The sequence below is a fragment of the Gossypium hirsutum genome, chromosome D09, assembly GCF_007990345.1.
Source record: "Gossypium hirsutum isolate 1008001.06 chromosome D09, Gossypium_hirsutum_v2.1, whole genome shotgun sequence".
Classification (NCBI taxonomy): domain Eukaryota; kingdom Viridiplantae; phylum Streptophyta; class Magnoliopsida; order Malvales; family Malvaceae; genus Gossypium; species Gossypium hirsutum.
The window spans coordinates 52,111,117-52,168,632 of record NC_053445.1 but is presented as its reverse complement, the minus strand read 5'-3'; the positions used below and the strand labels follow the sequence as shown (position 1 = coordinate 52,168,632).

General features: G+C 30.6%; 9 protein-coding genes across 12 annotated transcripts; 7 read left to right on the top strand and 2 right to left on the bottom strand.

Moving 5' to 3' along the window:
* Window positions 1–12,401: 12,401 nt before the first annotated feature.
* On the bottom strand, window positions 12,402–16,582 carry LOC107929115 (pyruvate kinase isozyme A, chloroplastic). Its single transcript, XM_016860461.2, has 6 exons — window positions 15,816–16,582; window positions 15,643–15,733; window positions 15,354–15,547; window positions 14,615–14,736; window positions 13,884–14,362; window positions 12,402–13,038 (listed from the first exon to the last, which is right to left on the bottom strand). The coding sequence occupies exons 1-6, from the start codon at window positions 16,404–16,406 to the stop codon at window positions 12,737–12,739; spliced, it is 1,779 nt and encodes a 592-aa protein (XP_016715950.1). The 5' UTR covers window positions 16,407–16,582; the 3' UTR covers window positions 12,402–12,736.
* A 3,701-nt stretch (window positions 16,583–20,283) lies between these two features.
* Window positions 20,284–23,925, top strand: LOC107929153 (ADP-ribosylation factor-like protein 5). The gene is made up of 3 exons (XM_016860510.2): window positions 20,284–20,677; window positions 20,781–20,984; window positions 23,362–23,925. The coding sequence occupies exons 2-3, from the start codon at window positions 20,793–20,795 to the stop codon at window positions 23,719–23,721; spliced, it is 552 nt and encodes a 183-aa protein (XP_016715999.2). The 5' UTR covers window positions 20,284–20,677; window positions 20,781–20,792; the 3' UTR covers window positions 23,722–23,925.
* An 11-nt stretch (window positions 23,926–23,936) lies between these two features.
* On the bottom strand, window positions 23,937–26,762 carry LOC107929154 (guanine nucleotide-binding protein subunit gamma 2). Its single transcript, XM_016860511.2, has 4 exons — window positions 26,257–26,762; window positions 24,432–24,484; window positions 24,282–24,326; window positions 23,937–24,170 (listed from the first exon to the last, which is right to left on the bottom strand). The coding sequence occupies exons 1-4, from the start codon at window positions 26,362–26,364 to the stop codon at window positions 24,086–24,088; spliced, it is 291 nt and encodes a 96-aa protein (XP_016716000.1). The 5' UTR covers window positions 26,365–26,762; the 3' UTR covers window positions 23,937–24,085.
* Window positions 26,763–31,146: 4,384 nt separating this feature from the next.
* On the top strand, window positions 31,147–33,123 carry LOC107929044 (proline-rich receptor-like protein kinase PERK9). Of its 4 annotated transcripts, none has more exons than XM_041101366.1 (2): window positions 31,147–31,729; window positions 32,941–33,123. In XM_041101366.1, the coding sequence occupies exons 1-2, from the start codon at window positions 31,204–31,206 to the stop codon at window positions 33,099–33,101; spliced, it is 687 nt and encodes a 228-aa protein (XP_040957300.1). In that variant the 5' UTR covers window positions 31,147–31,203; the 3' UTR covers window positions 33,102–33,123. The 4 variants fall into 4 exon arrangements, with proteins under 4 accessions (XP_040957300.1, XP_016715869.1, XP_016715868.1 ...); XM_016860380.2 differs by lacking the exon at window positions 32,941–33,123 and adding an exon at window positions 32,589–32,871 and having other exon boundaries at window positions 31,150–31,729; XM_016860379.2 differs by lacking the exon at window positions 32,941–33,123 and adding an exon at window positions 32,301–32,582 and having other exon boundaries at window positions 31,150–31,729.
* Window positions 33,124–34,893: 1,770 nt separating this feature from the next.
* LOC107929057 (uncharacterized) lies at window positions 34,894–35,508 on the top strand. Its single transcript, XM_016860396.1, has one exon. It carries the CDS (start codon window positions 34,894–34,896, stop codon window positions 35,506–35,508), a length of 615 nt encoding a protein of 204 aa, XP_016715885.1.
* A 2,854-nt stretch (window positions 35,509–38,362) lies between these two features.
* Window positions 38,363–38,944, top strand: LOC107929056 (uncharacterized). Its single transcript, XM_016860395.1, has one exon. It carries the CDS (start codon window positions 38,363–38,365, stop codon window positions 38,942–38,944), a length of 582 nt encoding a protein of 193 aa, XP_016715884.1.
* Window positions 38,945–42,310: 3,366 nt separating this feature from the next.
* Window positions 42,311–42,898, top strand: LOC107929095 (uncharacterized). The gene has a single exon (XM_016860426.2). The coding sequence runs from the start codon at window positions 42,311–42,313 to the stop codon at window positions 42,896–42,898; it is 588 nt and encodes a 195-aa protein (XP_016715915.1).
* Window positions 42,899–44,928: 2,030 nt separating this feature from the next.
* LOC107929148 (uncharacterized) lies at window positions 44,929–49,086 on the top strand. The gene is made up of 4 exons (XM_016860505.2): window positions 44,929–45,520; window positions 46,034–46,686; window positions 47,566–47,756; window positions 48,204–49,086. Exons 1-4 carry the CDS (start codon window positions 45,034–45,036, stop codon window positions 48,580–48,582), a joined length of 1,710 nt encoding a protein of 569 aa, XP_016715994.2. The 5' UTR covers window positions 44,929–45,033; the 3' UTR covers window positions 48,583–49,086.
* A 3,888-nt stretch (window positions 49,087–52,974) lies between these two features.
* LOC107929031 (calmodulin-like protein 11) lies at window positions 52,975–54,804 on the top strand. Its single transcript, XM_016860357.1, has 4 exons — window positions 52,975–53,331; window positions 53,434–53,591; window positions 53,702–53,782; window positions 54,496–54,804. The coding sequence occupies exons 1-4, from the start codon at window positions 53,256–53,258 to the stop codon at window positions 54,631–54,633; spliced, it is 453 nt and encodes a 150-aa protein (XP_016715846.1). The 5' UTR covers window positions 52,975–53,255; the 3' UTR covers window positions 54,634–54,804.
* The last annotated feature ends 2,712 nt before the right edge of the window (window positions 54,805–57,516 follow it).

Sequence of the window (57,516 nt, the reverse complement as noted above, 5' to 3'; positions counted from 1 at the left end):
AAGAGAGAAAAATATAGAAAACAAGATTGTAGACAATGAAACAGTGGAAATGTAAGCAACAAAGGAAGGACAAGATGGTAGACAATGAAACAGAGAAAGTTTTTATGTATTGCTTCAATTTTAGTTTCCTCCTTAAGCCGTGATATTTTAACTAAATAAAATGTATTATAAAAGATACAAATAAAATTTTAAAATTTGTGAAACAACATAGAAAACATTCTAAAAATATAAAAAAAATTGTTAAAGTTCATTATAAAAGAAAAAAACATATATAAAAATTTTAGAAAATTATTAAAATTTATTATAAAATATTAAAATATAGAAATTATTAAAAAATTATAAGAAAATAAAAAACTTTTAAAATTAAAATTACAAAACATATGAAAATTATAATTTACATCAAAAATAATTTGAAATGATTAAGTGGAATCCGCTTTTTGATACCTTCTTTGGCGATGTTCTTTATATATAGGTTCAAAAAATAAATTTAATTTTCAGTAAATATAGATTTAAAAAATGAGTTGAATTTGAGTAAAATAATATTAGAAACCAAATCAAGAATATTTATTTACTTAAAAATTTCAAGATATATATTGGGATATTGGAGTGAGCTCCACTAAATTATGATATTCATTTTAATTTTATTTTCATTAATTTTGTGTTTTAAGATTTTAATAACTATTCAATATTATTTTTGTGTTCTATCTTAATTTATCTCATATTTTAATATTATTTTTAAAAAGAAAGAAATAAAGAGGGAGGGGAAGGAAGCCCTCGGTGAATTGTCTGTGACACTGACGGGGTTGAAAACCCTAACTACATGGAAGGAGCCTTAAACCCTTTGATTAAACTATTTTTAAATTATGAGAGCAAAGGTTTGAATAAAAAAGAGAAAAGAGTTTGAATAAGGTTTTAAAAATATAAAAAATGTCTAATGTTTTTTATATAAGAAAACAAATCACAAACAATTAAAAAAACCTTTTTTTTTTTTTTAGAAGGACCACTGGGAACCTTCGGATCAATGCGGAATCCGCTTTTTGATACCACCACATCTTCTCATTTTTATTGTTAATGATTCGTTAATTCCCTCTTTTTTCCTTTTTTGACTTAACTCCGCTATTTGGTACGCGGTAATTGTGATAGGTGGGATAAAGTGATAAAAACTTATTTTAACCCATAAAAATCAGTAAAATTATTAAAAATTTTAAAATTATTTAATATAGTAAAATATTTAAAGTTAATAAAGACATTTAAAATTTATTAGAAAATGAACATATTATTTATAAAGAAGAAGTAACTACTAAAGTTATATGGATAATAAAAAAATATTATATTAAATAGAAAACTCTTTAGAGAAAATGAACATTTATGAACGGAGAATATTACGTTTTTATTTTTATAAGTTTAGTATTTATTTCTTTATTTTATTAACCGTTATTTGTTTTTAAAGTAAATTATTTTGTTTTTGTTTTGTTTAATTTTTCACTAACAATATTAACACTAGGTATCGTAATAAAACACATATTGATAGTTCAAGTGCTACATTGGACATTATCAAAGTACATGTACCACATTGAATATCTTATGAAAGTATGAGTATCAAATGTCACATTATCCCTAACTTTAATCATTTATTATGCTAATATATTGGGAAAAAATAAAAGTGATTCTAAGAGACTTAATAACAAATCTAGCTTTTAACGTTTATATCTTTTGTCAGTTTTATTTTTTAAATTAAATTTTACTATTAAACTTTTAATAAGAGTCATTTAGCTTTTTTAATGATGTTGTCGTAACAACAGGCAAAACAGTCTACATATATTTCATCTTATAAAATAAAAAGTTCATAAAATTAGAAAAAAAAAAGTATGAAATACATGTGGATTATCATACGAGTTACCATGTTTAAAATTTAATATTTTTGTTAAAAAACAACAATTTGACTATTTTTAAAAGATTGATTGTAAAATTCGACTCTTTTTAAGATGTTGAGTGTCAAATTTAGTTTTAAAAGGGGTAAAATATAATTTGGCCCTTGAATTTTTCCATTTTACCTAGTTGGTCCCTATATTTTTTAACCTAATTGTTCCTAAATTTGTATTCCGTCAATTAAGATAGTCCTTCGCACTAATACTGTTAATTTGTCTTGATGTGACATTGCCAACCAATCTAGTGGTGCCACGTGGCAACCACTTAAAATTTCATGTGACAAATATAAATTTAAAAAATTAAAAATACATGAAAATATATAAATTAATAAAAAATTATTTTTTTCACATCAAGAATGAATCTGGACAACCATTTGTCTAAGTTCATTATAGTTGTGCTTGTAGTAATTATATATATATATTTATAAAATATCAATAAGTTGTTTTTATTTTTAAAATATATAAATTATAATTGATAAAATTAAAAAATTATTTAAATAAATAAAAGCCTATAATATATAAATTTATAAAACGTATAAATTTATAAAAAAATATTTATAATATATATTTTAAAAATATTTTTTTACGTAAGCCATTAAAATATATTTTTTTATAATATATATTTTAATATATATTAATAATTTTTTATAATATATATTTATAAATTTCTAAGGTTTTATATTTTTTTATATATTATAGGCTTTTATATATTTAAATAATTTTTATAAATTTATAAATTGTATAAATAATAACAATTAAAAAAGGATATTTTATAAAAAAATTAAAATTTAAAAATTACTACACAAACACATTTGTAATGAACCTAGATAATTGGTTGTCTAGATACATTTATGTTTAGGTTCATTCTTCGTGCAAAAAAATTATATTTTGAATATTTTTAATTTATGTTTGCAGCATAGCATTTTGAGAGACTGCCACGCGACACCATCAGGTTAGTTAGCAACACCACGTCAGCACAAATTAACGATGCTAGTGTAAAAGACTAACCTAATTAACAAAATATAAATTTAGAGACCAATTAGGTTAAAAAAATATTTAAGGAACAATTAAGTAGCAAAGTACAAACTCAAAGGAAAAATTATATATTTCCCTTAGAAAGAAAAATAAAGGCTCAGTCTCAAAAGAGGTAAACATTGAAAGACCAAAGATGTCACTGTATCATTCTAAAATAGTGTCATATGTTCTTCTAGAAAACAACATCCCAGATAGACGGCTTTAACAAACCAAATCAAACAAATCCTGTGGCTCAGATTATCAAATATAACTTACAATTAAATTATCAAATTTTCACTGTTAACAGATAACAGTCCTGCAAGGATCCTTGATACCCACCAGTCCTAACAAGGTCAAGCTCCTTCCATCAACCCTTTTCATCTCTTTTAACTCATCATACTCTTCTTCTGGAACTTGTTTATGTGCAAAAGCAATACACCTTAGGTTGCTAGCAGCCGTACCTTGAATAATTTGCTCGAATTTCGCCCTTTCGCCATCATCGATATCTTTCACAACTCCACAAGCATCATAGTAGGTTGAGCACATTGCTAGGACCATCTCAGCATCTCCTTTCCAATGAACATGGACAGTATCATCATTGTTCCTCCCAATCAAAACCCCACTTCGTTTTTGCTCAAAATCCAAGGCTTCAACTCGAATAAGTACTCTACAACTCTTCTTGATCTTCTCCATATCCATCTTCAGTCCCACCACAGCCCATGAATGGATTGCCTTTTCATATTCTGTCAATGGAGACCCGGCAGTAGTGTTTAAAGCAACACCTTGATGGATCAATTCAACAACAAATGGAGAAATTGAACCACCTCCGTCCTCCATAGATTCTTGACCAACCCAAAATTTTGTCACTTGAAGAGTACCTGTTTTGTCAGTACAAATTGCAGTGGCAGAGCTCTCTGTTTCACAAGCAAAGAGCTTTCTCACCATTGCTGGATCTCCCATCTTTCTCTTCCCCAAATAAGCCAAAATCATTGTCACAGCAAATGGCAATCCTTCTGGAACTGCAACTACAACAATGGTAACAGCCGCAGCCACAATTCCCACAACAGCAATAAAACAAAGCAAGCTTGATTTAAGAGTGGTACTCATTGAAAAACAGCAAAAAAATTCAAAGAAGCGAATATGGTAGATAAGGAAACAAAGGGAACCTCTTTCGGAGTTTGGAGTGACCCAAAGCAACGTAAAGCTGATTTATTTGTATTTAGTAAAGATGAAGGTAGTCCGGGTTTTATGCTAATTAAGCAAAAAGCTGAAACGCGTATATGATATTTTTCCTTCATTATCATATTCTGAGAAATTGAAGGGAAATTTTGATGAAAAAACTACATGGTTTCTTGGAAATTGCCCTAGAAATTGTTTTCTTTATTATTTTTTTCTCTTAATCCAAGTTCACGCGGACAAAACAAAACTTCGGCGTTAAGATTCCAACTAAAACAACTGTTTTGGATTTACTTTATATATTAAAAAACTATTCTAAAATAATGCAGACAGCAAAAGGCAACATAGGATTAGTGAAAAGGTTGTTTTTTGTCTCTCAAATTGGAAGTTGAAATTGAAATAATTTTTTTTCACAACTTGTTGAGTGAAATGTGACAATGACACTGGTTGAAGCTCCTCTGTTTTCCGGTGGCGGTAAACTTTTTTTCCCTAACAGTGATCAAAGCCGATTGATGGTGAAAGATGCAGCAAATTCAGTACACAAATGATCGGATTATTCGGAAAATCGAGCACAAACTAATATTCTTGTTTGCGATTTGTTCACATAAGCTACGATCACGTATGAGTACACAGTATATTAAACAAATTTGATACCATAAAAGATACTAGAGTATTGAAAAAAATGAAGGATGAATTGTTTATGTGGAAATTACACAGTATATTAAACGAAATGAGAAGATAAAAGAAGATTAAAATAAAAACAATATTCAAACATGGCCATCAATGATCATTTTGATGTTTACTCCCAAATATATTGGCAATCTTCCACTGCTTTTTCACACCAGGCTTACATGGATCCTTTATACCCACCACTCCTAACAAGGTCAAGCTCTTTCAATCTGTTGGGTATGGGTCCCACTATGTGGGAAACCCATATTTTCTGGCACAAATGTTTTGCCTTCCTTTTTCTTTTGGTTTTGTCAAAAGCCAATTTTTTGGCTTATTAACGGGAGTGGGCAGAAATTTTTCTGCAGAGAGCTAAAGAAAAAATAGAGAGAAAGAGAATAGAAAAAAAATCAGATTTTCAAGCTTGGTGCAGCAGTGATCAACTCTTCGATCGAAGGTCCATCCGTGGTTCGATTGAGCTGATTTTTGGACAGCAGCTAGGTGATAAGGTGTTCTTGACTTTGTACGGTCGGATTTTTCATCCGAGTCTTGTAGCGTCGGAAATACCCATTTTTCAGCAGCTACGTTTTTGGTGATGTTCTCTCATTTTTCTCTCTTTTGCTAAAGATTACATGTTGTTAGCCTTGTCGGTGTTGAATGCTTGTTGTAGGCTTGATATTGTGATCTTGTAGTTGAACATTTGATGATAGTGGAGCTCTTTATCGGACTCTAAAGTCCCGTGGTTTTTACCCTTAATTTAGAGGGGTTTTCCACGTAAAAATATCGGTGTCTCTATTTATTTTTGTTGTGGTTGCATTAGTTGATTTGTGGTTGATTAAGGTTGCTAGAGAACATATCTTGTGCTATTGTGCTTGCCATAATTTTTACAGGAGTTATAAGGAGAGAAAGAACACCGGTTGTGCTTTCGCTTTGTTTCGGTTGTTCGGTTTCTTCCCAACAAACTGGTACCAGAGCTTGGTTATTGTGTCAGATAATTATGGAAATTAATACGAGCAAGATGATTATGTTGAATGGCACAAATTATCAACTTTGGCGGAATAAAATGAAGGACTTGTTGTTTGTGAAGGCTTTGCATCTTCCGGTCTTTACTACTCAAAAACCCGATTCGAAAAGTGATGAAGAATGGGAATTTAAGCATCAACAAGTGTGTGGCTTTATTCGGCAATTTGTTGAAGAAAATGTTTACAATCACATTGATCAGGAGACACATGCTCGAACATTGTGGGAGAAGCTTGAAAGCTTGTATGCTTCGAGGTCGGGCAATAACAAGTTATTTTTGCTGAAGAAAATGATGGCGCTGAAATATAAAGAAGGAATGTCTATAGCTGACCATGTTAGTGAATTTCAGAGTATGATGAATCAGTTGCTTGGTATGGGTGTCAAATTTGATGACGAGATTTTAGGACTTTGGTTGCTTGCTACTCTACCAGACTCTTGGGAGACCTTTCGAGTCTCACTCATTAATTCTGCCCCACAGGGTATTATTACTTTGGATTTGGCTAAGAGTGGTGTGTTGAATGAAGAGGTTAGAAGAAGATCTCAGGGTTCTACATCACAGCCCGAGGTGTTGGTTATCGAGAACAGGGGGAGAAACAGAGACAAAGATGGAAAGGGTAGAGATAAAAGCCGAAGCAAGTCAAGATCGAGATACAAGAATCTTGAGTGTCATCATTGTGGTAAGAAAGGCCATATCAAGAAATATTGCTTCAAGTGGAAGAAAGAGAACAAAGGTGGTGGTGATAAACACGACCGGAATGACGATGAAAAATCCGAGCGTGTTGCTACTGTTACTCGTGAAGATTTGTTAGTTATTTGTGATCAGAATTTGGTCAACCTAGCATGCGACGAGACTAGTTGGGTGATTGATACTGGTGCATCACTTCATGTCACGTCGAGGAAGGAATTCTTCACATCTTATACTCCTGGTGATTTTGGGGTATTGAAGATGGGTAATGATGGTTTGGTTTCGGTTATTGGTATGGGAGATGTTAGCTTGGTAAGTAACAATGGAACAAAGTTAACTCTCAAGGATGTCAGACATGCACCGGATGTCCGTTTGAATTTGATTTCTGCAGGAAAGCTTGATGATGAGGGATTCTGTAACACCTTTAGTGAAGGGCAGTGGAAGCTGACTAAAGGCTCCTTGGTTGTGGCTCGAGGAAAGAAGAGCTCAAATTTGTACTTGATGCAAGCTTTGACTTCTCGAGAGACGGTGAATGTGACACTGAATGACAACTCAACTGAGTTGTGGCATAAACGACTCAGTCACATGAGTGAGAAGGGGCTTAACTGTTTAGCGAAGAAGAATCAACTTTCAGGTTTAAAGAATGCTACACTGAAGAATTGTGCTCATTGTCTAGCAGGAAAGCAGAAAAGAGTTTCATTTAGAAGCCATCCTCCTCATAGGAAATCAGAGTTGCTAGAGTTGGTCCATTCAGATGTTTGTGGTCCGATAAAAGTAAGATCACATGGTGGTGCACTTTACTTTGTGACTTTCATTGATGATTGTTCAAGAAAGCTATGGGTTTACACTTTGAAGTCTAAAAATCAAGTCTTTGAGGTGTTTAAACAGTTTCAAGCATCAGTTGAAAGGGAAACTGGGAAGAAGTTGAAGTGCATTCGTACTGATAATGGTGGCGAGTACACAGGGTCGTTTCATGAGTATTGTCTGCGACAGGGAATCAGACATCAGAGAACACCACCAAAGACTCCACAGTTAAATGGGTTAGCTGAAAGAATGAACCGAACATTGATTAAGAGAGTCAGATGTTTGTTGTCAGATGCAAAGTTACCAAGATCGTTTTGGGCTGAAGCTTTGAATACAGTGACACATGTGATAAATCTGTCTCCTAGTGTTCCTTTGAAAGGTGATGTGCCAGATAGAGTTTGGTTTGGTAAAGACGTGTCATATGATCACCTACATTTGTTCATGTTCCAAAGGATGAAAGATCCAAGTTGGATGCCAAGGCTCGACAATGCATTTTTATTGGTTATGGTCTAGATGGTGAGTTTGGTTATAGACTCTATGATCCAGTTCAGAAGAAACTCGTGAGAAGCAGAGATGTTGTCTTCATTGAGGATCAGACCATTGATGACATTGATAAGACGGAGAAAGTGGATTCACAAGGTAGTGGTGACTTGATCGATGTGAATCCGGTTCCCCTAGACTCTTCACCAGATCCTATCCAGGATGATGTGCATGGTGATGTTAGTGGTGACCATCAGACTATAGGTGACTTTGATACTCCCATAGATGATGTTGTGAATGATCAACAACAAGCACCTATAGCTCCACCAGCAGTTCCACTTCGAAGGTCTTCCAGAGATCGACGATCTTCTGTCAGGTATTCTCCTGATGAATATGTTCTTTTGACTGACGGGGGAGAACCTGAATGTTATGAAGAGGCTATGGAAAGTGAATGCAAAGATCAGTGGGTTGAAGCGATGAAAGACGAACTTCAATCCTTGCATGAGAACCATACTTTTGAATTGGTGAAACTGCCTAAAGGCAAAAGAGCTTTGAAGAATCGGTGGGTTTACAGGTTGAAGCAAGAAGAGAAGTCTTCATCTCCACGATACAAAGCTAGATTGGTCGTCAAGGGTTATACTCAGAAAAAGGGGGTTGATTTTGAAGAAATATTTTCTCCGGTTGTGAAGATGTCCTCTATCAGAACTATACTGAGTTTGGTAGCTTGTTATGACCTAGAGGTTGAACAAATGGATGTGAAAACTGCTTTTCTTCATGGTGACTTGGAAGAAGAGCTTTACATGGAGCAGCCAGAGGGTTTTGTTGCACAAGGGAAAAAGGACTATGTGTGCAAATTGAAGAAGAGCTTGTATGGTTTGAAGCAAGCTCCAAGGCAATGGTACAAGAAGTTTGAGTCTGTTATGGGGGAGCAAGGCTACAAGAAGACTACTTCTGATCATTGTGTGTTTGTTAAAAGATTCTCTGGTGATGATTTTATTATTCTTTTGCTCTATGTTGATGATATGCTTATTGTTGGTCAGAATGCTTCTAGAATTGAGAAGTTGAAACAAGAGTTGAGTAAATCCTTTGCAATGAAGGATTTGGGGCCAGCAAAGCAAATTCTTGGCATAAGACTGACACGTGATAGAAAGGCCAAGAAATTATGGTTATCACAAGAGAGGTACATTGAGAAAGTACTTCAAAGGTTTAGTATGGACAAAGCTAAAGCGGTGAATACTCCCTTTGCTATGCACTTTAGATTGAGTGTTAAGCATAGTCCTTCCACAGAAAAGGAGAAAGAAGAGATGCAGAAAATTCCTTACTCTTCAGCCGTGGGTAGTTTGATGTACGCAATGGTTTGCACGAGACCAGACTTGGCTTATGCCGTTGGTACAGTTAGTCGGTTTCTTTCTAATCCAGGCAGAGAGCATTGGAATGCAGTGAAGTGGATTATGAGATATCTTCGTGGCACTTCCAACATGAAACTTTGTTTCGGCAATGAGAAACCTGTTCTTGTTGGGTATACAGATTCAGACATGGCCGGAGACATTGACTCGAGGAGATCTACTTCAGGTTACTTAATCACTTATGTAGGGGGAGCTGTGGCATGGCAATCGAGACTGCAAAAGTGTGTTGCATTGTCCACCACCGAATCAGAGTTCATTGCAGCAACCGAAGCGTGTAAGGAGATGCTTTGGATGAAGAAGTTTGTGCATGAGCTTGGTTTTACTCAGGAGAAGTATGTCCTGTACTGTGATAGCCAGAGTGCTATTCATCTTGGTAAGAACTCAACTTTTCATGCTAGATCTAAGCATATTGATGTGAGGTACCATTGGATACGAGATGTTCTTGAAGCTAAGCTGTTAGAGCTTGAGAAGATACACACTAATGATAATGGTGCTGATATGTTGACGAAGGCCTTACCAAGAGGAAAGTTTGAAGCATGTTGTTTGACCTCCGGCATGGAGGCATTCCCCACATAGTTGGAGGGGGAGATTTGTTGGGTATAGGTCCCACTATGTGGGAAACCCATATTTTCTGGCACAAATGTTTTGCCTTCCTTTTTCTTTTGGTTTTGTCAAAAGCCAATTTTTTGGCTTATTAACGGGAGTGGGCAGAAATTTTTCTGCAGAGAGCTAAAGAAAAAATAGAGAGAAAGAGAATAGAAAAAAAATCAGATTTTCAAGCTTGGTGCAGCAGTGATCAACTCTTCGATCGAAGGTCCATCCGTGGTTCGATTGAGCTGATTTTTGGACAGCAGCTAGGTGATAAGGTGTTCTTGACTTTGTACGGTCGGATTTTTCATCCGAGTCTTGTAGCGTCGGAAATACCCATTTTTCAGCAGCTACGTTTTTGGTGATGTTCTCTCATTTTTCTCTCTTTTGCTAAAGATTACATGTTGTTAGCCTTGTCGGTGTTGAATGCTTGTTGTAGGCTTGATATTGTGATCTTGTAGTTGAACATTTGATGATAGTGGAGCTCTTTATCGGACTCTAAAGTCCCGTGGTTTTTACCCTTAATTTAGAGGGGTTTTCCACGTAAAAATATCGGTGTCTATTTATTTTTGTTGTGGTTGCATTAGTTGATTTGTGGTTGATTAAGGTTGCTAGAGAACATATCTTGTGCTATTGTGCTTGCCATAATTTTTACAGGAGTTATAAGGAGAGAAAGAACACCGGTTGTGCTTTCGCTTTGTTTCGGTTGTTCGGTTTCTTCCCAACACCATCAACCTGTTTCTTCTCTTTTAAATCATCATATTCTTTTTCTTGAACCTGTTTATGTGCAAAAGCAATGCAGCTTAGGTTGCTAGCAGCCATGCCTTGAATAATCTGCTCGAATTTCGCCCTTTCACCATCATTGAGATCTTTCACAACTCCAGAAGCATCATAGTAGCTCGAGCACATTGCTAGTATAATCTCAGCAGGTCCTTTCCAATGAACATGGAGAGTATCACCATTATTCCTCCCAATCAGAACCCCACTTCGTTTTTGCTCAAAATCCAAGACTTCAGCTCTACGAATTAATACACAACTCTTCTTTGTCTTCTCCATATCTATTTTCAGGTCCATTTCAGCCCATGAAAGGATTGCCTTTTCTTTAGGACAATCTGAGAATCCAAAACTGTCGGTAGTGTTTAAAGCAACACCTTCATGAGTCAAATAAACAACAACTGGAGAAATTGAAGAAGCTACCTCCTGTTGACCAACCCAAAATTTTATCACTTTCATTGGGCTGCCTGTGGGAGTACCTGTTTTGTCAGAAAAAAATGTGGCTAAAGATCGTATTGTTTTGGTAAGTTAATGACAAAGGGAACGGCAGGAATACAAGAGGAAGAAGAAAAAGAAGATGATGATGATGAACAATGAAACAAAGGAACTAACTGCTTGCTTGGTGTAACTCAAATCAAGTTGGGGTATTATTAATAGTAACTAAGCAAGAATATAGGAACCACGGAATATGACGTTTAAAGTTGAAGGAAAAGGATACGGTGGTTCTTTGAAGTTTACTTTGAGAAATTGCTTTTTTCGTTTTAGTTCACACCATTTTAAGAAACGCAATCTTCAGCATTAAGACTCTAGTATTGCACTACACATCTCCAAACTAATCTTTATTCTAAATTGATCCCCAGATTTTAGAATGTTCTGATTACATCCTAAACTATTAATATTATATCAGTAAAGTTCTATTATTAAAATTGTTAATGTATCTGTTAAATAAGATATTAAATCTCATGTGGTGTAATTTAAAATGAAGTTAAAAAAATAAAACATTACCACATAACATTTAAAAGTTAAAACTAAAATTAAAGTAAAATAACAAAAAAAGTTAAAACTAAAATTAAAGTAAAATAACAAAAAGAGAGTGGACGATAAATGTTTTGTAAAAGATTTGAAAATATTATGACCAAATTTTTTACAATATTTATTTTTCTTTAATTTTATTCTTTTAAGCTTTAAATTAATGATTTTAATTATCAAGATTTCAATAATTTGAGAATGTAATTAGAATAGGTTATGATTTAGAGATGTATAGTGAAATTAACTTTTTCTTAATTAAACATATTTTGTTGGTATAAATTAACGGTTAACTTTTTTATTTGGTTCTAAAAGATAACATTAATCATTAATTAATGAATTATTCTGCTCATACGTGGGGAATAATAAAAAGTTATTTCAAATAATGCAGAGCATGAAGCATTAAAGATGTGTTTGATTTGTTAATGAATAAAAAAAGAGTATGTTTTTGTATTTAAAATGCTTTTTTATTTCATGAAATTTGAAAAATAACCAAGTTTTAATCTGGTTTCAGAAAATTGAAACGTATTAATATAAATTATAAATCCTGACTTCACTTGTAATTCAATCTATATTAATTTTTTTAAGTGAAAAGCTCGAAGAAAAGATAAATATTTTTAATTTTATATTAACTAAAATAACTTCTTTTGAGGCCTTAGTACCACCTATCTCTGGACACCGACAAAAAAGAAATATAAATTGTACAAATTAATTAAAAATAATTAAAAGGTTTTAACAATAGTAGTCTTTTAAGCATTTAAATTAGGGTTAATTAATGTCAAATGTTCACATTTAATAAGTCTTCATTGATTCAATAAGCTAAAAAAAAAAAAAAGCACCCCACACATATTATTCTTCATTTCTAGGAACCTCATACAGCACACTACATAGTAAAAAAAAAAAGGTTGTTTATGTCTCTCAAATTAGAAGTTGAAATTTCAAATAATTTAGGGGGTCACAAAATGATTCAACTGATTTACCTTTGTTGAGTGAAACTGTGACCGCAAGATTGGCTGAGCCAAGCTCCTCTGTTTTCCGGTGGTAGTCATTTTCATCCTAACATTAATCAAAGCCGAATAGATTGCGAAAGATACAGCGAGTTCAATACACAAGTGAGTCTACAAGCAGGATTCGAAAACGAACATAATTTGCATCATACTGTGTTGTTTCTAGGGAACATTCATGACTTGGATGGACTGCAACATGTCTGAGACGGCAATTACGAGGTCGCCAGATTTGATCATTCCCCTGGCCTTGAGTAACGAGAAGGTTTTGTTAAGGTTGCTTTCCATATCGTCGGAGAAGCCGAGACGGAAGGGAATGAGACCCCATTGTAGGTTCAGGCGTCTCCTGACAGAAGTTGTGGTCGTAAAAGCAAAGATGGGGCAATCTGGTCGACAACGTGACAGGAGAGATGCCATGTGACCTGTCTTTGTGTAGACAAAAAGGGCATCTACCTCTAAATTGTTAGCTGCAGATCACACAACCAAACTCATGTCAATACCATAATCAATGAAAAACTAAGAATGAAATGGTGGATATTTATCGGCTTTAATTTCTCTGAGTTCTATCAGCTCTTTTGGCTGATGGATGATGTCATATCATTTACTCCATCTACAACAAAACTATCGAAGCATCTTTTGGGAAAATAAAATAAAATCGAGAACAGGACAGGATGAAAACTGGCAACAACAGAGGATAAGAGAGGAGGTGAAGAGAAAAGAACATCACCAACTTTATAAATTTATAAAATTCCTAGGAGAAAAAAAGTACGCAGGTAGATATTTATTATCATAGTTTATCGGATCCACGAGATATTGACAAGCTAGAAAAGGTATTTACAAATCAACTGACATATGTTCATAAATGAAGCTATCTACCAAATTCCCGTGTTGAATTGCTTTCCTGAATTCGTTACTTGAAAAAAAAAAAATTAACAAACTTGATAAAAGCAATAATCTCATGCTTGAACAATGAACTATGAATCTTGCCTCAACAGTCCAAATGCCCTCCCAAAACAGTTAACTTGAAGAAAGAAAATGAAGACGTAAATTACATAACCCTACAAAAATTCTTTTCAAGACCTACACCCTACCGGGATAAATAAATTTTTGTCTCAAATACTGAAAGAGAACAAAGTTTAATGTCTCAAGATGTAGAAAGCTCGTTTGACTTTGGACCACAGTGAACTCAATGAAGAGAGATGACACATTGATGCAGGATAGATATATGCATGCAGATATAAATTCACACACCCATACTTGTGCAAGCACATAATTAGACATGGATTATAGAACCAAAACCAAAGATTCTTACCCATCTTGGCTGCAGAATTACAAATCTCTTCTGAGATGCTATCTGCAAATGAAGTTCCTACATCCGGCAATACCATAGCCTCATGGCGTTTTTCCTCCCTCCACCATTTCTCTATTCTCACACTAACACTTCTCAGAACAGCTAATGCCTTATCGGGGTACTGCCCCATTGCTGATTCACCAGACAGCATTAAAGCATCAGCTCGCTGCCGTACAGATTCAGAAACATCGGCAACTTCAGCTCGGGTGGGTGTAGGGTATTCAATCATTGATTCAAGTAGCTGGGAAGCAACAATCACTGGCTTATTCAGTTGCCTGCATAGCTGGACAATATTTTGCTGAGCTGATGGAACCTGTTCCAATGGTATCTGAGCACCCAAGTCTCCTCTTGCAACCATAGCTCCATCTGATGCTTGAATAATTTCTTCCAAGTTCTTTAATGAGTCAATACTCTCAATCTTTGCAATCACAGCTATGTCACTGCATCATAACATTGAGATGACATTTTCAGGAAAGGAAAAAGACTGATATATGGTACTCCTTTTTGGTATATTAGCACTAATGTTACTAAAAGAGTACTTAGTTTCAGTCTCAAATTCTAGTTTGTAACCTTTGAAAGTGCACAAGTAGCACCTACGTCAAAAGTAGAACCTTAAAGCTTCTTCCGAAATATAAGAATTGACCAAAACTATTCTAATCTTCCAAGAGTGCAAGGGAATGTATGACACTTACCTACCACGTGACCTAGCAGCAATATAGCTTTTGAGATGGTTAATCACTTCAGCTGATTTGACAAAGGATATTGCAATAAAATCAACACCTTCTGCAACCCCAAAGTCGATGTCTAACCAATCCTGAAGTGGGAAAAAGCATATTATCATGCAACTAGGAATAGAGTCTTTATTTGTAGATAAAGACATGCAGGCAGCACAACAGAAGAAGAAGGTAATCAAGTGAATGTTACAAATGCATGGAGGCAAACAATAAAGACATGCTTCACTACTGAACCACAAAAGTTTCAAAATCACAAGAACCTACGGAATAAATAGCAAAAATCAGATCCAAAACACCATTGCTGGGATTGAATGAGTCAGGGTCACTCCACTACCTCATTTCACAAATGGACTTCTAGCTATTAATTTTGAATTTTACATACCTTGGACTTCTTTTTGTAACATTAAATAAACCAATGCTTTGTTGAATGGGAAAAGAAAATACTAAAATGTTTAACAAGTTAAATAATTAATACCAGTAAGAAGGAAACAGAAAATTTCAGACAAGCACATGGTCAATTCAAAGAGACTCTAAAGTTCTTAATATTGGTAGCTCCTAATGTCTGATTCCATTGTTACCATACGTGACCAAAAACAAATCATGGATACCCTAGGATAAAACTAGCATTTAAATTAGCTAAATCATTCAATACCAATTAACAAAACTCAAAGAGCAAAAATGGGAAACAAGTAACAACCTTGGAAGAAATGGTAGGAAGCATTGCATTACGCTCACGAACAAGACTCCCATCCCTCCAAAAAGTCAAATTGGCTCGAGGAAGCAACAATCCCGGATCAGTGCACCTACACTTAACATCAGGACCAATCTTCTCAATCACCTCAAACCTCACCATTCCACCATCAACCAAAAGTTCATCTCCAACTTTCACATCTATATACCAACATCAAACAATTTTATTTAAATCACCAATAAGTCAGTTTACTCAACATAATTATATTTGTTTTTACCACAAATAAAGCACAAACCTTCGGCAAAACCATCATAATTCACATTAATTGTTCGCTCTGGTCGCGGTGTACCGAAAGCTCTAACGCTGAATGTCCAGATTTCTCCATCCTACATTTCAAAGTAAATAACTTACGATTAATGAGATGAACAGATTTGAACTTTTATCAAACTTTTTCTTTTTTCACTTTACCTCAGCTTTGACGGAGGCAGCGCCACCGAGATCTCCCATGTGAATCTCGCTACCTTCAGTATCCATCATAATGGCGACAGCGAATCCTTTCTCCTCGTTAAGCCTCCTCACCCGCTCGATCACCATTTGATGCCACTCGCGAGTGCCATGGCACATGTTAATCCGAGCCACGTTCATACCTCCAACAGCCAACGCTTCCAGCTGCTCGAACCCGCACGTTGCGGGACCAATCGTGCATATTAACTTCGTCCTTCTCGTGCTCCGGAATCCATTCTCCTTGAGCTCCGCCTCCGTCACAGCGTCAACCTCGATCCCGGCCGCCGCTCCCGATTCCGACGGCGCATGAGACTGAACCGCCACCACGTTGTCCGCTGATAAAACCCCCGAAACTCCGGTCTGTCCGTTTCCGGAATCCAGTACTTGAGATGACGCTGCATCGAGATCTGAAGATAACGATTTCGTGATAGTGATATAGTGCTTTTTGCTCGGGAAGTTAATTACCGGGAACCGGGTGTAGGATGTCGACGGAAGTTTATGGAGAGTGAAATAAGGAGCACGGGAGGGAGTGAAAAATTGAAGGGAGCGCGACATTGTTACGGGGAAAGAAAAACGGTTAGGCCGGAAATGTGTGGAACAAGTGAAGTAGTAGGAGTTTTCCTTTATTTTCTTTTTCAAGGGTTTTTTAAAGGGGAATTTTGAGGAGGGAGGCGGATAAACCGAAGCACAAAGAGCCGTGTTTGGAGCTTGGGAAATGCCGCCAAGTGAGCGAGCAACTCACAACAGACAAACTTTGCTTTTATCTGCTTTCTGCCAAACAGAGCTTTGAGGACTAATGGTTAGTTAAACGGCTAAATAGTACAAATCAAAATATTAGGAGTTATTTTTTGTTCTTAGGTGGCTATTTTTAATTGGTTGAATTAGATATTCCAAAAATTTTAACTGCACCATACATCCCCAAATTCTTACAGTTAAATTCTTAAACTTTAAATCATTTTAAGTACATCCCGAACTATTAATGTTATATCAATTAGATCTTTTTGTTATTAAATTTATTAATTTAATTGTTAAATTATGTCTCAAGTCTTATGTAGCTTAAAACTAGAAAAATAAATGAATGTCATAATTTGAAGATATTTGATGCAATTATTACTTGTTCAAATCCAGTTCAAATTTTTTAATTACATATAAGTTTGTAAAAATAAATTTAAAGAAGTATTTGGAAAATTTATTTTTAAATTTTCTTTTAAAAAACAATGCTTTTTCTAAAAACAATGATATTTAATTTAGTTTTGGTTTGCTTTTTTTCTAATCCGAATATTATAAGATTATTGCAATTTTTCTAAAAATCAATCAAATTTGTTATCATTATTAAATGGTTAAACCCTATATTTTGATAAATTTTAATATTTATTCTGTGTACTTAAAATTTTTAAAATTAAGTTTTCTTATTTTTTTATTTAAAAATTTCAGTCTAAAAATTAAAATCTTATGATATGGGGTATGACTGATGGAAAATAAACATGATAAGGTGACAATTTTTTATAGAAACTACCAATATCGATAATAATTGGACTAGTATATTTAAATTGAAAAAGTAGGAGGATTAACTTTTTAACATTTAAAATACTGAAGGTAAATATCAAATTTTATATAAGTACAGGGACTAATAACATAGTTTAACCTTTATAAATTATGGCTATTTCATTACCGGACTTACGATGAGATTGAACCACTTGAGTCTAGCTACAAGTGAATTGTACAGATGTGCTGAAAAAGTGTTTTAGTTTGGGCCTTAACGACGTGGATTGATAGGATCGGCATCACCATATTTGATCCTCTGGCCCACTTAAAAAGATGTTTAAAGCAACGTTTTTTAAACGTAATCGGTTGAATAGATTAAATTAAAATTTTTAAAAATTAATCCAATCGGTTTAACCAATTCAATCATCAGTTTAATTAATTTTTTTAATTTATTTGTATAAGTTTTTAATTTAATTAATTTAAAGCCACTTTATAAATTAATATCTAGATCGGTTCTTAATTCAACAAGTATGATAAATAAATCCGATCAAATTCAAACAATATTATTTAAAGTTAAATTTAATTAATATAAAAATGATTATTATAAAAATGATTATTATAAAGTTTTTAATTTCATAAAACACAGTTAAAAAAGGCATGGGTAAATATTGTAAAATCTATCATGTCTTTATTGTAGATGTTGAAATTTTAATATTATTATTGCTTCATAAGTATTGGATACATTCATACATTTCTCACTCCACTTTGTCTTATCCCATTCTATATATTTTTCGATCATTTTTAATTATTCAATATTTATTTACAATTTTATTTTATTTTTTAATTCAAATATATTTTAAAATTAGATTAAGTGACTAATTAGTGTTAGGTGTAGTGGTAAGAGACATTGCATTTCAAATGAGATAACACTGATTCAAACTTTGGAGACAACATTATTCAATGAGACAATCATGAACCCCGAACATAGACCGTGAAACAAACACGAGGGTAAAAAAAATCAAAATGAGTTAAGATAGAAAACTATTATTGTAATACCCCAATGTTTTGGTTTCAAACTTCAAAGAAATCACAAGTATTTTAAAGGTGAATTAAGTCTTTGGAGAGAAAGTATGAATAATGAAATTTATTAAGGATTAAATTGTAAATTTTTAAAAGTTGAAGGATTGAAAGTGTAAATTTATCATTTGGGAAAGGGGATGAAATTTTAAGAAATATTTTTTTTTATGAATGGGACATGGAGATATATTGATATGTGAAGTTGGAAAATCGAGGTAAGAGCTAAACTGAATAAAGTAAAATGTATATGGATTAAAGTGTAATTTTTTTATTTTATGGAGGAGGAGGACCTAAATGTATTTTTTTTTCATTGTTAATTGATATTTAGAGACATTGTGGGATTAAAATCCATATACTTTATATTATTTTAGCATGAGATTTATTGATCTTTAATTGAAATTTGTTGAAATTTGATTGGTTGGAGGAAAATAAGGATGAAATTGAAAGAATTTTTCTTTATATTATTTTTAGCATGAGAGGACAGCAAGCAAAAGCAAGGAAAATGAAAGAAATAAAGAAAGGAAAGAAAGCGATAAAAGAAAGAAAGAAAAATTTTGTATGAATTTTTCTTGTTGTATTTCAAAACTGTGGCCTAATTTAATATCCTAAAGTGTTAATGAGATATTTTCTACCATGAAAATCAATTGGTTGAAGAAGACTGTGAAGAAAAATATTAAGTTGAAGTGAATTAATTGAATTTAAGTTAGTTTATTTTAATTTAAATATTTAAATTTTAATATGAAATAATTAAATAAGAAATTATTAAGATTGTTGAATATGTATATTGAATTTAGCAGTGAATATGTAATTAAGGGCATATTAGTAATGTAAGAAGTAATAAAGTGATAAATTAGTGATTAGTGAATTTTATGAAACTAAGGATTAAATTATAAAGAGTGAAAGTTATTTATTTGTCATTGATTGATAAGTGAACAGATGTAGAACAGAGAAAACACCATAGAAAGGACAAAATTGTAAAGAGAGTAAAATTTGGTATGTGAGATAAATATTATGATTGAAGGTTTAAACGAGGTGAAAAGTGATATTAAAGTGTTATGAAAGTAAATATTGGATTTTCATGAATTCAAGGTTTAAATTGTAAATTGTTCAAAAATTACTAAGCAAGGTAAAATAGTACAATAAAATATTTAAGTGAAGTGTTATAAGAAAAGTGCTTAATGATAGTGAGTTGAAATCTAAAGTACTAAGCCTTGTGAATATATGTTATGTTTGTTTTTTTATGATTTGTGAATAAAGTGTACGTGTGAAATAAAATTGCACTGAATGTGTTTATCTGATTCAAAGTGACATGTTGATATATCAAATATGTTACGTTAATAAATGCTTTAGTGAATTCAAATGAAATATGATACATGATAATGAAATGATTTTGGAGTTGAGAGGGGCTGGGGGTTACAAAGGAAACTGGGTTGGTAATACAGGAGTTCGGAAGGGGTTAAGAGAGGAGTTCCCATTATTAGAGTTCCGTTATAGACCGTGAGTTCATGTTTGGCCTGGATATTTGCAATGTATTGAAAATTTTAAATTTTTTTTGTATATTTGTTAAAGACTGCAAAAGGGATATGTAAAAGTAAAAGTGTTATAGTGATATATATGATTCAATAATACATGTGAGTTAGGTGTTTATGTTATATTTGTGATATGAAAAAAAAATTAATACGTAAATGTGAATGTTGATGGGTGATTATACGTGTTAAAGTAAAATCTATAAGTTATAAAATTAATTTATGTTTTGAAAAATGAATTAAAGATTTAATTATATTAGTAAAATAAATTGGATGAATAATAATTCAATTATTTTAAACTCTTACTAATATAAGACGTACAATTACACGTATAACATAAGAGCATAAATTATAAATACAAATATATATTCTATCATAGCAGATGAAAATCCGAAACCTGAATCAAATTTCGTGTGCATAATGTATGCAAGTAAAAAATGTACAAATGAGAAGAAAAAAAATGGCATAAGTGGCCACCAAATCATCACTAGTCATACACGTCACCAGCTACCGTGTCCAATAGTCCAAGCATCAATGCCCCTCTACCTCTCCCTTCTATTTCTTCTTCTTTTTCCTTAAAAATTATTTCCACTCTTTCTTCAAAATTTTCCGAAACCAGATCGGAAATTCCCTTTCGTTTTCCCCCAAAAAGTTTCCAATTTCTCCTCCTTCAGGATCGACGCTAGACTATCCATCGCCACCGTTCATCATCGTCTCAGCCGCCTCTCTTAAAACCAGGTAGAATAATGAATATTTTATTGTTCTTTATTTTGTTAGATCCGTTTCATTGATCGGGTTATATAAAAAAAGGGTTGATAATTGATTGATTTTTTTTCTTAAGGGATAAGAAAAGATGGGAGCTTTCATATCGAAGTTCTGGTTCATGTTATTTCCCGCAAAGGAATATAAGATTGTGGTGGTTGGGTTAGATAATGCTGGCAAAACGACGACGCTTTACAAGCTTCACCTTGGTGAGGTTGTTACTACCCATCCTACTGTTGGCAGCAACGTTGAAGAGCTTGTTTATAAAAACATCCGTTTCGAGGTATTCTTTCTTTCTTTTTTTAATTTTTAGATGCTATTTACGGTTTCTCAATTATTTAATTTCCGATTTTTCATTTTAATTAATTTTATTGAATTTGTTTTTTATTTTCGTGGAAAAAAATTGGTGGATTATAAGTTCAAAACTCAAAGGGCCTGTTAATGTATTAGTGCGTTGTTAAATGGTTTGAAATCTTCTTAGTAGATTCTTTTAGACTTGGAGAAAAGGTTTGTGGGGTTGAATAAAATAGGTTTAAAACTTGGAAATATTTTGTTTAGTTTTCATGCCATGATTATGTAGCCAATCAAATGGGTTTTTTGCTGATTGTGAACCATGGTGAATATCTTCATAATTGTGATTTTGTTTTATGAGCGTTATGAAATGAATCCACACATTTGAAGGGAAGTCGGTTAGTACATAGCTTTGGATGCTAAGTATTCAGAAATTCGTTTTTGGAGCTCTCTTTTTTTTTTGCATAACTGCAAGTGCTCTCATCCGTTTTAAGGTTCGAGCTTAATTTTGTCTGGACCAAAGTAGTATTTAGTAAAGCCCTTTCAATAGTGATGACTCTAAGATTTGAACTTAATCTAAATGCCCGGGGGAAGAAGTACCGCGCCACTTCTTTTGATCACCTGTTGGTAATTTGTCTTTTGAACTTCACCAATACAAAAAGCATTAAATTCAAATGTAAACTTCATCAATGACAACCCCTCATATCCAAATCCCCCTAAATCTTGTTCAGGCCAGAGTGGTATTCAGGTAAAGCCCTCCCAATAGTGATGACTCCTAGATTCAAATTCAGTCCAAATGCCTAGGGAGATGTCCACTGCCACTTTCTCTGATCACCTGTTGATAATTCATTTTTGGAACTCCAATACAAAAACCATTAAATTCATATTGAACTTCACCAATGACAACCTCCTATCCAAATCCCCCTAAAATCTCAAGGCCCTCACAGGCCCTACCACCACCTCGCTCTTCTTTTTCTTGTGTGTATCTCTTTTCGTTCTTCTCCTCCTATCCTGTCTCAGGTCTGCTTATACCGCCTGCCCATCTCCTCCTCCTGCTCTAGTCCTTGACCTGAGTCCCCTCCTGCCTTGAAGTATTCAACAAGCAAACCAAAGACTATAAATAGAAAGTCAACAAGATAGTTCTCGACAACCTAAACTCATAGATTTCCGCTTGAACCATGAGTTTTTGAGTTTTGGCCTGGTTTGTGTTATGTGGTCTCTCGCTCTGCATCTCTCCAACATGTTTTGATATTTTGTTTTCGATCCTACTACTTGTTACTCTATCTTATTTCATACTCTATCTCTCTTTACTTTGTTAAAGGACAAGAATTTCCTTTTAAAGGGTATCAGTTTAATGGAAATAGTGAACCTTTATCTCAGTTAATTTCTGCTAAACTGCATTTGCAACTGCAATCAACCACAATTTATGTAAATTATTTTTTTCACAATGCTATTGAGGCTTTTTTAGTGGTGGTGGATGGGTGTCTCAGCCTTGAAATAGCAAATGCAACAACATTATGATTTGAAACCCCGGGTTATACAACTATGATGTATCACAGATTTGTTTTCTAATTTCCTGTAGGGTGTGTCAACTGTCAAGAGCTTTGGTACTACCTACTTAGAAACCTATAAGCTCATTTTACTAGTTCTGATGGAAAGTGCATTATGTGATTTCAGTAAAACATACTACTGCCTTATATGATGTGAATATTTATCCTGTTTATGTCATAGGTTCTTTTAAGAGACCTTTTTTTTCTTCCTTTTGATACAAAGCCTAAACTGCCCATAACCTCTGATCCTTTAAGTGGAGGATATTATGCATTTAAGCGCATTCGAACCTACGTTCTCCAGGTTGTTGCAACATCAACAACGTCAACCGAATTAAGATTCAATCAGCCTTTTAAGAGATTTTTTTCTCTATACAGATAATGAAATGACATGAAATTGTTTATCCATGTATGTATATGTGCCATGAAGTAAAGAGATGGAGACACTTTAAATAAGATGAATTGGACAGGCTGTCTTTGTTTACTATGCTGATTTGGTGGTTCTGTTCTCACTCCATTCTTTGCTTTCCATCATTTTCATTAATATAATCATCTTTGTTGAGTTACTGTTTCTTTCTCATTTAGTTCGAGTAACTTAACTGCAGAATGCAGTAGTTTAGCTAGCAAGCATCGACTTCAATTATTTGCATCAGGATCTTATTCTTGCTATGATCTTCAGCTTGTCCTTTATAAAGATCCAATTTTGAAGCTGCCCTTTCTATATTTAAGATTTGTCTTAAGAACAAACTGGATAGTGAATATAATGGTTTCATTCAGATTTTAGGTATCTGCTGGGCACCTAAAAGTTTGTATTTGCCTCAGGTATGGGACCTTGGTGGGCAAGACCGACTACGGACATCGTGGGCAACATACTATCGTGGAACTCATGCTGTTATCGTGGTGATAGACAGTGTGGATAGGGCGAGAATCACCATTATGAAAGAGGAGCTCTTCAGGTTGCTCGCACACGAGGACCTACAACATTCTGTTATACTCGTCTTTGCAAATAAACAAGACCTAAAGGATGCAATGACCCCAGCTGAGATCACCGATGCCCTTTCGCTTCACAGCATAAAAAATCACGATTGGCACATCCAAGCCTGCTCCGCACTTACCGGAGATGGACTGTACGATGGTCTTGGGTGGATCGCCCAGCACGTTACCGGAAAAGCACCAAGCTGAAAAGGATCTGTTCAATGAGAGAACGACCCATTCATTCTCCATATATATACTATGGATTCTGCTGATTGATCACCGAAAAAAACAGAGTGAACTTTTGTGTACCATCTTCTGTATGAACTTTTTCTATATTGTTTTTAAACATTTCAATTTGCCTCTCAAGAAATTGACATTTTTATGCACAATGACATCTTTTTCATTTAAAAATACGAGAATGATGAAAACGTTGCTATAGATTGCTGTAAAATTGTCGTTTTTTCTGCACAATGAAATACATATATCTCACAAACATCAACAACAATGTAAATAAAGCCTCTCCAAATTTAAGATCAAAAAGAAAAAAAAATCATCCAAATAAGCAATATTGTCACAGTATCCAACATTTGCAGCCTTGAGATTCCTGGGGACCTTCAAACCATCTATCCCACGTGAGATTTAGAGGACCATTTGTGCTGTCAACAATGGTAAACATACACAATTTTCAGAAATAGTTGAGTTTTTCTTTAATATTTTAAGCAATTAAAAAGGAATTAATAAAAAAGAAAAAGGATATATGTAATCACATTGGAAGGAGTGGATCAGGTGTACTTTCCACTTTACTCAGCATCCTGCCAATTACCATGCATAAATAAAAACAAATTAGAATCAGCTTTTGCCCTTAATTTTCATCTAAATTAAGAATCCAAATTCATTTTTATAGTATTAATGCTTACTCTTTGCATGCAGTTGATGCCTTCTCCATCTTTTCCAAGTGCTCCAGCTCTTCCTGTGTGTACACAGATCATCACATCAATTTATGGGAAACCATTTGGCAAGAATCGAGTGAGTTTTGGATACGAGGTGATATGTGAAAAACGAAGAGTTGGAGCAACCTAATGACATTTTATGTTTCAATCTTTTAAGCATGTATGGTAACCTATGAAAGATCAAACTGGAAGAACCTCAATGTTGACTGCATCAATACTTTTACACCTGTTAATATGCAAAGTCTGCAAATAATTGCAGTTCCTAGAACTGATTCTCCGTATAAAATAAGGAACACAAGAACTCAGTCGTTCAAGCTAATTTGGAATCTTTAATTATTTCTAATGTTAGACAACTGAAACTGAAAGAGAAGGCTTCTTTTATTGCAGTCGAAATCAACCTGTTCCGGCTACAAACCACTGTCCTATATATGTACGAGACTATAGCCTGATTAACCAATTAAGGTGCCTTTCAACTTATAAAAGAAACAATTAACGTAATCCAATAAATCTCGGGTTTAACAAAATGAACTTTACAAAAATGTCCCAACAATAGAGGCATATGGACATCAGTAGGAAAGATATGCAAACAAGGAACCTCCATGTAAGGGATATAAAAGAGGATAATGGAGAATAACTTTCTATGTATTTTACCCCATAAATTTTCATGGATTCGGAACAAGCAAACAACTTTTGTCAATTCAAACTTTTGATGATAATAAGTAGCACCCTTTGAATTCCATCTACATTCCTTCCCTAGTTGTCGGCAAAAACATATAATGTCCCCTTCAAGTGACGTTCATGAGGTTGACAATTCAAACCCGGTGTAAAACAAAATGCCAACATCTAGAAAATGGATACTAACCGACTACTAAAATCTCAAATTCAGTTGTTCCGATTTTGTCCGAGTAACTTTCAGAAAAAGCCTTCCCATCATTTTGGTGAGTGATGGTAACTTATTCAACATAAAAAATGAAGCAATGACATTCATATTACAAGTTAATAATAGATAACAAAGTAAGCTTCTTTTTCACTGATGCATAGTTATCCAATTAGGTTATAAGTACAGAATACTGATATAGCAATTGACAGCCACCATGCATTAACCAAAAAAAGGACTTGAAAATAAATTCCAAGACACTGAAAACCTGGCAACCTAACATGAACTGCAAGTTCTTAAAGCTTTTGTATCTCGAAAGGAAATATATGGTCACCAGACAGATGATGTAAAACATTAAGGCTTCTTCAGATGGGGTCGAAAACGGTAATGACTTCAAACTGAGTGGTTCGAGCAAACGAGGAAGCAACTAAATAAGTTGACATTGAAAACCAGTCCACTAGTGTCCCAGTGAATTAAACTAAAAGAAATTAGTTTAAAGTTCATTGTATATACCAGAAGGCTTTTAACTTCATTGCCAAAACCAAGAGGACCACCTATGTATTAAAAATGATCTAGAGCAATACTATATTACCATGTAATTCAAGTCTTATCTAAAGACTACACTTAGTACACTGTTTAAGGTCAATTAATATACTAACAAAAGGATTTCTTTTCATTAACTAGAGACAAGATTCAGCAATTGAGTTCAATCTGTCTTAAAAATAAATAACATAAAGACAACATTCAACAATACAACATCAAGAATTTTTCATATCAAATTCAAAGACACAATCAGATAATCAATCAATACAATAAAAAAACAACTATATCAGACAAGAAAACCAACATTTCAGCAGCTAAAACCAAAACCCCGAAACAAAGATGATCTCTTTTTTTTTGGTTTTTTTTACTAACCTCTAAGAATCTAGCTTCTTGGTCTAGCCTTTTGAGTTCAGCTTGTATCCTATGTTTCCCTCTGGTATCAATCCGACCCACCATGGATTGTGATCGACCCGACTGCATCTCCTTTAAAATCCTATAAACAATTAGCCAAAGAGGGGAAAAAAAACCAAACAATCCCAAAAAAATGGAAAAAAAATGTTGAAGCTTTATTTAGCTTATTATGTCGGAAAAAACATGGGAAGAGAGGGGGCAATTAAAGATGTCCCAGAGAAATCCTCATGGACCCCATGAAAAAGGCTTGAAAGAAATTTAGTCAACAACCAATTACTTCTTCTCTTTGAAACAAAAAACAAAGTAGCCTTCTTTTAGGCAAAGACAAATTGGATCTCTTGGGGGAATTTTAAGATGAAAGTGGTGAAACAGAATTGGGTTTTTTCTCCCCTCGTTTTATTTCTGTTGGCCTCTCGAAGAAATAAAAGAGAAACAAAGAAGAAAATAAAGGGACTTTTTTTGAGTTTAAAAATGAAAAGGAAAATAAATAAAGGTGGCGTCATTTTCTGTCTTTTTCATTTTAAGGGTGTTGGTATTGAGAGGTTTGGTATAATGTGATTATTCAAAATTTTAAATTAAGGGTAAATTTATATTTTGATCACTTAATTTTAAAAAGTTTTAAAATTATTATTAAATATTTAAAAAATTTTATTCAAGTCATTAGATTATTAAGTTTTTCTTTTCTAAATGAAGTAGACTAGTGAGCTACAAGTAACAAGTTGGTGATTGGTATAGTGAACCGGTACCCATCAATAAAAGGAACATACCTTTTATTCGCAGATGTTTAGATTTTGATTCGTAGATTCATAATATTTAAAGTTGTTTTGTGAAAAAAATTATAGAAGAAAAATGGAGGAGAGTTTTCGAGGCGGTGCGAACAGAGAATGTCACACAGTAGTGATTTTTAACAGTCAATGACTTAAATGAAAACTTCCGAATAGTTCAGTGATTATTTTGTAACTTTTTAAAGTTGAGTGACCAAAACATAAACTTACTAATAATTTAGTGACCTTAAGTGTAGTTTATCCAAAAAAAATCTGATTAAATATATCCTTATGTAAATTTAGTGTTGGACAAAAATAAATTAATCAGAGATGTATAGATTTATCCGAAACAATTTACTAATTAAAAATTAATTATATAAATATATTTTTAAATAATAAAATAGATTTTTGTCCAAAAATAATAATATAGTTTGTTTTAATTTTTATATTTTTAGCTAATTATCAAACTTGCTTTTATTTAAATTTTGGACCGTTAATTTAAAATAGTCACACTATAAATTAATTTTAAACCGTGAATAACTCTATTTATAATTTATAAGGCAATGATGGCAATAATTTATGCTTAGTCCTTATTATCATTTAAGTATTGGTTTTATTCATTAATTAAATTTTAAGAGTAAATTATGTAAACATCAAAATGGTAGGGGTTTAAAACTCTTATAGACAAATAAAATTCTCCATATTTCGCAATCAATGGTAATTTTTCTTTCCTTTTAATACCAAAATTATTGTTTAAGGCAAATGTGGCAATATAGTTTCATTAAACATCAAATGTTTCGATGATTGGATTAGATCGAAAGTATCAGGGAGGTCCCTATATTAGGAGTTATTCTCTTTACTTAAAATAAATAAATTAATCCTTATACGTTACATCAAATAGAAAATTAGCTTTTTTTTATTAAAAGTTACATTCGTTTCTAATGTTAAAAATTGGTTTAGTTGATGGAATAACTAAACAATTACACGTAGTGTGTCATGTGTTCCTCATGTTGATGTACATGACCAATTTTTAACAGTAGAAAGGGATAAAATTTTGAATGGCTAATTTGCTCTTTAATTTATCTATTTTTTACAATTTAAAAATAATAAATATAAAATTATATTTCCATATTACTAATTGTATTTTGATATAATTAAATTTGAATAAAAAACAATGTTTATTAAATTATTTAATTTTAAACTGACTCAAATTTTAAAAAGAAATTACGCAAATTTTAAAATTGTATATAATCATGAAGTATTTAATTTAATCCACCAATAATAAATTTTTTATTTTTAATTTATTCTTGAAAATATAGGAATCATTTTAATGCTTTGACATGAAATCTTTACTCATGTTTTTCTTTTTTTAATTATTATTTCTAAAAAGTAAAAGAACAGAAAAGATATCCTTTGAGACCTGTTTTTTCCCATGCGATGTTTCCAACTTTCACTTTTCAAATGCGAAAAAAAAGTCTTGGGATTATTTTCTAATCATGAATTTCAACTATTAAATTCTCGATTTTAAGTTTATTCTACTTGCCATGTTAAACATTATTTTGTATTAACAATTTTATATATTTAAAATTAAATTTAGATACAGGTTGAGTATTCACTTGATGGTGTGAATATTGTTGTCAGTGTAAGAAGACATGTGTTCTCCTATTTAGGGGTCGAGGAAGGGCTACGGGTAGACTCGAAGGCTCGCCCAATAAGTGAGAGGATTTAGGAAAAAATATAGGCTTAAAAAATAGAGTTGAAAAAAAAAGGAGGCTTATTTTCTAAACAGGCTAGGCTTCAGGTAAGTTTTTTTTTAGCTCCGACTTGGTCTGAATTTACAAAAAAAAAAACCCTGTTCTTTTTTGCTGTTGTTTTCACTATTTTTGTTGTTGTTTTTGTTACTATTTTGGTGTTGTTTCGTTATTATATTGTTACTATTTTGTTGTTATTATTTGGATATTGTATAACTTTTGTTTTGCTGTTAATTTTGCTACTATTTTAGAGGTATTTGCTTGCTAAATTGTACATATTTTAGTGTTGTTTAGGTTTTGATGTATTAATTTTAAAATTTATTTTTATATAAAAATAACAACATAAAAAATTAATACGGGCAGGTCAGACTCGAGTTTTAACAGTTTTATTCGGGCCAAGCTTGGGTAAAATTCCAAGCCAATTTTTTGGGCCAGGTCGAGTCCGGATCTAGAAAACTAACCTAAAATTCTATTGATGATCACGGAGAGTTGTAAGCACTGTATCACAAAAAACAGATATGATAAAAACCTATAATGAGATTAATGTTAAAAAATTTAAATTTAAATAAAATTTTCTATCAATTAAATATTAATCAAAGATGAAATGAAAACAAAAACAAAAAAAAAATTCCTCACCCTATGAATAGATTTGACTGTTGGGATTTTGAAACAAAACAATAGTGTTCATCTATGATCATGAAGAATGAACTATACAAGTCAAATTTGTTAATTGATGAAATGATTGCTTTGTCAAATTAGCAATTATGAAAGCAAGTTATGGTTCATTGAACTTTAAATTATTTTTTAATTTCACTTGTGTTTATTTTTATTTTACTAATAATGTTCTTTATTTCACATAATTAATATTATTGAAATTGTTTAACATAATTGAAATATATTAATTATTTTTATAATTGAAATATTATAATAATAAATTCAAATTATAATTAAAAAATAATGAAAATTGTGATTATTTTAGCTTCTAATTAAATAGAAATACTTAAATGATGGGTTCTAATGCATCTATTTTATAGCAATAAATTTTTAATTTTATATTGTTGAAATTTAGATAGCAATAAAAGTATAACTCAAAATAAATATTTAGATATTAATGAAAATATAATTTAATATGATACAATTTACTAATATAATAAATAATTAATTGATAATAATTTTTAACTGACGTTAAAAAAATCAACTAATTAGGGAACGCCACGTAATGCCTTTTATATTTTTCGTAAAATAATTATAAAAATATTTATAATTACGAGAAACTGAAGGAAGAAACTCACAGAAAACTGAGTCTACGACACCTTGAGGCAATGGACCCCTCTAACCCAATTTAGTAACAGCCTACCAATCTAAGAAAAAGCCTACAATAGACCCATCTCTAATTCACCACTTCGAGATTTAAAATTCTTTTAAAATTCTAGAATAATTAATATGATTTCTTACTTTATTTTTTATATTATATATCAATTTTATGGTTAATATTTAAATTTATAACTTTTCGTCTTAATAAATTTTTTTTAAGATTTGGACTTGAATAAAACTTAATCCGATTAGAAGAATTCGAAAAAAAATAATATTTAGAGTTAATCAAACCGAGTTATTAGAATAATTCGAGTCAACTCGAATAAGTAATTCAAGTTTCGAGTTTGAGTCGAGTTAAATTTTACAATTTGAATAACTTAAATAATTTGAATAATAGATTGGTGTAAATACCTTTTTGGTCCCTATCAATTTTAAAAAATGAACAAATTAGTCTTTCTCAACAATAATTACAAAAAAAATTTTAAGATAATTTTCAATTATTCAAAATATTTATAAAAATTTCAAAATTTACCTATTTTAAAAAATTATAAAAATTACATATATAAAGAATATATAAATTTAAAAATTAAATTTTTTTAGAAATAATAATTTTGAGAATTAAAAGAGTTAATTAATTATTCAAGTTTATCATACTAAAATGTCATATTATTATTATTATTTTGCTTTGAAAAAGTTTTCAAATATATATGTTTTGAAATTTATATACTTTAAAATAGAATTAATTATATTGTAATAAGATTTTTGTTTAACATGTTTAATTTTTTAATTTAAATCGAAAATTTTACTCAGTTTCAATTTAAAAATAAAATAAAATTAAAATAATAAAAATAACTCTTCAACTCAATTAATTGAGAAATTTTTTCAACATTCGAAGCAACGCTAACTCCATTAGATCTGGTAATGACAGGCCTTCTCGACGTTACACGTCCCAAGCTTTGCATGAAACGCACGTATTAAGACACTGTTACACGTAATACTTACACATTTCGATTTCATTTTTGTTCGGTTTCACAAATCTATATTTTTTCAACTCCCTAAAATTTTCTCACAAATCGATCATGTTCACTGCACCCAGTTTCTTGAAAATCCTTCCTTTGTTTTCTTTCAAATCAACCACAGTTAAATTACCCATCTTGCCAACAACCACAAAATTATCGCCGCCGTCATCGCGGCGGCTACGCCTATTAGCTGAAAGTTCCTTTGGTGTCCCAAGGGAGATTGTTTCGGGTCCAAAGTATAGGCCTCTTTCAGTTTCGCCATCGCCACCGGAGATTTCAAAAACTCCTGAAGTTGACCCTTCCGATTCCCCATTAGAATTCACCACCGGTGACCCTCCGCCACTTGGTCGTCCCGGGCCTGACCCTGGTCCCGATTTTCCAAAGCCTCCATTGGGGCCTCCTCCAGTTGATCCAGAAGTAGTTCCTCTCCCACCACCCGGTCAAAAGCCACCGCCTGAAGTGGATCCGCCGCCTTCAACACCTCCGGGTAATGTGCCGCCACCGTCTATACCGCCGGAAATTCCAACACCGAGCATCCCTCCTGATATTCCACCACCTAAAAGTCCTGATATTCCATCACCGAAAGGTCCATCCTTCGTTTTCTAGCAAGATGTAGAACTTTTCATCAGAAATAAATGGATTTCACTGTCCATATTATCACAGAAGAAAATGGATATTCATCTTGAAAACGCTTCTTGAATCATATAAATTCAAGTAATATATTTTATAACGTAGCATCTAAAACTTGAATTATAATGATTTTTTTTATATAATTGCACTAATTTAGATTTCATTTATCTTTGGGAAAATAATAATTAATATGGATTTTAGTTAAGAATAAAATTCCTGTGCCTATGCCCGTTTATGTGCCCCATCACTAATTTTTTTGACATATTCAATTAATGAATATTGAGTAAATTAATGGAACTTTACTGTTTCTCTTGTTTCCTTTTCAATTTACTCCTTTCTTCACTTCATTTTCCGTTTACAAAATTTACGTTTAAAATGTAAAAACACTATTAATTCTATTAAAAATATATATAACAAAGAAAGAACTTTATCTCGAAAGTTCAAAATATTTTTCTGCCCGTTTACTCATATGTTCTGTCATTGATACATCAGAAGAATTGGCATTGAATGTCAAATATAAGTTGTAGGTCCCGGCTTGCTGCTGACTAGTTTTATCCGTTCCGTTTCGGGCTAGCGTCTCGCCCTTGCAGCGAAAATAAGCGTAACATCAGGTCCTGAGGTGTGGTTAATCGGTTCATCCAGGCCCTAGGTTTTGGTTTGAACTGGACACAAGAAATGCAAAGTTACAACCGTAGCAATCGTCCTCAATAATTAGAATGATTATTAACATTGTCATCACTATAATCATCATTATCGGTGTCATCCTCATCAATAACAAGAAGTTGTATAATGATCACCACCCTTCTTGAATGCAGCAAGAGAGAAGAAACGAGAGAGCTTGTTTGGGAGCCATTTGTAAAGTATTGGCTGAGAGATCAGCTCCTTGACTTGTCATAAATCTTTCGAATGGATATTGCTAATCAATCCATGAACATGAACATGAACATGAAGTACTAGTGTTTATACATTTCAATTTTGTTTTAGATGGAACCACGGTGCTCTTCCCGTTTTAGCGGATTTTTCGAGATGTGTGCTTTGTTTTTTCTTTAATCCCTTAACTTCTCTTTCGGCAGATATTATATAAGTGTCGAAGTCTCACTTTGAGCGAGCTCTGACTTTGAAATAAGTTCATTAATACATTTGGCAGCTCTATGTCTATTATTGCAGGCCTTCAACTTTGGCAGTCAATGCAGATATTGAAAGAATCGTATGCATCTTCAAAACTCAATCGTGTTGTCCTCAGTCCAGCTAAAAATGCATTTCTTTCATATGAATCATTTCATTTTTCTTCCAATGTAAAAATACCTACAAACATGAAATATCAATAAATATTAAAATTTTATATTTAAAGTTATAATACCTTTTAGCCATTTATTTTCTTAAACTCCATAATTTTTAGGTATAATTTCCTACGCCTTTGCAAACTCTTTAAAAAAATCTGAACTCTTATATGAATAGTTAAGGTGGTAGTACATACATAATCACTGATATATAATTTGGGCACCACGTTCTTTCTCACACATATCACTCAAATGAATCAATTATTTCATCATACAGTGAAACAACACCATCTATAATTGTTCATCCCAACAAAGATGGTAAAAAATCTGTGTTCTTTATTTGTTTGATATTTTGTATCAAAGGATACAACATCGCCAAAAAGATTGTAGTCTACCATCATTTTTGCATCAACCTAAAATATATTAGTAATTAAACCATTACCATCTAACCATATAGAAAAAAGAATGAAGGGTCTTCAACTTTTATTTTCTCAAAATAATCTAACAAGCTACATGCTTCTCCGAGCATCAAAGATCGTTTCCGTTTAGTTCCTAAATTATTTTTTGGCCTGTTTTTGTAAACCCCAAACCATCTCGACCACTTGATTCTCGAGAAACCATATCAAATGCAAGTTTAAGTTGCGATGATAACATATGAGCACACGATTTAGGAGCAAGAGAATGATTGTGCTTCTCTTCAAAATCAGTAACTCGATATTTTTCATTCGATTAGCACTTGATAACAATATGAGCCAAGCAATTGGTTCTAGCTTCTTTGTGATGAGCTTTCACCATTGTTTTTTCTTTAGAACATGTGAATTTCCTTGATGTTACAACCCCGTGTGTTCTGCTCTCTCCGGCATAATCATTGTAGTACACATATGCCTCTTGCTCAAAACTCCATCCCAAGTTTCATTGGTTTGAAAAGTGTAAGAGCTACATAATCAATTGAAATTGTTTGCATATCCATAAATCTACCACGAAAAAATAAAAATAATTAAAATAGTTAACTGCTTGAATCTAAGAATTATTTTTATGTAATAGCTATAGATTAAACATGAAAAACACCAAGATCAAATATTTAAACAAATGAAAGATGAATAAAAAAGAATAATATTACCTGACTTTTTAGAATTTCGTACAGTTGCTTTTGATTGCTGTAAATTTGTTTGATAAATTTAAAACATAAACTTTGTGCCTCGATACAAAATAAAGAAAGGAAGATACATTTTATCTGTGATTACTGATTAGTGTAAAAAGAACCGTGGTAGTTTGAGAAAAAAAATTAAACGGACTGGAGTGAAGATAAACGCTCATCCAAAAAAACCCTTAATTTTGAATATTAAAAAGTAATAATTCAGGTCTCTTAATATTATTTAATATTGGATACGAATAGAGAGAAGCCCAACCCAATATTAATAATTTTAAATGGACTAATATTTATAATATTAAATGTTAATATAAAAAATTTAAATTAATTAAGAGAAATTTAATTTATTAAAGTTATATTTAAAATAAAATTTACCTTAAATTTTTTTTCTTTATAACAGAAATGTAACAAGAAAAACAATCATCAGATTTTTTGTTATGTAACAGCATCCTAATTCAAAATTTGTTAATTTGTAGTTGTTAAATTTTTTGAAAATACATCTTTAACAAAAAATTAAATTTAAATAACGAAAAATGGGTATGGTAAAATTAGATTGTGTAGCACAATTCAAATAAATATGTTATTTTTGTCCATAATCGATGCCTTAAGCTAGTTTAATTGTGCTACACAATCTAATTTTACCTTATTTTCATTTCTCAATCATCTCAGCTAAGAGAGAAGATAACAGAGATGAAGCATTTAATCCTCTTCCTTATTTTCATCTCTTTCTCTAGATCTACTGCATCTTCATCGATATCTTTAGCTCCATCTTCGCTCGATGCTCAATTTTTAAGCTTTCCTAAACCCGAGGAGGACCAATCATTTTCTATGTTGCCTGTCGACGTGGATCCTAGGCTTCAACAACTCTGTGAAAGAACTGAGTACCCGATCAAATGCTTAACGACAACTATTTCATTCCTAGATGATAAGGCTGTTGTAGATCCTGTATCGATTGTTAAAGAGGAGGTTGATGTATTCTACGGCAAGGTTAAGGAAGCCTTGCACAAGGCTTCAAAACGATTATCAAATCGTTCCACCTCAAGATTTGTTACTAATCGCCTTAAAAGTTGCATTGATGACTACAAAACTATTCTCAAAAACAAACAGAAAATCATTGATGCTATCTCTATGGGTGATACCAACAAGTTGATCAAGGACCTAAACTCTAATGTGGACAATATATATGCATGCGAGGATGAATTTAAAGAAGCCAATATTAAATCCCCAATAATAGAAATGGATTCTTTGCTTGGCAGGATGATTATAAACAGTTTAAGCATTGGTGTTGACACAACACCTTTTTAAGGAGTGTTTGATTGATCGAGTCTTACATTAGGGCATAATTTATCATTATTTTTTTATTTTTTATGACCGAGATCTCCCAAATATCTCTTTTTAATGGGCAAATCCAAAAACATGTAATGCCGACTTTATTCTTTGATGTCTTAATTCTTTTAGATAAAAACAAAGAAATTATTATATCTAAATTGTATTTTTGTATACAAGTAAAAAAATTACATTACAATGAGGGAAGGGGAAACGGGTTTACAAACACAAGTATCGAATCTCAGGTTTATTAAGGCTCAATCGAGTCCCAACTCGGTTTGAAGTTGTCAAAAACCTATTATTTTTACAAGAGAACAAATATTACTTTTAGGAGATTTTTATCTTTCTTTCTTTCTTTCTTTCTTTATTTATATAAAACCTAAAAAAGTACATACATACATATATGATAAGATTTGAACCCAAAACATCATGATATTTACCCATTCAATTTTACTATTTCAATTAAAGCTATATTTTTTTTATTTTTTATAAATTTATTACATATTTATTTTTCACCTAGGCGTGTGCCATGATCTAATATTCATTATAATATTTCAATTTTAACACTAAATTCATTTAGTTGTTATTTAAGCATTACATTTGTTATGAATGATACCAATATTATATTTTAATATAATTTCAAGGAGATGTTTTAGTTTTGATTATCTATTTTGTTATGTTTATTTTTTATAGACATAATTATTACTTGAAAATTTTCAAGATTATGTAAAAATTTAAATAAAAAATTATTAATTAATTTTGTTAATATATGTTGAAAAGTTAAATAAACAAATAAAAATATTGACAAGTTTTTAAAATATCACTAGATTTAATTTAACATATTTAATAGAAGTAGTTTGGAAAGTTTACGAATTGAATTAATTCTTACTCTATCTAACATGTTTATATAAAATATTATTAAAAAAATAAAAAATAATTATCATTAATAACTGTTTTAAAAAAAATTACAATCAGATTAAAAAATTTTAAGATTTTAAGTTTGAGTTTAATTATGTGTAAATTATGTGTTGGTTCTCAATCCGTGTCTCTTTTGGTTTATGTCCCACTATGTATGGACATGTATAAATTTATTCTGGTCTAAATTTGAATATTTTGATTACTACTTCAATCGTGCTTTATATAATTAATCTTTATCATAATTATTTTGATGTATATTTTATAATTGCAATTCTGAAGTATAACTTTTAAAAGAACTTACATATTTTAATTAAAAATATACTATGCTTAGCATATAATTGCATTAAGTAAATATATGGGACTTAAATGTAAAAATTTAAAATATTGGATATTGTTTTTTTTTCCAATGTTACTAAAAAAGAGTAACATTTTATGTATAAATTTTATTCTTAAATTTAATAATGAGAAGTATGGTTGAAATTTTTCTACAATTGAATTTTTCATATACTTTAAATTATATAACCGAGATATTCACACATAAAATTTTTAATTTTTTTTAGAAAATAATTAAAAATTAAAATTAAAATTAAAATGATTGTCCCAAATTTAACTCACTCATCGATTTAATATATAGTCAATCTTAAATTATTATTGTAAGTAAATTTAATCGTCATAATTGAAAAATCATAATATAAAAAATATTATTACCATCAAAAGAATAAGTAGATAAATGTTTTATATAATAAACAATTTTTTTAATTATTTAAATTAATAATTTTTTATTTGAATTTAATTATTATTTATTTAAATAATTTATTGAAAAATTATTAACGCCCTGCTTTAGTGGGGGAACTAATGCTAGTTGTGATATCAAAACCATAACAAAAAACCTGTTAATTAGTTGATAAAGATTTCCAAATATTTCTTTTTAAGGGTAAACTATCAAAATAGTCACTCTTGTTTGCATCAGGTTATATTGTAGTTACTTATGTTTGAAATGTTGCATTTTAGTCACTTACATTATCGTGTTATAACATTTTAGTCACTAAGTCGTGATGTGGCGCGTTAAATCATCATTTCAAACGAAAATTTTAGGTTGAATTATACAATTGGTCCCTATATTTTTTCATTTTGAGCAATTTTTTATGTTTTTTTAACTTTTCTTTTCTTTTTTCTTTATTTTCTATTCTCTTTTGCTTCTTCATTTATTTTTCTCTCTTCTTCATTTCTTTTAATGTGGTTTTTCTATGTTTTCCTTTTTTTAAAACTAGTCCACAAGCTTGCCTCACTCGAAAAAAATAAATTGTTCAAAAAATAAAACTATAAGGACTAGTTTAATTAACGAGTGAAAAATATAGAAAAAATACGTTAAAAGAAACAGAGGAGGGAGGGAAACAGAGGGAGAAGCAAAAGAGAATGAAAAATAAAGAAAAAAATGAGAGTTAAAAGAACATAAAAGAAAAAAAATTACTCAAAACAAAAAAAATATAAGGACTGATTGTATAAATTAACCTAAAATTTTTGTTTGAAATGATTATTTAACGTGTCACGTCAGTTTACTGTTACACCATTAACGACAATTAATGGTTCAGTGACTAAAATGTTACAATGCGATAATGTAAGTGATTAAAACGTAACATTTCAAACATAAATGACTAAAATGTAACATGAGGTAAACAAAAGTGACTATTTTAATAGTTTACCCCTCTTTTAACAATGTATTTAAATGTAAGCCATTATAATAAAACAAAAAATTGTTATACTAAAATTAGATTGTATCGCATAATTCAAACTAAGATGTTAATTTTGCCAACAATCAAGGCCTCGAACTAGTTTAAATTGATCATTAATCACTATTGCTCAACTCATCTTTCTATTTCTCAATCTTTAGCCTCCAAAAGAAGAGATAATTAAGATGAAGCATTTGATCCCCATTCACGTTTTCTTCTTATTCTTTATGTTTACTACTTCATCAATAGCTTTAGCTCGATCTTCATATGATGTTCGACAAGGGGATCAAACATTACCTGTCGTTATTAATCCTAAGCTTCAACGAATTTGTGATCAAACTGACAACCCAGTTGAATGCTTAATAACAACTATTCCATTCTTACATGAAAAGGCTGCTATAAATCCTGTGTCTATTCTTAAAATTAAGGTAGAAGCAGTTGATATTAAGATTAAGGAAGCCTTGGACAAGGCCTCAAGGCTTTTATTATATTCCTCAAACTCAAAACCCGTCACATTTTGTTTTAACGTTTGTATCAATAATTACAAGTCTATTCTCGAAAGTAAACATAGAATCCTTGATGCTATCTTGCTTGGCGATGACAAACAACTGAGGGTGGAGCTAAGCTCTAATGTGGACAAAATATATCATTGTGAGGATGCATTTGAAGAAGCCAACATTAAGTCACTAATAACAGAAGTAAATTCATTGCTCGGGAAGATGATTTCAAATAGTTTAACCATTACTATTGACATGGTCCACTTTTAAAGGAAGATTTGAAGTTTGAAAATTAAATGTATAAAAAGTATTGTATTTTTTGTAATAATTTGATTTGTAACCGCCAACTTCTATCTATTTAATAATCAATTTATATGAATAAGACATTACATAATTCTTCATTAATCTGTAAGGATTAAATCACATTTTAGAACTTGGTAAATTTTTTTATATTGGAGTTGGTCCAATTATGCCTTAAATTTGTCCCACAGCAAGGTCTAAACTTTTTTTGGGGTCTAAGTTAGGCTTTAAACACGACCAATGTTCACACATTAGGATTTTTAAATTTTTTTTATCCAAGTTAGTCTTTGAAAGCCCAAATTCAGGCTTTAATGTGAGAATAATTGTCAAGTTCAGACCTCAATGTGAGAACAATTGTCAAATTCAAAGCTTAACATGGACCAAAAAATAAAGTTCAGGTCCTAATGTGAGAACAATTGTCAAGTTTAGGATCTAACTTGGATAAAAAAATTTAGGACCCCAATATGAAAAAGTTACCAAATTCAGACTCCAAATATTAATTTAAATCAATTCATAATTTTAAAAGTTTGATTAGACCTTTACTAAATATATATATATATTTTTTTTATTTTTGGTACCTGAACTCAGCTTCAAGGTTCTAATTGGTATTTAAGGGTTTTTTGGTCTAGTTAAGTGCCAAAATGTATATTTACCTAAAAAAATAGTGTAAAGCATATCCATGGTCACTCTAAAATATGATTTGTCCTATTTTTGTCACTCTAATTTTTTTCAATTTAGTCACTCTAAATAAGATAACTGTGTGAATTAGTCGCTGTCGTTAAAATTTTTATTTTCTTTTAAGGGATTGTTGATGTGGCACACTAGTACATTGAGTGATTGACATGTGACATTTTTTCACTTTTAACTAAAGTTTAGAGACCTCCCTATAATTAGTCCAAGTCTATTCCCCCCTAAAGTTTATAAAGAGGTTCATAAGCTTCAGTCAACAGTTAACAAAAAAATGCCACATGTAAATCACCTAATGAACTAATATGCCATGTCAGCAATCCGTTAAAAGAAAACAAAACTTTTAACGACGACAACTAACTTGTACAATTATTTTATTTAAAATGACTAAACTTAAAAAAAAAGTTTGGAATAACCAAAATAAGACAAATATAGATATGATTTACTCGAAAAATACTCTCACCTTATGGAGATACCCACATAAAATAATATTTAAAATGTTTATGATTGATATCAATATTAAATTTAAAATTTTAATATAATCCCAAAATATTTTAGTTTTCATATAAAATACCATGGATCAATGGCAACAATCAAATAAAATATTAACATTTTATGATATGAATGATTAATAAACTAAAGTTATACATCTATATACTATATAAAAGTAGTGCCCAAAAAATAAAGGTTTTTTTTATTTTAAAATAATGATATAATTCCAATTTTAAATCTATATCCATAAGGGCATTCTAACACAGGTGTCCTGCTTTTTACATTATAAATGGTTTAATTGTTATTACGATACCTGTACTTTTTTAATTTATATAATAATGATCAAATTTTAATAGTAATTATATTTTATTACTTCATTTAGAATTTTATTTTTTAAATTCTATTTTTTAATTATATCATGAAGTAATTGATTCGCACAATGAATAATGTGTCATGTTTTAATTCTATCACATCATATGTTTAATCTCACGTTACCTCATATTTTACTAATTTATCTTAATTTAATTCCAAAATTATTTTCATAAAATATTAAAGACATAAGATAATATTTTAATTGATATATTTTAAAGGTATTTTAATTGAAAAGTATTCAATATAATTAAAATTTTATATTTTAATAATTATTTAAATCCCCAACAAAGTAGGGGATTATAATCTAGTTCTATATAAAAGTACTAGAGGTGCTCATGGGCCGGGCGGCCTGGCCCAGCCCGACGGCCCGCCCGAAATATTGGAGGGTTTGGGTAAAAATATAGGCCCGAAATATGGGATTGGGCAAAAAATGAGGCCCGTTTAGAAAACAGGTCGGGCCTCGGGCACCACTTTTTTGACCTGGCCCAGCCCGATATAATAAATATATTTATTTTTTAAATTTTTTTAATTTTAAAATATTTTTAAAATGCTTTTTTTAATTTTTAAAATAAATTTTTAGTATTTATTAAAAAATGAGTCGAGTCAGGCCTAGGTAAAATTTTAGGCCCATATTTTGAGCAGGGCCCGGCCCAGCCCATGAACACCTCTAAAAAGTACTGTCCAAACCATTCCACACTCTTTTTCTTTTTTAATTATAAAACACTAGTATCGTACTATCGTTTTAGTTATGCTCAAAATCTATATACCTATATATATATATATATAAGAGGATCTTCCTCAACCCTCATGCTGGCATGCACACACCTACCATGTTTCTTTTCTTTTTTTCATTTTATAAAATGGGTTAATTTTCAGTTTTAATTTTAATATGTTTAAATTTGAGACTTAATCTTTATATTTTAATTTTAAATGTAATTTGATCTCTATATTTTTATAATGTTATTAATGACTTTAATATTTTTATAGTGTTAAATTAGTTTAAATAGTTAATATCGTTAACTTTTCAATTAACATGTTACGTGGTTATATATAATTTGAAAGCATATTTTTAAATCCAAAAAAGTAGAGGCATTAAATTTTTTAAAATAAAAATAGGAGTACTAAATTCCTAATACATTAAGTGTAGAGACTTAATGTCATGGTTGTTTGAATCAAAGTGGCCAGTCGGGCCGAGAATTGATCGGGCTATCAATTCGGAGAGAGATAAACCGAGATCCACAAATCGATATAAACTGATTGAACCGGCTAAAAAAAACGATTGAATTGGTTTTTTAAAAATATTTTTATGATCTTTTAATAATTTATTAAATCAAACCATACAAACTTGTGGCCTGACTAGTTCGACATCGGTCAAGTTCTGAAAACGTTACTTAGAGTATATTTTAATCTTCAATTTTTTATTCTACAATTTAACATAAACAAATAGTCAACCGAGTGCGTAACGTGAGTGAATCATATTCTTCATACTAAAAAAATTGTCACGAAATAGTTTTTTATGTTATGTAACAATATCCTAAATTAACAAATTGTGAGAAAAAAAACTGGTAATTTGTAGTTGATAATTTTTTCAAATATTTCTTTAACAATGTATTTAAATGTAAGCCATTATAATAATATCCAAAATTTGTGGCACAACGCGAACCAATATTTTAGTTCTATCTAAAATTAACGCCTCAAACTAGTTTAAATTGATCAATAATAGTTACCACTTAAGTCATCTTTTCATTTCCCAATCTTTGGCCTCTAAACGAAGAGGTAATTAAGATGAAGCACTTAATCTCCATCCTCGTTTTGTTCTTATTCTTTACTACTTCATCAATAGCTTTAACTCCATCTTCATATAATGTTCGACAAGGCGATCAAACACTACCTGCTGTTATCGATCCTAAGCTTCAACGAATTTGTGATAAGACTGACAATCCAGTTGAATGCTTAATAACAACTATTCCATTCTTACGTAAAAAGGTTGCTATAAATCCCGTGTCTATTCTTAATATCGAGGTTGAAGCAATTGATATTAAGACTAAGGAAGCCTTGGACAAGGCCTCAAAGCTCTTATTATCTTCCTCAAACTCAAAACCCATCACTAATTGTTTTAACATTTGTATCAATAACTACAAGTCTATTCTTGAAAGTAAACATAGAATCCTTGATGCTATCTCGATTGGCGATGACAAACAACTGAGGGTGGAGCTAAGCTCCAATGTGGACAAAATATATCATTGTGAGGATGCATTTGAAGAAGCCAACGTTAAGTCACCAATAACAGAAGTGAATTCATTGCTCGGCAAGATGATTACAAACAGTTTAACCATTACTATTGACATGGTCCACTTTCACAACAAAAATTAAATGTATAAAAGTATATTATATTTCTGTAATAATTTGATGTATATGTAACCACCAATTTTTATTTATTTAATGGTTAATATTTATCAACAAGGTATTACATAATTATTCATGAATCCGAAATTTTAAGAGTCTCGTGAGGCTTATACTAAAAATAAAAAAAATAAATATACATTTTAGTACTTAAACTTTACTTTAAAGGTTTAATTAGTACTTAAAACTTTTTTTAGTTCAATTAGGTACTAAAATGTATATTCCCCCCCCCCCCCAAAATACTCTCATCTTGTGGAGATATCGAAAAGTTAAGGGGAACTACCTCTGATAGTAAGTGGTGACGGCGGCTAGGCCAATGAGCCACCAAAAAGGTGGTCTGCTTACTTTTGTAATAAGTTGATTTTGGTGCAATGAACTCTTTAATATGCTAAAAATATATAATAATGTTTGAAAATTAGATGTATTCACCTTTTTAAGAAAAAAAATCCAAATATTGTGTTATTTTTTTCATGATATACTATTTTAATTTTTTCCGATGTTATATATTAATTTCATCTTTTATTTTACTTAGTTACATTATTTATTATAATCATAATAATTTAAGTTTAGTATTAATTTTATTTCATCTATTTTTTTAAATTTAAAATTCAATCATTATAATTTTTTATAATTGATATAATATTATATTTCAAAATTTAATATAATTTCTCAAAGGATATATTTTAGTTTTCATATAAAAAGTTTAATAATTTTACTTAGGAGTTGAAAATACTCGAAATACTTGTTAGGCTTAAAAGTGTAAAATTACCATAATAGGTGTTTATTGAAATTTACTATTATATTTTTTTTATATTTTGAAACCATGAATAAATTTATCATTCAACTCCTATGTAATTGAATTTTACTTTTAAATTTTATTAAATTTTATCACCAATTTTAAATTTTTTTAATAAAAATTTACCACTCAATACTAATTTTGATGACTTGAAAACATAAATTGATAAAAGAATTCTTTCAAATATGTTATTTTAATAATATTTAACTTATAAATATTAAAAATTAGTAAACTAAGTTAGAATTTCTATTTAATAAAACAAAAACTTGAAAAAATAAAATTATCATATATTGTAAAAGAAAAAAATAAGTTTATTTTTATAAAATAAAAAATTTTTATTTAATTTTAATATTATATTAATTAACTTATTATTGTTAAGTATCAATCAAAATAGTTGGATGTTAACCCTATTTCCTACGATGCTTAACAATATTTAAAAAGAAAGCTGCAATAAAAACTGCGCATCGCGGCAGAACTATGTGATATCCATTTGACGGTTTCAGAAAAAGGTAAATCCGTTAAACCTGAACCGACCGTAGCCAACAAAACCGCATCTGAACTTTCCTTCGATGCCACGAAATTATTTGAATAAAAATAATATAGGTTAAAATCTGCCATTAGTTCCTGTATTTTTACAAAATTGATATTTAGTCCATGTATTTTAAAAGTTTAAATTTTAAAAAAAAAATTATAGCCTTGGGGGAGAAACTAAAAATTTTTGTAGGGAGAGTTGAGATAAAATAAAACATTTTGGGGAATGCCAAATCTTACAAAAAAGAGAGAGTTCAAAATAGCTTAAAGTGAATTATTAATTATTTTAGAAAGGCCATAAATACAATTTTTATGTAACAAAGGTACTAAAAAAAATTAAATTGAATTACTTAAGTTTAAAAAGGAGATTTTACCCTAGATTCGCCCTTGATTAACATTTTAGTATTTTCTTCAAATTTTGTTGACATATTTATTTTTTTCCTCAATCATGTGTTGTAATATCAATACAAATTAATCAACATGTAAAATTAAAAATTTTTGATAGAAAATACTAATGATAGTGATGACTGGTGAGTGAGCTAAGATTTTTAAATAAAAAGCAAGAGTTCTTAGCTCTTAACTTTTTAAATATAAGGATTAAATATTAAATTTCGTTAAAGTACAGGGATCGATGACAAATTTAAACCTAAAAAAACTGTAAAAATCTCACAAAATCACGCGCTAACTTCAAAAAGAGAGTCCCAAGTCCCAACGTTCTATATCTTCGCTCACGCAGTTCCGAATTCATTTCACTCTCCCAAGAATAAAAAACACAAAAATGGCTTCTCTCTCACGCGCCACTCTACGCGCCTCCACTCCTCTCCCTCCCGACCACCATAAACGCGCGCTCATTGCCGCGCCAAAATCAGTTTACCAAAGGATTTTTAGGAGGAGCAGGACGAGCTTGACGGTTGTTAGAGCCGTTGATGGCGACAATTCGTACCTCGGTATGTGGAGGAAAGCGGTGGAGAGGGAAAAGAAGAAAGCCGAGTTTCAAAAGCTCACTCAAAATTTGGCTAAGACCGACGATGATAGCGGCGGCGGTAATGACGAGAAGGAAGAGGTTATAGAGAAGAAGAGCAAGGAGTTCCAGAAGATTCTGGAAACTCCGAAGGAAGAAAGGGATCAGATTCAGAGAATGCAAGTAATTGATCGTGCCGCGGCGGCGATTGCGGCGGCTCGCTCTCTTATCGGGAACAAGGATTCTTCGAGAAAGGATGATTCCAACAACAAAAATCGCAACTCAGTTAGAGTTCAAGAAGATGGTAAGAACTAAAATCCTTTTTAATCTGAAAATTTTAAATTGTATTTATTTTTGTTGACATCTGTTTTTTCTAAAATGATTTAGTTTGATTTTTAAAAAAAAATTTATCTGAGGATATCATTTTTAAAGAAAATGGATAACATTTCTTTGAAGCGAATTAAAGAATCCGAGAAGCTTTTTTTTTTTTTTTAATCTTTTGGAGAACTCAAATGAAGGGAATTTATTATTCGATTAAAAAGAAAAGGAAAAAGGAAGCGCAGCTTAGTTACTTGAGTATGTGAAGCTACAATGACATTTTTATAACCAGCAGCTCACACATTTTCAATCTTTAGTAGTAAAAGCACGTTTACTCCATTAACAATGTTAGATTGGCAAGAATGTCTCGGCTAATTTTACTTTTGGCACTTAGCAGCTGATAATTTTCAGAGTACCCAATGTCGGAATGATCATCAGAGTTAAGCTTATTATAAAGTTATTACTATTTCTTTCAGTAAACGGAGTCTTAATTTAACAGGAAAGCAGGGTGGGAGCATTTTTGTTACTCGACCTGAAAATTCAGGAAATGGGACACCTGGTCCAGATTTTTGGTCCTGGACACCTCCTTCAAGTAATGATCAAATTTCAGATGAAGTGGATGGGATGCAGGCTGCTAGACAAACTTCGGAGTATCCAATTTCTAGCAATCCAGTTCTAGAGAAAGAGCGGTCCGTTGGCTTTCTCTCTATTCCTTTTGAGAGTAAAGCTTACGAGACCACCCGCAATCTTCCACCGTTTCAGTCACTTCTAGACGTTGATAAAACAAAAGCATCTGAGGTTGATGTAGAAGAGATTTCTTTAAAAGAGGAACGTGACCTTGAAGTTGAATTTTCAGCGCATGCTGCAGAAGCAGCTGATGCCCTTCATAAGGCCAAAGAATTATCATCTCAAGGAGTCAATCAAGATGGAACAAGATGGTGGATTGAAACGGGAATCGAGCAAAGACCTGATGGTGTGATTTGCAGGTGGACAATGATCAGGGGTGTTAGTGCTGACCAAGCTGTTGAATGGCAAGAGAAGTACTGGGAGGCTTCTGATGAGTTCGACTACAAGGAATTAGGTTCTGAGAAGTCAGGACGTGATGTTTTCGGGAATGTTTGGAGTGAAAAGTGGAGAGAATCGATGTTGCAGGTCAGTAAAAACAACATAATTGAAGCAAGATGATACATTTCTCAGGACCCTTTCTTTTTTATTGCATTTTACTTGGGGTTCATATCATCTAAATTAAATTGTGATTTAATTATGAAGTTCAATCATCCTTAGAGTATATGGTCCATCTTGGCTCCACGTAAGCATATGTAGAGAACCCTGTATAATGAATGGTTGGGAGCAGAGATTTGTCGGATTGTAGTAAAATAATTGTGTGGAATGAATCCCTTCTAGGGTTAGCTCACCCGTCTAGTCACAACTAGATCACTGTAGCTGAATTTCATCATTTTCCATAGTCTGACTGTAGTGCATGATAGATGTACTTTTAGATACATATCAAGCATAACTTGACAAAAAATGGAAAAAGAGCTGTCGTTTTGAGGTTAAGAGATAATAAATTGTCTGTATGCTAGTTATGCTTTTCCTGGTCTCTCTCCTTTTCTGAGAGCAACATTATTAAAAGCTTCCACCAGCAGTCAAGCCAGGTGGCATTGACGAAACATCCTTCTTCTCTCAAGGAGAAAAAGAAAAGGAGAAAGGAATAAAGCTAAAGGGAGATGTATTCTAATTTACATTTCACACATTTGCTTGCTTTGTGAAGAGATTTAAATCTATGACTTTATTTTAGCATCTTTTACTTCTTTGCTACTGTTTGTGTCAATCTCATATCTAGCTCAAAGTGTATTGATCACAGTTTTTTTGTGCCCTTTGTTGTTTTCTCTAAATTATTGCACCGTTAATAAATTTTAACTGTGTTCTAAAGCAGTCCAAAAATATTGAAGTACGCTAAGATAATGTGTTTTTATCAGAATATTGTGTTTTAAAAGAAAAAATATCTACTGAAAGTGTTCTTTGGTTCAGGATAGTGGGCTTGTACATCTTGAAAAAACTGCTGATAAGTGGGGAAAGAATGCTAATGGTGAGGAGTGGCAAGAAAAATGGTGGGAACATTATGATGCATCCGGAAAATCTGAGAAATGGGCTGACAAGTGGTGCAGCATTGACCCAAACACGCCCCTCGAGGCTGGTCATGCTCATGTCTGGCATGAAAGGTATTAAACATCATATCTAGTTTGGATATAATTTTCACTGTTTCTATTTTCTTTATCCAGAATTTGTTTATGGTTGCAATCTTGAACCGGTCATAAATTGCTTACAAGAGCATTGCCTTGTTTGATCCCTGTCGAAATTTACTCTAGCAAGCTCTAAACAACCTCTTGAAACGCTTAAATCCATGTCTTATGTCATCCAAAGCTTATTTTGGATTTTGTCAGAATGGTTTTGTATGACATTGAATTTGGGTCCTATTTGTCAGTTGACTGAACTCAGTTCTAGGTCAATGGTTTTGATTCAATCATCAATGACTCGACTCAGCTGAAGTGCTGAACCGATGAAGAAAATGGCCACTTCGTTTAAGATCAATCTCTGGAGGATAGATATTCGATAATCATCCAGTTTGATTTAATACATTTGATCACAAGTTTTTGCAACTATGTCAGGTGGGGTGAACAATACGATGGATATGGTGGCAGTGTGAAATACACCGACAAGTGGGCAGAGCGCTGCGAAGGTGATGGTTGGTCAAAATGGGGTGACAAGTGGGACGAACATTTTGACACCCATGGGCGTGGTGTAAAGCAAGGAGAAACATGGTGGCAAGGAAAGCATGGAGATCAATGGAATCGCACATGGGGTGAGGAACACAACGGCTCGGGATGGGTTCACAAATACGGAAAGAGTAGCAGTGGGGAGCATTGGGACACACACGTGGAACAAGAGACCTGGTACGAGAGATTCCCACACTATGGTTTTTATCACTGCTTTGACAATTCCGTGCAGCTACGAGAGGTTAAGAAGCCATCAGAGATGTCCGAATAATAAACAATTTTCCATACCAAGGTAAAATTTAGTTAATAAGTAGTCATAGTTCCTTATGCAGAAACTACTATTTAAAAGAAAAATAAGCTTGCTGAAGTTTGTACTTTGTATATAGATTAGCATCTTCAGTTGAACGCCGAGTTTAATCCAATTGCTTCATGTAGTTCATGTAGTCACAATTAAAAGGGTGTCATCTAACAAGTTCGAGATTCGAATTTCAGTATCCGCAACTCTTACTCTATCCTAAGTTCATGATTCGACTGTTGGAAGCCTCTATTACTTACATATGTAAGTGATTTTATTTCCTTTTTCTTTCTTCCCAATGATATGATTCGACTGTTGGAAGCCTCTATTACTTACATATGTAAGTGATTTTATTTCCTTTTTCTTTCTTCCCAATGATTTTATTTGGATGATATTTGGTTTTTGGTTTTCTTGTGTTGTTATTTGTATCACATGTACTGATAGATTAATGTCTATAAGCTATGTTTTCTTTTTCTTGAATTGTGAGTGATTTGTTAATTTTGGTAAAGAAGATGCAAGATATCGTATATCCACAAAGTTGATCAAGATTCATTTCTGGTTAATTACGGTTTACTTATCATTTTGAGATTAATAGTAATAAAAGAAAGTCATAATCATTTTCTTGGTCCTTTTTAACTTTACAAAAATTTCATTGTAGTCGTCAATTTAATTATGTCTCTTTTAGCTCTTAAACTTGTATTTTTTGTCAAATCAATTCAGAATAGATAAAAAAGTTGATGTTTGTTAACTTTCCTGACGTGACATGTATGTGGATAGTCATGTAGATATTTAATTAATTTTTTAAAATTTTAAAAATATATAACTTTTATATTTTTTTAGTATTTTTAATGATTTTTAGTTTTTAAAAATAGTTTTTATATTTTTTTAAAATTTTAAATTTTAAAAAATTAATTAATTCATGATGTGTCATTCACATGGTAATTCGCATGTATGTAACATCAACAAGTTAAAAAACATTAACTTTTCTATTCATTTTGGCGTGGTCTAACAAAAAACACAAGTTTAAGGGCTAAAAACACGAATAATTAAATGAAGGTTTAATATTTTTATTATTTTGTTTTTGTAAAATTAGATGGTTATATAAGTTATAGTACCTAAAAAAAATACTAATATACTAATTTAGTCATAGATAAAGTGACAAGATTAGTAAATGTTGACATTTAGAGATTAAATTTTAATAATTTCATTCCTTTTCTCAATTGTGTAATGAAAGGAGAATAAAAATTGTAATGAAAAAAACAGTAATAAAGGAAAATAAGTAAAATTAATGAATACTTTTTTTGTTAAGTAAGGTTTAATTTTATAGAATTATGTTTGGATTAACAAAAATAACTAACAAAGTCTTTGACATTATTGACAAGGTTGAGCTTTGAAAATTAAGTGCTTATATTTGAGTCCTATCAAATAAAAATTTGATTCTAATTAAAATGATACGAGAATAAATATTTTTTAAATGTTTTTGTTCGATTAAATAATAGAAACAAGAGGAAAGGATTTATTATATTAATTTTTCATAAAATAATTAATTTAATTGTATAAAAAAAATCCCCAAATTATTTTTTTTTAAAAATCAATTCTCTTCTTTTTATAATATAAAAATGTAAAAATAAAAAATACATATAACTATTAAATTAAATGGTAAATAAATAGGGATAAATCCCAAATGCGTAATAAAATACTGACCGACCAAGACCAGTATTCAACCACACAATTAATGTCCCTTCATTTTACTCGCCTCCAATGTCTTCAACTAAAATTATTTACACTAACCATAAACTCTTATATTGTACCATTTGAAACGTGTTCTAGTTAAGTAGTTTTCGACTCTTTGAGGAAGAACTTTTAAGGCGTCCTTTGCTTATCTTTCAATCTGTTCAGTACTATTTTTTACGTGAAAATTTTATTTTCCAATTCTAATAAAAGCTCGAATGCCTAAAATTATTTGTAGAAATAATAAATTTAACAAAATAAAAATATTTAGCGTACCACATAATCACCTTAAAAAAACAAAAGTTCACAAAGTCAATTCAATGAAAGCATGAGTTTTCAAGGTCAGAAGAATCAAAGTCTAAACTGCCGACCATGATCTTGTCTCCTTGTCTCTTGTTCAATTATTTCTACGTGTCTTTGTGTATTCTTTGCTAGCCTTTCTATTCTTATTTTTTAGTATGTTAGATCTTTGGATCATATCTCATTTCTTTTCTTAAATATAACCACATTTACAACTATAATTTTAATATAAATTGCAATTAAAATTAATTGTTATATTGCACGATTAAATAGATAATGAAAATATATCTCAACATAAATCCAAATAAATTTCGCCATAAATTAAAATAAGTTTTAAAGTATATACCATACGACTCGAATTTGGTGCTTAAATAATAATAATAAAAGAGGTGAAGCAGTTATTTCCTGTCTCAACCTAAAATTAAATATTATTTTATCTACCTTAAAAAATTATAGATAGACTCGACATCAATTCAAGATATGTCACAAAATTTAATTTTTTTTCAAAATAAAACCATAAATATCAATTTTTTTATTGTATTTAATGATACTAATAATTTTTTAATGGTGCTTTTGCCAAACTGTTGGTTGATCATGTTAACACTTCTTGAGACCCTCGTACACTCAAGTTTTGAATGGCCTAAGCTTTGCCACAAGTTTGAAAGAGTGTACAAAGTGACGAGCTACTGGAAATGACTCAAGTTTACCGCGCCGTCCAATACAAAAATTAATTAAAAATTAAAACCGCGTCGACAGCAGTGCACATTTATTTATAGAGTTCCCCATTCTTTCCTTTATTTATTCACCTAGGTCCTTATTCCTTACAATTAACTTTTGCCATTACAAAATCCCTTCATTATATTTTATTATTACATTATACTAAAATTTAAAATACAGATATATGGGTTTGAAATTTTATTACTAATTAGAAAAAGAAGTGTTATTAATATATTTATGTTTTAAAAAAGAGAAAAAAAATTAATTAGATACTTGAAAAAGTGGCGGCTGTTTATGGTATAATTACCTTGCAAATGAAGTATTAAATAATAACACATTGGTGCCTATTCATTTCATTTTGATTTTTCTAAAACAATTTATTATATCTATTTTTATCCAACACATTCATCTACCAATACGCCACAGTTCTTCTCCAACCTTTAAATAAAAAAAATAATACGCTTCGGCGCACTTGAACCTACGTCCTCCTACACTCTCAATGAAAAATTTTAAATTCAAACATTCGAAATAATATTATTAAAAAAAATAACCATAAACCCCGAACATGAACCATAAAATAGACATATATAATATAGAAATAAAAAAATAATAAATTAATCCTTGAACTATGGGTCCCATGCTTGTCTGAGTCTCCAATGTTTTTACTTTGAATGCTTTACTAGTTTTGTCTCCTAAACATTGAACTCTTACAGCTGTCTTACAATTTTTATTTCCCATTACTTCAAAAAATAATAATATTTTGTAGCAATTATGTTTATGTTTGATTTGACCTTCAAAATTATTATTATTTTTTACTTTTAATTAAAATTGTAATATCATTGTTAATTTTTATTTTTTTTTTAAAAGAACTTTATATTTTAACTTAATTTTTAGTAATTTAAATGATGATAGTAAAATAAATGCTTAATACCTAATTTCGCCTTTATAAAATAAATGTCAGTTTGGTATTTTGATTTTTATTTTAAAATTTGGGTGCATGTAGTTTCATTTTATCTATGAATTTGGTACCTCCCAATTTTATGTTTTAAAAGAGAAAATTAGTTGTTGTGGCAATAAGTAGACAATAAAAGCTGTTAGTGTCTATAAAATGTCATCTTAAAACCACATCATCAAGGCCAAATTACCAGAAGAAAAACAATCATAAATATATAAAAATTTAAAAATGAACATCATAAACAAATATTTCTTTTGAAATTATAAATATATGAAAATTTTCACATTAATTTTTTTTTGAAATTATAAAAAACCATAAAATTATAACAAAGTTCTAATATTCTTAATTTTTTTTAAAAATTCACATCGTGCTTTTCACAATTTTTAGATTTTGTTTTAGAAATTTTAAGAATGTTTAAAAAGATATAATTTCAAAATTATTTATAATTTTGAGAATCTTTTTCTTGGAAATTTAGGGGTTTTTTAAAATATTTTTCAGAAAATTTATGAATCTTTTTTAAATTTTTTTAAGAATATTCTTATATTTATAATTTCAAAAAATATATTTTTTAAAAATTCCAGAAAAATAAATTCTAAATTTTCAGATTTTTCAGAAATTTTTTTTTATTTTTTATTTTTTTAGATCCCAACACGATGGATGGAATAAAAGTAAAAGCATCAAGCCAAATAAAAAATTCCAAGGTACCAAATTGACATTTTACCTATTGTCCAAGGACCAACTTGTTATTACACCTAATAGAAGATTTCACTCAATTTCCTTGCATTGAAACTCCTACATAAACCCAGCTAAGCCTCAACTTTGAGCTATACTCAAACATATGCTTCACCCTCATTTTTCTCGTTCTCTCTCTTAAACTTCCCAAAGTTTCTTTTTTGTAGGTCTTTTTTCTCCTTTCCATTTTCCAGACAACCAAACAAACAAAACCATGGGTGATATACTAACTCAAGAACAGATTGTTGAGTTCAAAGAAGCCTTCAATTTCTTTGACAAAGATGGAGATGGTCAGTTTTTTGTTTTTTTTTTTCATGTTGAAAATTCAATGCAGTATGTATATATGAATCAAGTTCTTTAATCCTTTTAGCTTTAATGGTGTGTTTATATAGGTTGCATTACAGTGGAAGAATTGGCAACAGTGATAAAATCCCTTGATCAAAATCCCTCTGAAGAAGAGCTTCAAGATATGATTAATGAAGTTGATGCTGATGGTAATGGAACTATTGAGTTCTCTGAGTTCCTGAACTTAATGGCCAAGAAAATGCAGGTATAAAACAAATCCCAAAAAAAATTAAAAACTAAAAACTCGAGTTTAATTCGGGTTCTTTTTTATAAAAAAAATGGGTTTAAATTATTTGTGTGAAAAAAAAAATACAGGAAACTGATGCAGAAGAGGAGCTTAAAGAGGCTTTCAGGGTTTTTGACAAAGATCTAAATGGCTATATTTCAGCTTCTGAGGTAATTTTTTTTAATTATGAGTTAATAATGAACATTAATTCCCCATTATCATTGCATTGTTTTTAAAACCCAGAAAATGGAAATTCAAACAAAAGTTTTTTGACGCACTCATTCAACTTGAAAAACTTTTGACCTTTAGCTTTGGGTTTTTTCATATAGAAAAGTATGAAAAATACAACTTAGCTATTATTATAACTGATAATCGTCCATGAATATTATACGACAAACTTTTCAAATATTTACACACGTTGATGGCTAGCATGTGGCGGATCAAAGGGAAAAGTAATGACCAAACATTAATAAAAGTAAAATGAGAGATATATTTATATTAATTTTCCATTTTTTTTAAATCTTTGTTCAATTTAGGGATTTCATCATTACATTTTGAATTGGGATAATTTAATTTTTTCACTACTATTATTAAAGTTGTTTCTTAATCCAATTGGTATGAAATTTAAAAAAAGAAAAATCCGATTTTCAATATATTATTTAAAAAGTGAAATTATAGTTACTAAAATAGTTACTTCCACTAATTTGTTATTAAAAGAAATAACATTAATAATATTTAAATTGAAGTATATCTCTAGGTTGAAGATTTAATAAGGACGAAAATCATAATTTAATCGTTATTTTTTTATGGATAAATTTGTTATTATATAGTTTAAAGAAAAATAAAGATTGAAATAATAATTTGCCGTTTCAATTAAATGTAGCTGAGAAATGTGATGATGAACTTGGGTGAGAAATTAAGTGATGAAGAGGTTGAGCAGATGATCAAAGAAGCCGATTTGGACGGTGATGGTCAAGTCAACTATGAAGAGTTTGTCAAAATGATGACGACCGTTGGATGAACATACTTTTCTTCATCATCAACGCATATGTATAATATTATTACTAATTTTGCATTCAAATTTGTATTCTCCAATAAGTCCTTTTTAGTTTATTTGCTGTACTCTTTTTCTCATTGTATCCATTGATGTCAAATGACGTCCAAAAGTTAATTAGATGAATGGATTTCACAATTACCGGCCCCTTTTAATATTTATTATAAATCAATCTAATTTAATATATATTTATATTATAACTAAAAACTCAATATTTGGATTATACTTATATTTGTAATTTATACTAGATTTTTTATTACACGAAAATGTTTTTAATCAATAATAAATTTAGATTGAGTGGTAATGAATTTATATTTGGACGCTATTAAACACGTCTTTAATTTTTGAATTTATAATTTATAATTATTTTGTTTAAAGATGATATAAAAGTATGTCGTTGTAAAATTAATTTTATAATTTCATTAAATTGGTAATTTAATTCAGGATAATGTCATACTTAGATGTAAGTAAGTATGAGATTAATATTAAATTTACATGTCAAGTCCTTGAAACTACCCTTAACTAACATTTTAGTCCTTTGGCGCCATTGGTGTCGCCAATCACATTGGCACCTTTGGTGCCGCCAATGTGATTGGCCTGATTAGACTGTGTCAGTTTTTTTTTCTTTCTATTTTTTGTTTTTTTGTATATTTTGGTAAATAAAAAAATTATAATAATTTGGTAAATAAAAAAGTTATAATATTTTGGTTATTTTTTTATACTAATTTTGTAAAAAAACCCTATAAATAGATATGGAATCTAATTTATGCATTTAATTTTATACATATAAAATTCGGTTGGTATTAACATTGTGTTGCTTATGCAGGAGGATATGGATTCGAGTGCATTGAAGCGTATTTATCCTCCTATTGAAGGGTTGAGGAGTGTGCATAAATAATTTTAAATATTTGTATATAAAAAATAATTATTTATACACAGTAATTAAATGGTTTGAATTCCGACATCACATATTGGGTAAAGAAAAAGAAAAAAGTCAAACAAGTTAAGAAACCGCGTAGCGTGTTCCTAATTTTTTATTACTACATATAAATTCTGTGTGCATCACATATTAGATTTAATTATAATTATATATTGAGTAGCCTACAATTAAATTTTGGAGATGATATTTAATACTAAAACCTGTTAACATTTAACAAGTAAAATAATATTTTAATATGAGTTAATTTAATTTTAACTTTTTATTCGTTATTTGTTATTATTATTAAATCCAAGTCTAATTAAATAAAGTTAAATAGATCTTATTGATGACAAAATGTTTATAATCCATTTTAAAAAAAACTTTAGGAAAGAACCCTTGTAATTAACGAAGTTTTGTTTTAAAAAGAATTTTGAGGTTTTTTAAAATATTTAATGGATTGAATCTAATGATTAATTTTTTACATTCCATAAGATTCATTAAAGGGATCGACGTTGGTCACAAATTTTAATCTGTTTTATATCTTGGATGAGAATTCAACCCTTGATTATTGTGATTAGAGTAAGAAAAATTTTTACCAACTCATCTCGAATTTATTGAGACAAGAACTAGATTTTAGATAACAACGGTGCATAATTTATAGACCAATAAACAATAGGGACAGAATTTAGCTTCCAAAATCTTACAATTTTAAATTAAAATAAGTTTGTCTAACAGATAAGATTGCAAGCAGATCTGAGCTGAAAATGTGGGAAAATTTTTAAAAAACATACGAAGCCGACTTGCATTTCCTACTTTATCTTTAAGGGTAAATTATGTTAAAGTTATTAAATTATTAATAACTTTAAGTTTTATCATTCAACTCAAAAAAATTACATAATAATCATTAAACTATTTGAAAGTTTTTATTTAAATCATTAGGCTGTTAAATGGTTTTTTCCGTTCGCATTGAGTACATCAATCGAAAGCTCTCATTACATTTTTCTTCCACAATTCAATCTTCAACACTAATCGTCAGATCAACTTGGATCTGCTCGTAGATCTAACATATCAGTCATCAAATCATCGCTTGAAGCTCACTAGTCGAATTTTTTTAAAAAAATATTAACAGTCTAGTGACTTGAATGAAAATATTCTATAGTTTAATATCCATTTTTTCAACTTTCAAAATTAAGTAGCTAAAACATAAATCTATGAATAATTTAATGACTTTAAATGTAATTTACTCGAAAATACAGAACATAGTTGCATTTCCTCGTTTATTTTATTGAAGAATAAAAAATAAGCGGTTGCCTTTTTGCTTCCGTTCACAACTCAAAGCCCTCCAACGCGTAACGTCGCGTATTATTATATGTTAATATTGTGTGTCAGTTAATGTGGTGGCTGTTCGTTGTATTATGTTTTAGTTTTTCCACTGAAAAAAATGTTTAAAAATAATATTTTTATTCAAATTGTGCCATTAAATTATTATTTTAATATTTTATATAAAAAATATAATGAGAAATTTAATTCACAATATTTATATCATTATTCAATTTAATTCGACTCTTCTATTTAAAATAAATTGTATTTGAAGTAAATTAATTCTCAACCCTTATGTGAATTTATCGTGTCTTATATATTAAGTCATCAAATTATTTAAAACTTTAAAAATTAAAAAAATTTAAAGATTATAATTTAATTTCAGTAATTAAAATTTTGGATGATTTTTTTTTTTTGTCTTTCTCAATTGATATCCAATTCAATTCAATTCTCGAGGAGTAAGCCAACACTTGATCGACGGTGTGATAAATTTAACTTCAATAGTTAGAACTTTTAATTTTAAAAAATTAAAAAATTAAAAATAATAAAATTTTCTAAAGTAGATAAATTTTAAAAATAAAAAATAAAAAAATCAGAAAATTAGAAAGATT

Excerpts from the sequence above, each read along its gene's own strand:
- LOC107929031 (XM_016860357.1), top strand. The coding sequence starts at position 53,256 with ATGGGTGATATACTAACTCAAGAACAGATTGTTGAGTTCAAAGAAGCC. Across the intron at positions 53,332-53,433 it reads CTTTGACAAAGATGGAGATG|GTTGCATTACAGTGGAAGAA; the intron begins GTCAGTTTTTTG and ends GTGTTTATATAG. Across the intron at positions 53,592-53,701 it reads TAATGGCCAAGAAAATGCAG|GAAACTGATGCAGAAGAGGA; the intron begins GTATAAAACAAA and ends AAAAAAATACAG.
- LOC107929056 (XM_016860395.1), top strand. The coding sequence starts at position 38,363 with ATGAAGCATTTGATCCCCATTCACGTTTTCTTCTTATTCTTTATGTTT.
- LOC107929095 (XM_016860426.2), top strand. The coding sequence starts at position 42,311 with ATGAAGCACTTAATCTCCATCCTCGTTTTGTTCTTATTCTTTACTACT.
- LOC107929153 (XM_016860510.2), top strand. The coding sequence starts at position 20,793 with ATGGGAGCTTTCATATCGAAGTTCTGGTTCATGTTATTTCCCGCAAAG. Across the intron at positions 20,985-23,361 it reads ATAAAAACATCCGTTTCGAG|GTATGGGACCTTGGTGGGCA; the intron begins GTATTCTTTCTT and ends TATTTGCCTCAG.
- LOC107929115 (XM_016860461.2), bottom strand. The coding sequence starts at position 16,406 with ATGTCGCGCTCCCTTCAATTTTTCACTCCCTCCCGTGCTCCTTATTTC. Across the intron at positions 15,548-15,642 it reads TTATGATGGTTTTGCCGAAG|ATGTGAAAGTTGGAGATGAA; the intron begins GTTTGTGCTTTA and ends GTTGGTATATAG. Across the intron at positions 14,363-14,614 it reads GCTGCTAGGTCACGTGGTAG|TGACATAGCTGTGATTGCAA; the intron begins GTAAGTGTCATA and ends GTTATGATGCAG.
- LOC107929057 (XM_016860396.1), top strand. The coding sequence starts at position 34,894 with ATGAAGCATTTAATCCTCTTCCTTATTTTCATCTCTTTCTCTAGATCT.
- LOC107929154 (XM_016860511.2), bottom strand. The coding sequence starts at position 26,364 with ATGCAGTCGGGTCGATCACAATCCATGGTGGGTCGGATTGATACCAGA. Across the intron at positions 24,485-26,256 it reads AAGAAGCTAGATTCTTAGAG|GAAGAGCTGGAGCACTTGGA; the intron begins GTTAGTAAAAAA and ends GTGTACACACAG. Across the intron at positions 24,327-24,431 it reads GCATCAACTGCATGCAAAGA|GATGCTGAGTAAAGTGGAAA; the intron begins GTAAGCATTAAT and ends GGTAATTGGCAG.
- LOC107929148 (XM_016860505.2), top strand. The coding sequence starts at position 45,034 with ATGGCTTCTCTCTCACGCGCCACTCTACGCGCCTCCACTCCTCTCCCT. Across the intron at positions 45,521-46,033 it reads AGTTAGAGTTCAAGAAGATG|GAAAGCAGGGTGGGAGCATT; the intron begins GTAAGAACTAAA and ends TTAATTTAACAG. Across the intron at positions 47,757-48,203 it reads GCTCATGTCTGGCATGAAAG|GTGGGGTGAACAATACGATG; the intron begins GTATTAAACATC and ends CAACTATGTCAG.
- LOC107929044 (XM_041101366.1), top strand. The coding sequence starts at position 31,204 with ATGTTCACTGCACCCAGTTTCTTGAAAATCCTTCCTTTGTTTTCTTTC. Across the intron at positions 31,730-32,940 it reads TGATATTCCATCACCGAAAG|GCCTTCAACTTTGGCAGTCA; the intron begins GTCCATCCTTCG and ends CTATTATTGCAG.